The 54,047-nt window shown below is 40.9% G+C and overlaps 1 protein-coding gene across 2 annotated transcripts; it reads right to left on the bottom strand.

The window, feature by feature from the left end:
• Positions 1–12,214: 12,214 nt before the first annotated feature.
• On the bottom strand, positions 12,215–45,898 carry ATP6V1C1 (ATPase H+ transporting V1 subunit C1). Of its 2 annotated transcripts, none has more exons than XM_069005279.1 (13): positions 45,880–45,898; positions 26,633–26,815; positions 25,617–25,684; positions 24,424–24,509; positions 23,618–23,712; positions 19,829–19,920; positions 18,647–18,745; positions 17,249–17,317; positions 15,806–15,898; positions 15,624–15,717; positions 14,999–15,096; positions 13,741–13,867; positions 12,215–12,827 (listed from the first exon to the last, which is right to left on the bottom strand). In XM_069005279.1, exons 2-13 carry the CDS (start codon positions 26,762–26,764, stop codon positions 12,732–12,734), a joined length of 1,149 nt encoding a protein of 382 aa, XP_068861380.1. In that variant the 5' UTR covers positions 26,765–26,815; positions 45,880–45,898; the 3' UTR covers positions 12,215–12,731. The 2 variants fall into 2 exon arrangements, with proteins under 2 accessions (XP_068861380.1, XP_068861379.1); XM_069005278.1 differs by lacking the exon at positions 45,880–45,898 and adding an exon at positions 30,123–30,217.
• Positions 45,899–54,047: the final 8,149 nt, after the last annotated feature.

Raw genomic sequence — 54,047 nt, 5'->3', positions numbered from 1 at the left:
CAGTGCACTCAATGCTTGGCTGGTACACACTTGGCAGCACCTTTGTTTCCTGTTCTGTGTGCAATTCACCATAGGGATAGGGAAAAACCCCACAAATTTAATAGCTTCAGGAGAAGTTAAAAAGCAGGTAAGAACTTCAGCTTGAGGAGGTTGGAGACATCCCAATGTGGAAATGAAGCCCTTGGGATTCAGTTAGAGATGAACACATGTAACCCTATCTATGGCTCGCTACAGTCCATGGGGATCTAAGGAACAGAGAAGTTCAGCTGCTCAGGCAGAGGGTATTAAGTCAGGTAGATAAGCAAAGCACTTGGTGATCCAGGTAGGATCCAGATAGATATGGTCTTCTCATTGCCCCATGTTTTACCTCTCACCCTACATTTGGACTTGATGATCTTAAAGGTGTTTTCCAAACTAAACAATTCCATGATTCTACCAGCAGATCTCAGCTGCCTTATGGTGTGTGAAATGGCACTGGACACCCCTGTTCACACAGCACTAACAAACTACTCCTCAGGTTGTCTATGGTGAGAGCTGAGACAGCCAGCTTACATGCAGACAACACCATTTTTGCTGTCTAGAGCTGAATTTCACATTTCGATTAAGCTGCCTTCTGTTTGCTAACTCTGCTCCTTCCATTCTTTTGCAGGAAATGCTCACATCCTGATTCCTTTGCCATGTTATGCAAAAAGGTTCGCTACTTCAAAATGTATTGTTTTGAGATAATGTCCTTTGCTAATATTTGCTTAAGATAAGACAAGGTGTTAGTAATTACATGAAAAAAAAATAGTTCTGTAAAGCAGCTGACCCACTTCCAAAGATTGTTGTGAAATTCACAACTATCTTTTGAAACTTGAATTTCATTGTTGTGGAGGTCCTCTTGTTGTGGGTTTGTTGGTTTTGGTTTGGGTTTTTCTGGTTGTTGTTAGTTTGTGGGTTTGGGTTTTTTTGTGGAGGGAGTTTTTGTGGGCTTGAGTTTTGGTTGGTTTTAAAAAAAATTAATTAGGAAATAGTTCAAGGGGAACAATGTACCCTCATAGTTATTTTAAATAAAAATGGATTTTATATTATTATTCTGGTTTGATTATTACATTCCTTGGGGTCAGCTGTGTGAGAGCCCAGAGATACAAAGGCCTGAATTAGGAGCCTGAACTGTCCTCCAGCAAAGCAGAACAACAGGAGAATTATAGGTTTGATCTAGAATTTGAGTGCAATCGAAGTCTGACAGAAACAAGTGGCAAGAGATTATTAATTGAAATGGGGATGGCATTTAACCTGCTTATTTTAGCTTATTTGAAGCTCTGAAGTTTGAGGTGCTTGAATGAGAAATGGACTTTTTTATTACAACAGCTTTTTTCACAGGAAAAAAAAGAGAATTCTTTTGTATCTGTCTTAAGTAACACCTTTTAATAAGGCCAGCTGAAATATTTAATAAATCTAAAATTGATTTTTAAGAATTAAAAGTGGAGGGTTTTTTAAAGAATGTAAAGATATTTTTACCTAATTATTGTCTTAATATATTTTCCATCAGAAAATATCCTAAAATAATTTGAAACCCCTACTTTACAGCATTAACCACAATAATTTTTAGAAAAATACCAAGATGCAGGTACCATAATCCATTCTTGTATCAGATGGGCTAATTCTTCCTAAATAGTCTAATTATCACTTTTCCACAGAGTTTGGTCCCACTCAAAACCACTCAGAGTATTGGGTTTGAAACTGTTGTTTGTATTACTAGTGACTGCTACAGCAGTCACAGTGTTGGACACAGTGGCAGTAAATACCTACTCAGCATCTACAAAAAATACACCCAAGCCCATGAGCTGTGTTGGTGTTTCAAGATGGTTTTAGTGCCATCCCCTCAGAGACACAGTTCCAAAAGGTTTGGTTCTTTTATCCATCTTCATTCATCTACAGTGCCATTGGACCACCTCATATCTTCAGAGGAGGAAAAAGTCCTTTGCAAAAAGAGTCAGCCAAAGCTCTCTCTGCCAAAGCTGAGGGAAGATGTTTTTCTAAACCACAGCATTTCCACAAGGTGAGATGCCCAAGATGTCAAGACCAGAGGGAAATTGGATTAAAAGCACCTCTAGCTGGTAACAAAGATGCTCATAGATATGCACTTACAAGTGTTTTTCTAAATTCTTATGAAAATTTAGCCACTACAGGTGTGTCACACATTTTTAGAAACTAATAATTTTGGACAGTTTAAGTGAAGAATTCATATTACACCAGTTTGTTAGTCAGGAAGAAACTTGCTATTTCTATTTCATTCTGATGAAGTAAAATTGATATAAGCTTTATTCTTCGAAGTTATGTACCCCAGTTAAAAATGTCACTGGTTTACTATTTAGCACAAAATTCTTCATCACTATTAATTTCAGATTTTGTTGCCACCAGGAATTAAAATCTGATGTTTTACAGTTTCTCTGTAAGTGCAGACACACGGACCCTTACAATACTTTGCTGACATAATAGTGTCATTGGTGTAGAGCCAGGATACATCAGTACAGCAATGGTGTCAGAAGGAATCCTTTCCAGATGTGGAAATAACACTCAGCAAGTGTTATGGCACGTTAATGGCACATTAAGGCAGACCCTGCCATGTCACACCAGGCTGTGTGCAGGTAACAGCAGTGGCAGAGTAACTGTGTCCCACTGGTTCAACACTATTTTAAGTGGAAAACTATTTGCTGGAGGAAGAAAGAAGCCAAAAATACTTATTAGTTTAGAGCAAATGACAGTAAGGAATTCCTATAGGCTGCGGCTCTGCATCACAGACATTTCTCTCTGTGCACAGACTACTCATCATGGTTTGAAAAAGTAAATTTAAATTTGGTCTTACAGTGTCTCTAAAGGTGCTGAGCACTTCTAAGCCATCTCAATGCCCAGTGTGTCAGTGACAGGCCAATACAACCTCTGTGGTCCCAAATTGGCACTAACACTTCTCCCACAACAGTCCCAGAAGCAGTACAGGCCTGTCCCTTGGGGATGAACCTCTCTCTCTGGCTGCATCTGCTGTGTATTTCCTACTGCATTCATCTAAGCTCATGATGCTTGTTTTCATGTTTTTTCTGACACCTATTTAACCTTGAATTAGACTAAAAGGACACTGACATAGGTAATTCTGATCCCCAGTTTCACAAGGGGTAAAATCTTTATGGATAGTTTGACTTTAATAGCTGGTGAAAACTGTGTCTTTCATCTTGACTATTTGCTGTACCATTAGTAACTGAAAATCCATACGTAATTTAATATTTTCAGACCCTTAATCAGTGGAGCATAATGAGTAGATCGGCCAAATAATTGGTCAGCCTGTCCTTTGCCTCACAATACTTTGGGGCACTGATGATTGTTGCAGCATAATGGGCCTCAAGTCACATGTTGCAGAGCCTGGTCCAGGTTGGATAAGCCCTTACAAGCAGATTGCAAGTCTCTTGTAACAACACACAGCACGGTCAACAAATACATTGTGTAATATAACCAATTCTGAAGCAGTATTGTCCAAGAAATCGTTTTAGTAATGACTCCAAGCTTTCACAAGGGTGAATGTGGCAAGTTAAGCTGTTGTTTAGCTATGGGAGATAAAGGCACGAATGCATCTGAATTTAGGGCAACCAAGTGGGGACTGCAGGTACTGAACAGTTCTAAGGAAACCAGGATGTTGAGAAGCAAGGAAAAATATCACTTAGCAACATGAAAGCATTCAAAACTGCAGCCTCTGGTAGAGTAGCAATTTATAAATCCAAGAAGAACAAGGAAAGGGAGGAGTAGAAGAGTGTAGAGAAGCAGGAGAAAGGGGAAAATGGAAAGTTGGAGTTGCAGAAGGACAGAGAACTAAGAGATTCAGTAAGAAACATGCAATGACCTGTGACAGAGTAATGTGACCAAGGTGATGTGTCAGAGCAGAACAGGACTGGGAAGCAAGCAGGGCTAAGGCACTGCCCCTGGCTGCTCTGCTGTTGGAAAGCAGGGCCTCACCAAGTGAGATTGTCCCATGTAACCCAGAGTGACTCTTCTTACAGTTGCATTCCCCATCATTTTTACATGTGAAGTTTGGCTGGAAACAGCTTTTCTGTTTTCTCTTAGCCAAAGGAGAACGTGGGAAAACAGGTGGGGTTCAGCTGGGCCAGCTGGCAGATCTGCATTGGACTGACACTACTGCTCACACAAGGTAGAGATGGCAAAGCAAACATATGCAAGTTGAAATAACTGTATCGTGATTCCCACAGTGCCTCTGTCCCCAGAGACCAGGAATTCCTCCTGAAGAGTCTGAAAGGAAAAGGCAACCTTATACCAGATTCTACTAGAAGTTATCAAAGCCCTACATTTGACTTAAAAATCTAAGTTTGTTGTGGAAAGAAAAGTTAGTGGCTCAGGAAAAAAAACATATCAAAAAACTCACAAATCTATTTAAAAAGGGAAAAAGATTAAAAGACCAGAGTTAAAGTTCTACAGTCTTCAGCTGCAGGATCACTGTCTTTTCCCTTTGTTGCCATGGGTGTGAAGCAGGGTTGAACATTGCAAAAGGAGATGGTACAGAAGGTTGGAAGCTGAAGACTTTTGCTTTGATGCAAAATGCATGTGATCCCTCAAATTCCTTCATTTAATACTTGGTAAAATAAACAGTAATAGTAAACAGTGTAGTCAAAGAATCTACTTTTAAAATACTAAAATCCGATAATGTACCTTAAATCAGACATATATCATTTTTAAATAGCAATTCTGAGTCCACCAGAACTCTGTTCCACCTTTGGGACATGCCAATCACTTCAGGCTCTTCGGTGAGAAGTTGGATATGTGCTTGGCATCACATGAATTTCTAGGAAGTACGGGCAAGAAAAGCATAGTAATTACGGACAACGTTAAAAACTTCCTTGGTACTATGAGACCACGAGAGCATTCAAAGACCAAAACACTTCAGTTCAAGCTCAAATCATTCCGCAAAGGCTTCATGAGAGCTTTTACCCGGGAAGTTATTTCCGAGCAACTCGAGGTCGCCCTCTAGAGGTGAAAAGTACAGATTTCATTTCTGCAGATGATGCAGCCGAAGCAATTCGTCAGAGACGTGAGAGCACACACCCGGACAGAGCTAGACAGGAGAGATCCTTGATGAGCCTACAGAGAACAAAAGCTAAACCCACTACATATTTAGAAAAATACTGAGGCCAAAAACGAGCGATCAGCCCTACAACGGTGTGCACACTCACACTGCTCTTTGTAACTCTTCAGTGTGAAAGTGCTGTTGTCTGTTCACAGCTGGCTCTCCAGCATCTCTTTTGCCTAGAGTACTTTTCCCCTGTAGCTTTCTTGTTGGCTCTGTCCAATGCAGGACTGTCCAAAAGTATCCACACAGCCACAGCTTCCCAGGTCCCAGCACCACCATCACACCCAGCATCTCAGGGAAATACAGCATTGCAAGAACCTGCTTATGGACTCAAAAGAACCTTGGGAAAACCTCATTCAACTCAGTGAAGTTTCAGAAATACAAATATTACACTTGTATTTCCCCGGAGCCTACAAAATGGCAGCTTCTTGATGAAACACAAACCCCAGACCTCTGCAAGAGGAAACATTCACGATTTAGTCTATCCATGATTCTTGCTGTTAACGCCACAGTACAGAGAGAGACAGAGTTCATTTGTTTATCCTGAAGCAACATCAAACAATGCCAGGCAGGGATCCTATTCCCATGAAGTGAAGCATGATGCCATTTGCTTCTGACTCATTTCACCAATTGTGCTCTTAAAGATATTTAAGTCAGTATAAGATAAACCACACTCTCTCTGCCTGGAAACAAATACTAAGCTGCTGGCAAATTAGAGTCTAAGAATCCAGTCCTGGTTGGGCAGAAGACAAACACTGCAATTGCTGACATAAGTGATGAAGCACAATTCAAACATCCCTTCTGCAGCGGGAATTCTGCCAGAAAACCACAATTAAAGTACAAAGATATCTGGGAAGAAGTTACTTTCTAAACACTTCTCAGAAACCAGTCACTGCCTGCAATGTTTTTCTATATCTCATAGTTTAGCAGACCATACATACATTTTTCTTTCAGAAAGCTTTTAAAATCATCAATATCTTTATGAAAACTGAATATAGAGGTATAAATGCTAAGCACTTCAAAATATTATGTATTTAAAAAGAAACCAAAACAAAGATCCCACATCTGCTGGTCCCTATGTATTGCCATGTCCTTACAACAAAAACATCCCCAGAAAACAAGTACTTGAATACTGCAGAGGCCCTCACCACCCTCTGCTCAAGAAAATAATTAGTCTCAAGAGCACCTTATCAATGTTCATGAATAACTGATGGGAGGATGTAAAGAAGGAGCCTGAGTTCTCAGTGGTGCCCAATGGGCACAAATGGAGACACGTCCTGTCTAAATATAACAGTTTTACTGCTTGGGTGTTTGAACACCAGGGAAGATTGCACAGAGAGGGTTGTGGAGTATCCAGTCGTGGAGATTTTCTACTCCTTACTGGACACAGTTCTGAGCAATCTGTTCTTCCTGACCTTGCTTAAAGAGGGAGGACTAGATGATGGTCGTCAGTGGTGCCTGCCAACCTGAACCACTGCCAAGCTGTGGTGTGTCTCCTTAGTGCTGAGGTGAAGGGACTAAATCACCCTCCTCAACCCATTGGCAATGCTCTTCCTACAGTGTGCTGTTGGCCTTCTCCACTACAAGGGCACATTGCAGCCTCATGATCAACTTTTCTATAAGGAGTCCCGGGTCCTTTTTCTGCAAAAATGCTTCCTGGCCAGTTGGCCACCAGTTTGTATTGGTATGTGGCCAATCTGGTATTCTTCCCCAGATGTGGGACTTGTTATTTCCCTCTGTTGGAACTTCATAAAGTTCCCATGTTCCTACTTCTGCAGCGTATTGAAGACCTCTAAACAGGGACCATTTGGCATATGAGCCTCTCCTCCCAGTTTTGTGTCAACAGCAAACTTGGTGAAGGTGCACTGTCCCACCATCCAGGTCATTAATACAAACGTTAAAAAATCCTGGCCCCAGTGTTGAACCCTGGGATACTCCAGTAGTCACTAGTGGCTTCTGCATGGACTTTGTGCCACTGATTACAAGCCTTTGACCCTATAAATTCACCTGCTTTTCAGTCCACCTCACAGTGCGTTTACCTAGTCTGTACTCCATCAGTTTGCCAATGATGTTACAGGAGACAGCATCAAGGGCCTCATTGGAGCCAAGATAAACAAACATCTGCTGCTCTCCTCTCATCGACTGATCTAATAATCTCATTGCAGAAGTCTAGCAGGTTGGTAAGGTACAAATCCACACTGACTACCCTTAGTCATCTTCCTGTCCTTGGCACAGTTTGCTCTTTTGTCCTTCCCAGAGATCAAGGTCATGCTGCCCAGACAGTAGTTCCCCAGATGCTCTTCTTGCCCTTCTTCAAGACAGAGTGATGCTTGTTTTCTTCAAACAAGTTTGTGGTGGTTCATTTTCCTTAAAGTTCACTGAAACCCTCTCCTGCTCTGACCTCAGCTATGGTGATGCTCCCCTGTACCCCTTCCTGTTCAGTAATGAGTTCCTGGGTCTGCTTAATTGCCCCTTCTACGAGCTCCTGGCTACCATTCCCTCTGCCTCTCCCCAGTTCTCTGCTCATTCTTCTTCCCAGTCCTGGTGATCCTGGAACTCACTGCAGGTATTGCTTTCTCACACAATTTCATTACCAAGTTTTACATGTCAGCTTTCAAATGGCATTGATCAGCATTTCAAGATCTATGTTAAATTTACTAAAGACTAATACATTGCTATTTTAGATACTTGTGCTGTGCAGCAGCTGTGTCCCCTCCCCAGACTTTGATTATAGACATGTAAATTGTGACAATCCAGTTATGTCTGTTTTTCCTATTAGGACATAAATCATCTGTTGTTACTTAATTGTAAGAAAAATAAAATTCTCATACTCCTCACATTCCAGAGGATACTACATTTTTCATTTCTTCCACAAATTACTCTCTAACCTAATCACTTGGCATGCTTCTTGGAAACAAAATGAAAAATTTCCATTTCTACACAGTTTTAACCTCGTTTCATTTGCCAGAAATCTTTGAAGAACCACAGAAATATAATAAACTGTAAAATGATGTGGGTTTGGTTTTAGCCTTTCCCTGTAAATCAAATCTAATGCAGACTCCCAGCCCCTGGAGCCAAAGTATCTCTTTTCACCATTAGAAAGGCCCAGAGATATTCAGACACTAGCTCTTCTATGGCTGGTCACTAACATTTAATATTCTGCAATTTTCCCTTCTTTTAAACAGCAATTCTGAATCTACTCAGCCACAGGTAATGCCAGACTAGATACATCATTGAAAGGAAATGCACTGTAGGGATTTATTTTCCCTGTAGCCCACAGAGGGGACCACAGTGGAGCAAGAACTGTCCTGCAGCCTAATTAGAGGTCTGTGCCAGAGCACATAGCCACACTAGCCTCTAGAGGATCCAAATCAGAGCAGGTGGACAAGCCCTAAAAGAAATGTGGCTCACAGAGGATCTGTGTTAGACTAGGTTTACTCTGAAGGACTGCAGCCTGTGGAAGGAGCCATGCTGGAGCAGGGGAAATCTGTGAGGAGGAAGGTAAAGCAGAGAGGAATTACTATGAACATGTGATCATAACCCTTATTCCCCATCTGTCTATGCTGCTGAACAGAAGGACAGAGGTTAGGAGTAAAGGAGTTAAGCTGAGCCTCATGAAAAAAAAAAAAAGGGATAAGGTGTGTCATAGGTTAGCAAGCATAGTCCTGGAAGGGATGTCCTTGCAAAGGGGTGCTTACAGTTTCCTCTAGGACCTGACAGAACCTATCAGCTGGCCAGTTTGAATATGGACAATTCTTTAAGCCACTTAAAGTTGTGACCACCTCTGTGATCCACACTTAAGAACAGACAAACTCCCCCCAAGCTCTCTCTTGTTTCTGGTGCTGGGACAGGTGGCTGCAGGGCCCGTGTGGGGGCCAGCGGGCCCAGCCAGGCCCTGCTTGGGCCAGGCCGGGCCACAGCCATCCTGGAGTTGATGGACCTGTTCCAGCCGTGGAACCCCCCCAGCCTTGCCGTGGGCAGCTGGAGCGGCTCAGCTCTCCCCCCTCTCCACTTCGATAAGAAAAATTCAACATTCCAGCTGCAAAGCTGCAAGGCCGAGGTGAGATTAACCCTTTTATTGCTGTGAAGAGCTGAAAACCTGAGGGAAGAGAGAGATGCTTAAAGCTGAAAGTCTGTTGTGAAGCTATGATATATCAGAGTATCCCGTTGTAATTTCATGAAGATATGGGGGGGTGGAGTATTCAACTCATAAGCAAGAGCACCTGCGCTGAGATAGGCAGATGCTGACACAGCTGTACTTTCATGAGAAGTTTGAACAGGGAGAGATGGACCAGATGAGGACTTTTGCTCCAAATGGGAAAGGAGAAAACCTCAGTCCCTAGAGATGCTCCCAGAGATAGTCCTAACAATGAAGACGAGGAAGACCCTTTGCTCCCAGGGAAGGAGAAGGGCCTCTGTTTTTTGTTTCTGAACGGCTCAACCTTAAAATTGTACCCCAAAAACCTTCAAGAGTGGACCCTCAAAAGCAGTTGCGGGAAAAGCTGCAAGTCAGGGGAAGGGACTCACATTGCGAGCAGAGAGACTCCTCTTCCTAAATGGACTGAACAGAGTTATTTGGAAGTGGGCGGCTGTCTCGTTGTGATAATGTTTTCATAGCACGAGCAAGAAGAGACTTCTCTTTCTAAATGGACTGAACAAGGTTATTATGGAAGTGGTAAACAGACTGAACATCTTAAGGGTTGTCTTTTTACATTGTCAGTGGGAGAAGGGAGGAAGGTGGGGGGAGGAGGAGAGTTCTGAAGGTGTGATATAATTTTTTTCCTTTCTTTTAGGTCTGTTAATAAACTTCTTTATATTCTTTCAAGTTTGGTGCCTGCTTTGCATTTCTCTCGCAGAAGATAAGCAGTAATGAGTATTTTAGACCAAACCACTACAAGGTGTTTCACTTTTGTCTGCTTCTCACAAACCAAATCTTCTTGCACTGGCAATAAACTTCTGCAACTCCAACTTTCCCAAGTCTAGCCTGTTTTGCCTGTGACGGTAACTGGTAAGCAAACTCTGCATCTTTATCTCAACTCAGGAGCTTTTTCACCTTGTCTCCCCTGTCCCATTAAACAGAAGTAGTGAGAGAGCAGCTGATGGGTAACTGGCCACCAGCCAAGGTCAACCCACCACAGCCTCAGTGAGAATTTCCCACATTCAAACTTGCACCCTTTGCCTCTTCTTATTGCCATGTACCTCTGAGAAGCACTCGGGCACATCTGAAGGATCCATCTTCTCTTTATGCTCTGTTCAGGCAGTTAAAAATATCAGTAAAATCTGCTCTTTGCTTTCCCCATCTCTTCCCCACCATGGAGAGACATGATTCTCCCAGTCACAGTGTCACATGCTCCAAGCTTGGGTAACTTCCACCGAACTTTCTCCATTGTGGTACTCCATTCGTCGTATTATAGAGCCCAGACCTGACTTTACAATTGCCAAATATTGGGGAAGGATGGCTACCCTCTTACTAACAGCCATCCAGGAGATGGCTGGCCACAAGCACAACTAGTTTCCCACAAGCAATCCCACCTCCTTCTCTGCAAGTGTTGCTTCCTGGCTAGTCCACCCCCAGCCCATACTGGGGCCTAAGTGTTATTCCTCCCCCAGCACTGGACTTGGCAATTCTCTTTGCTGAAGTCCCTGCAGTGCCTGTCAGCCCATTTCTCCAGCACTTCTGTCTCTGTTTTCCAGCAGATCAACTACTTCCCTCACTTTGGATGGTGGTGTCATTCTGTTGTCCACCTGCTCTTTGCTTCCATTCATTTCAGAAGGATCTAAGGCTGATTGAGCAGGCACCAGTATGTTGAACAGGGCCAAGTACACAGCAAAGCAGTTCATACAGTACTTACTGGAAACCTAAGCCTTTATCTGCACCTGTTTGTAGAACGGCTTTGAAAACATAACCAAGAGAGAACAAAGGTGAAGAACAGAGACCACAGTTTAGCCTGATTCCTCCTGTGATTAGAGAGGCAGGACAAAAAAACCCTCTTCACTTTTAAGCAGTGTATGTGTTATAGTGGGCTCAGAACCAAGATGACAACCTTTGTGTGCAGCAGTAACAAAAGCCAGTCGAAGAGGCAGAACAGGCTGATAAAAGGGAAAACCCCTTCCACCTGGGCACACACTTTAACAACCTGGATACAATAAACAGCTGTTATCTTCTGTAAGGAAATGAGAAGTGGGAGTGTGAGCACAAGAGAACACCTGATCTTGCTCTTTTTGTCTATAAAAATAGGAAGAAAAGCAAATATAAATTTACATAGCAAATATTTTCATAGATGTCAAACCCTGTCAAAATCAGTAGCTAGATGCAACTCTTGCACTCAAAAGCTAGACTTCTCTTCTAATAAGTAGAGATCTTAATGCAGACTTAAAAAGTTAGCCAATTCCTCAAAGGTGCTACTGGGTTATGATTAGAGATCCCACAGCTGAAAGCTCTATACTGCTTGGAGCACTGATATTTTCAGTTAGGGACTAAATGAGAAAAGAATACAGTGGTTACAGTACTTCAGATATTAATTTTGACAAATCAGTGCTTCCAGTCTCACTCTTGATTCAAGTCACCTTTAAATAGTACTGCAGCTTTTACTGCATATTTAGCTATTCAGACTGGTAAAATACTTGTAATAGCTGCTACTGAAATAAACAATTCCTCTCTATACACATGAAAAGGAAGCCGTCATACTCCCTGTGTGGTAGAACATATGTTGCCAAAAAAAGTGAGCACAGTATTCAAAGCCATAAAATAGTCTCAAGCTTCAAGTGATTGAAAATAAGAAAGAATTATCAAAAAATACCAGCTCAGCCTAGCTTGTTAGCATCCCAGCTTGCCACCATCCTCCCAATAATTGTCTCATGTCTTTTCTTTAGAGTCACAAAGATATAAACATGAAAAACATTCATACATACATGTAGTGGTCAAAAAACATACTTGAGCATTTCTGCACAAAGTAAAACTAATTCCTGCATCTCTTAAAAGTACTTGTGCTGAAGCCAATTGCATTTCTGTACCAGTGCATGCAGGATGCAGCACCGTTAAAGACTTAACACACTGCTTCAGTTTAGACACAAGTATCTGCAATTTTATGTGGTACAAGAAAGTGACACATTTGCACAGGTATGTTTATTTTCCCTGTGTTTACAGTGCATCAATTGTAATTTTAAACCATTCAGAAAGCACGATTTCATACCAATTTTACATACTTTACATCACAGTTCAACAACGTTAACACAGTTGTATCTACTAAATCAAATGAACAAAATGGCCATGAACATTTACACTATTCTTCTGTAAACAAGTTTTTTTATAAACAACGATAAATGGAATTAACACAGACCACCATATGAAAGAGGGATAAGCTTTTCCTTAAATAAATCACTCTGTTTATAAATACTTCAATTCTCTCAATATACATTTACAGACATAGTCGATTAAAAGCTGGTTACCTACACTGTTCTTTAAAAAGAAAATGTCTAGAGATGGACCACAGTGTGTTCAATTCACCTAACATAAGAAGCAAGCATATGATTAGTAGAATGTTAAAAGTATTACTGTTACTTCAACCTCACTTCTGTTTGTTTACACCAACACTGAGAAGATTGTCATGTTAGGGAACTTTTACTTGAATTCCAGCAAATTACAATCGATCTTGTAGTACACATATGGGTAGTACTCCTGTTGGCTGAGGTTTAAACCTGGAATATCCATAGTTGCCTGCAAATAAAAGTTTTGAAACCAGTTATACTCTTACAATTCAGACTCCTTTTAAGAAGTAAATGAAATATTCATATGTTTTAGAAGCAAATAGGCCAGGTAAGACTTCAAGCTTAAATTTTCACGTTCAAGTGACTGTTTAAATAACAGATAAAGTTAGAACTTTGACAAATGACTAGCAGTATTTTTCACAATTAAGTGCAAAGTGCTTTTTCAAAATCTAAGTAGTTCTGTATCAATAATTCACATCCATTCCTATAGTAAACACATCATCACTACTACATCTCAACACGGTCAGTTACTGATAAGAATGTTATAGGGTGCTGAAAGATCCAGGAAGTTACATGAAGTTCAGCATCTTTAATTTTCACCTGAATTTTCTCACATCCTCTTTCCACAAAAAGGCCCGGAAATACATTACATTCCATATAAGAATCTTTTTTAATTCAACTAAACTCATGGTATCTTTAGTTAACCTTTAACTGTGAAAATCAATGCTTTTCAATACAAAGCAAATTAGTAGAATAAGCCTCCCAACAAACCAGTTTTAAACATGAAAATAAGACCTCTACAGATGGAAAGGCTGATTCCATCTTGACAATGATTCAGCCTTCTTCAGCAGAAGGCTACTATGCTAACTTGCAGTCTCTATCTTTCCAGAAGTAGTAGGAAAGAATGCAGTAAGAAGAAATCACATGTGACTTTTAAACCAGACAGCTCTTCAAATGTATTGATTGCAACTTTAAACCATCTGCCTTGCAAAAGTGTAAAATAGAAGCAGCATTTTTTTAAGGACACACAATTCTCCTTAACTGTGAGAAAATGAAGAATATGGAGACGTACAGCTTTTGAATGATGCCAATAGACTTTTTGCTTTGTTAAAACATACCAGTAGCAGTTAAAAAATACTTACATCAATGATAGCTGCTGCACTGCTGTCAAGATGTTTGTATAAGTCATACAGAACCTCCCTCAGCTTCTTCATTGTTTTCTTATTAGGCTGAAGCAGCATTGCCTGGAAGTTAACTGGCAAACCGTACCTGAGGAAGTCAAGTAGAAAACCATGGAAATGCTGAAATAACCCTTCTTTCATAATTCAAAGCAGAATTTTATTCTGAGAAAGAATCCTATTGCTGAAGAGGAAATTCTGCTCATTTCCACTTTTACAAAACCATTCTGTGTCCACAATTCATAAGGCATCAAAAAGTAGAAATTCAAGTTTAAAATAACAAAACAGAAGCCTAAATATTTGTAAAATAATTTAAAATCCTTGAGTATTTAGCATAATTCTCAATGCTACCTAAACTCTCAGACTAAATTTTGAACACCCCATCGGTTTACTTTGCTTACGACACTTGGTGGACAATGTAGTCTCTACTTAAAGTAATCCTCCTTTCTAGGAGTGTGGAAACAGCTGCCAACATTCCAATCAAGTTCAGCTTTCTTCTTTACTCAAGTTTTGTCTTCACAATAAGCCCATAGCAGCACGAATGCAAGTTAACATGATTTTTCTCCTCTGTTTTTCTCCTGTATGACAACTTATCAAAAAGGCTAAAAACACCTTTCCCTTTGCTGACCACAGCAAGAACGTCTTCAACTATAAAAAATAAAGGTCCTTCCTCTGCAGAACAATTACAGGTTTTCTTGACCAGTAACTACACTTGTGGATAGGTATGAAGAAAAAAAGCAGAGAAATTTTCTAGTTAGAATATTGAGTGGTTTAATACTGAAAAGTTTAGACTAAAAAAGTCTTAGAAAGGCATGTCTTGAAGAAAAAGCATACATTTCATGATGCCAAACTATGTTACTGAAAGCCCAAGTACTTTTTATTCTGAACTATTCAAGTTTCCAATTTAAATAGAAGATCTAGTCAGTTCTTGTTAGGAGCAGCTCATAAAGTAAGCTAAAAATCAGCAAGTATGTCTTCCTGCTACTTACAGAGTATCTGTAACTCCTAAAGCACTAGTGAAAAGACTATCCAAGGGGAAGAGACACAATTATCTACCTCAAATATTTTACAACTGGCAACAAGAGCTATTGCCACCAGCTAGTCTTACAGCCCTACTTTTTTCTTCCTCCTTGCCAGAAGAGCAGCACTCACATACCTCAGTTTGGTAAACCCAAGCTAGATGTAAATTCTTACCACATCCAGGAAGAAAATCACTCATTACCTTAAAACAGATTCAACAAAAACACGTAATGCTTTCACATGAATCCACGCAATGAAAGCTTCACTGAAATTCACTTTCAGCCACCGAACCAGAGGCCCCTGTGAAAGAGAAGAGAGAAAAAAATAATTAGGCTATTCAAACATCAGAAAAAGACTCAGCCCATTATGCATGTTTGAGCATCTACTCAATATCTGCACCACGATAATAAAGACAAGTTAAAGACAGTTCACTGCGGACATAATGACTCAAGAGTGTTTTGATATTAAGTAAAGAGAAATTTAATGAGACTTCCCATTGTCTCTTCAGTTCCCCATCTCAGTTGCCATGACCTAACTATATTAAAGATCATTTTAGTAGTATCTGATTATGTAATTCAAACACTTGCCCATTTTCAAACTCCAAACATTACCAGCTGCAATACCAGCCCTTGGTTCAATGCAGTGAGGAGCACTTGTGCTGCAGGAAATTCAATTATCACAGAGCAGATTAGCTGGGTGGCAGGCTGGCTACATCATGTCATCCTTACAATGCTTTCTCTGAATCACAGCTTCATGAAATTTTTATGTAGCAATAACAAGTCTTAGATGTCTCACACTTCTATAATGACCAGTTTATTAAGACTTACAAACTGTTTTTTCTTGTCAGTTGACAATCTATTCATTTCTTCTTTATCAGCTTTCATCTCTTCTTCATTGTACTGGAAGTCACGGACCATAAATCTGCATTTGGAAGTGAAAAAAATCAAAAGTGCCTATCTAGAGATCCTTCAAAGCATGAGAGACAGAACGCACACAAAATAAACCTTACTTATATTCTCTGGCTTTGTGCTTGAAGTCATCCACTGCCTTCCTGAACAAGGTGACATTACAAAGGTAACTGTCTTGGTCCTCAAAGAGTACACTACACAGAAAGAAAACAAACCAAGTGTCAGAATTAATCAGGTTCAAGTCAGCACAGATCAGTCACACAGTACCACAAGTTGTACTTTATTGCTACAAGGCAAGGACATAAATGTAGATAACTATACAGGATTTAGTTCCCAAATTAAGCACCTCATACAGAATGTAACTGACTGCTCTTAATTACTCCCTTCATAAATGATGGCAAATTACAGTTCATATTCAGAGACTTCATCACTCAAAAACACTTCTTATGATATTTGTTCAAATTAAAAATTATTTAACAAAAAAGGAACTGAAGCTGGTTTAGTACTGAAAAGTTGGGACTGCAAATTCATTAGAAATGTGTGCTTTAAAGAAAAATGAAATGGATTTGAAATAGAAAAGTACAGAAATTAAAAAGATTCAGGTTGGGAAAAGAAAATGTTTCTTAGGCTGTAAAGATGACCCCTAGATTTACTATTTTATAATTAAAAACAATATTGATTATTTTGAGGCTTTACCTTAAGAAAAAAAGCTTGAACAGATTAAGACTGTTCCTCAATGTCATACTGTCTTCAGCACAAGCACTATATAACAGTTTAACAAGTCACTTTTCCTTAAGCTAGCCCTAGGTCATGGTTTCCCAGTAATTAAATAAGAGCCATTAGCAGATCTTCTTCTAGGCTCAAGCTGATGCAACTCAAATGTGAAGCTATCCAGAGCAAGTTCAGGTTTTTTAACTGGCACAGAACTGGCAATATCAGATTTGCCTGATCAAAACCTCAGTCTGTCAGTTTAAATTAACCACAAACCAACGCTTTGTGCTACATGTGGACTTTACCTTCAACGTGGTTACCAGATTGCTAAAGTGGTTTAAAGCTCTTAGTCTTGCCCATCACAGCACCTAGCAGCAGCTTGATACCAGGAATGCAAAGAGACAAGCTATCTTTCTTTGTACACAACAAAACTATTTACTCTTCCAGTTCTCCATTCTTCAGAAGTTTTCAGAGTACATACAACTTGTTTCAAGTCCTCCAAATACAGACCTAAAGCTTACAGGCCAGCAGCCAGTATTTGCTGCTGATCTCCACCATGTCCCATCTTGGAGGTGAATACACCTGACCAGAATTAGATTAATCTTTCAATTGTCTTACTCTTCTCACATAATTTAAGTTTGATAGCTTTGTTAACCCTAGAGTTCATTTGAATCTTTCCTCAATTATCTGATTAGATTTGATCAGATAAAGCTATAAAGCTAGACATTTTGACAAATTTTTGACCAATCTTTAAAATTCAAAGTCACTCTAGACAAAGAACACTCCTAAAACACAGCACATGTAAATATGAGATTTAGCATTTAACAACTTACTTGCTCGAACGTGGTACAACCATCTCTGCTAGTGTTTCATACTGCTTAACCCAGTCATTATAATTTAACCTAGAGAATACACAGGTTATGGTTAGACTTTTAATCTGAGATTAATGGATCAAGATTTTTTTAAAAAGGTAAAAATATTTAATTATCACATCTTCCAGCTCAGGTGTAGGTTGTCAGAAATACTCAAGACACGCTCAGTTCTCCTCATGCTGTTTTTATAATTATTGACAAATAAACTATAGCAATAGCAAAAGTACATATTTTCAGTCTTCATGTCAGTTTACAAGTGCAACATTTTTAAATCAAAGAACTCTGAAACTTAACCATTCATCATTAAGTACAGATGGACCAAATGGAATTAACTGTCGAGGTTCCTCAGAAACTCCTCATACTTCATACATAACTCTGCTCTTTTGAGTTACTAATAGGAATACTTTTTCCACAATTATGAACAGGTTCCCTAGAGTCCTGCACTTGCTTGAAGGACTGGGAATTTTGGAAGCCCTGCCTTTCTGTAGTTGGTTGTGAAGAGGTTCTATCCTTTCGAAAGCAAAAACAACAAAGGAAAAGTAACAGCTGAGATGCACTAACCACCTGCTTTCTGCTAAAGACACTGCAAAACTGTGTTTCCTTCACCATAGTTTGACATGTGGCAGACTCTAATGGTTCCTGGGGTAAAGAGAGGCAGTGGGCTTTTTGTGAGTTAAAAGCTCTCTTTGCTCGCAGCCCCAAAAAGAGAGTCTAAGGGCCATTTTCTCATTTTACAAGGGTTTTTAGGGCATCTGTATCACCACTTTCCTTGGACAGGGGAAAAGATGGGGTTTCTGTTGTTTAAATATTTCAAATAAGAACAGCCTGTTACCCAGCAAGCCTTTGACATGACATAAACAGAGTTCCAATGGTAAAGACTTAGGTAAGTTAAAAAAAAAAAAAAATCAAGTGTTCAGGCAATCTAAAAATGTGCAGAGCAAAGCAGCAAAGAGTTCACTCACTAAGTGGTGAAAGTTGGCATAGTCCTAACCAGGATAATTTAATGATTAAGCCTTCTAATGTAAAACAAGTCATGTACTCAGCACTCATTTCCATAAGGATACCATCTGGAACATGGCTAGTCATAGCAAACACTGGATAACAGACATAAATCTAATATCCAGTTTCTTCAAGAAATTCATGAGCACTCAGCAGTCCTTATGATGAGTTTCTGTGAACAAGGGAACTCAGGCTCAGAGGCTCGCTTGTTTCTACTGAGCATCTTAACAGTTCTATTTGCTCATCCAGGAAAGCCCCAAGTAAATTCAGATGTCATTCTTACAGTATTATAAGGTTGTAAGATCTATTATTCGATTTATATTTCTTACTGTGTTCTGATCTTAGGATGAATAAACTTACTTTGGTACAATCACTAATAATGTGACCAAATATTCTGAATCAAGTACAAAGTCCTCTTTCTTTACAATATCAGCAAGGCTTCTGGTTAGCAAGCTTCCCCTGCAGAGAAACAAAGACAGCCAGAACAATTACACGTTTAAAAATTTAATTTGTCTGGTAAGTTTCCAGTGCTTGATAATACAGCATTCTCAAAAAGACATTTTACCTACACAATTGCTATTAGCAGAGCAAACAAAATGTCCTTACATGCATTTTATATCTCACTGTCCAAAGTCACTGAAATTTTTATCAGTAGCTCCACTGCTGTGCGTCATTTCCATATTGCAAATACGTCACATGCTTAAGTGGCCAACTTTTCTTTTTAGAAGTTATTTAAAACCACAAGAACCATTAAAACCATTAACTGCGGATTCTAGTATATGGAGCCTCAGAGTTATAACTAACCTAGAACAGATCTACATACAGAACATCAATAAAAACTTAAAGCAGTGTATTTCCTCCTAGTCATAAAAGACCAAGAATGTACATAGATTTAATGGTGTTCAGCTGACAAACTGCCATGGCTTAGCCCAGAATTTATGGCTCACTCCTAAAACAGCTTGTCACATACTGTCATTAGCATGACCCATGGTCCTGAATCAGCCATCAGGCTTGTGCCATTCACTGTAATGGCAGGGTTCAGGTAAATTAATCAACCACATTTGCACAGAAGAACTACTGTACTGCAACTGTACTTCAGATAATCATCATATGTACGTGACAAGACAACAGGCAGTCCTTGTTTAATTTATTATCTGCATGTACACAACAGCTGTCTCTGCTGGTAAATTCTGAGGGAAGAAAACCAGTTAAGTTGGAGTGAAGGAAAGACTTTCTTGTTTAGACAAGACACATAAGTAGCAGCGTTACACACCACTAACAGCAAGCTCCTCTCAAACATTCCAGCAATTTATGCTATTCGTACATGCTTTTGTGATTTCTTAATTGCTTTTCAGTCACAAGTCAGTTAACACCAACCAGCCAGCTGGTAATAAATGTTCTTTTATGACACCTGCTCTTCAAGATTGATAAACACTTCAAAAATATATTAAGCTTAGAGCCTGTATCACTCCACATTTTATTAAGTTTCTGTGCTTAGATAACATTCCCACACAACATTAGCAAAAAAACAATACAACTCACGCATTCTTTCTTTCCAAATTCTGAAGATTCCCTTTCAGATTATTGTATGCCGAGGCTCTTGCTTTTAGATCATTGTCAATCTGGTTTACTCCCTTAAAAATGAAAAGAAAAGGAACTGTGTCTAAAGAACTAGAATAGAACTTATGTTCACCTTGCAATTGCTGCTCAAGTAAATCTTGGAGGATGGATTTGAGAAGGATGGCTTAATTAGCATGATTACCAAAAATGATTCATTCCTAGCTAGATAACTTGGCAGTAAGTGGAAGAATACAAAACAAATGAAGCACTTTAGTACATCTTAAACACCCAGCTGTACTCGTATTGGCGTGTACCCTTTACAAGGAAGTGTTTTAAAATCAACACACTCAGTAACAGCTGGGTAACTGAAAGAACGTGGCACAGTGTTGGTCTGGCTTTAAAATGCTGCCCACTGCCTCCTTCACTGCCTCCTCACTGTAGTATGGAGGTACAAGCACATAAAAGCTCCCAGGCACAAGTTCCTTAACACAGTTAAGGAACTCTCCCTTTATTTCTACTTAGACCACTGACAAAACATTTTGTTTCCATAAAACACTTCAGCTTGGAGATCCAGATATGATTTTGTTTCCACAAAATAAATCTCTCTTAAAAGCAAGGTCACTTAATTAACAGTGACCTTGTTTATGGTAACACCTAAATTGGCTTGACTAGCAGGAAGTCACCAAATGCCTGAACATTCTGTTTGTTTTGTGTGGCAACATATTAACAGCTTCCACCTTTACAGATACAGCAATGCTTCAGACAAAATACTCTGAAAATGGCAAAATTAAAGAGGAGTACTTAAGGCTATTTAAATCCTTTGACTGATACAACCTTTAGCAAAGAATGCAGAACATTTCAGCAGGTGTCACCCAAGGCATATACCTTCATGAAAACTTTTTTATACTACAAAAAGTAAAAAGAAAGGTGTTTGTGTTACATCTAGAAGACAGCATTAAGGGGAAAATTAATCAGAAGATATTAAGCTAGTACCTTTGTGCATTTCAGCTTTTTCTCAGACTGATAACCTTCCCCTCTGCCTTTTCCAAGGATCAACACTTTCAATAACAGTCTAACTATGCATTACTTAATGACAAAACCCAAACACCATTGATACCAAACACTGCCTTTACAAACCTATTCACCATTTCCTAATTGACAATACTCTAACTGCTCTCATTTGTAGAGTCAGTAGTCTTTTGAAAGATGACTGCTTAGACCAAAACCTGTTACTGCTACACTGACTGAAGTTTACTGTACAAAACCACCAGCTTTGCTTCCTATTGAATGTTAGGGAATACAGAACCACAAACTCCAATGTTACAATGGAGCTCTTGAAAATAAATTTTTGTAAAATTACCAGATGAAGCAACAATACAAACTTCCTTTTGGGAGTTGAATTCGTGAGTAACTCACAAAGGTCATTGCAAAAGGAGGCAGACTCACAGTATTGCTAAAGAAAGTGCCAATCTAACATAGTGAGCCTATTTCTACACAAAGCAATCCCAGATATTTAATCCACTTATGCAGTCATTGGCAATACATGAGTGTCTTCTTGTAGCCATAGAACTGAGCTGTTGTACTTCAGTGGATGCCTGGCTTGCTGAAAAGGTTGGACTAGGGCAGTAAAAATATTGTCGTTGTCTCCTTGCATAAGTCTGATGACTAATTTCAAATTCAAAGAATGACTTAAGTGACAGTGCTCATATAGCACAGATGCCAACTCCAAAGTCTTCTATATTGACACTGGGGTTCACAGAACTTCTGAAAGTTAAAAGCTGAAAAACCTTGATGGATAGTTTCAGTAGATTTCATTTCATTTTAAATGTTTCTAACACTGCTGTAATTTCTTCTCAACTGACAAACTCCCCACTGCAACTGCCATTACTCATTTTGACAGACATCACAATCTGCTGCCTGAGTGAGGGAAGATGATATAAAACCATACAGGAAAAGTAGTAATTCATGATTTGACAAGCTTTCCAAATTATTTAACATCAACATGTCAAAAGGCTTCACAGATTTTAATTAATGTAGCTCTAACAATTTTCCTATATCTTCACTTTGGCATGTGATTAACATGAAGATTTTATCTTTGCCAGGACTCTTTCTGCCTTGGGTCAAAACTGCTTCAAGTCTGGTGATATGATCTCCTAGGGGTCATTTCTACAAGAACATAAAGCATCCTCAGTCATCTTCCTTCTCTTCCCTACTTTAGAGACACACATCTATGGCTCACAGTTGAAAATATTTTATAAACTATTTGAAATCAGATTTATGACATAGGTGTCCTGAAGCTGTCCCTATAGAATACAAGTACAGCTAAACATGAAGAGAAATGGAAACCCTCAACGGGATGTCTCAGGCTGAACTCCAGCAGACCTGTTTCTCTGCATTTACTATCCAACCTAATAGTTCAGTGAGGACTCTGAAGTAGATAAGGAATATAAGACAGTTAAGTTCAGATTCTAGAGTACAACTTTGCTGAAGCAGATTATTTATCTAGCAAACTTCAGGACATAGAATAACATACACTAAATCCTTGATAATTTTCAATGAAGGGCATAGCTCTTCATGTCCTTTGTTTCTTTTTCAACATATTTAATTACTGCAAAAACAAGTGCTATACTATAACAGCAGTAAAAAGTTCAGTGCTTCACTTGGATACCTTCTTCTGAAGAAGCAACTATTATGTACTAGTGACAGATATTATTATTTTATATCTGTGAGATATTTTTAATGTGCAAATCTTCAGAGCAGTAAGACAGCCAGTGATCCTTCAACAAAAGGCCACACTGCAGATGTTTTCCAGGAATACTTATTAAATGTAATTTGTGAAATAAATTCAAGATACAGTGATAGTCCCAAAGAAAATATTAAAAATGAAAGTACTAATTGCCTTCTCAGTCAGCCTTGTAGCATATATTGAGATTTTGTAATATCTGCAAAAAAATAATGTAATAGTTTCAGGAGTCTGCAGTTATAGCAAAGCACAAGTCTGCCAGCACTTACCCCCATCCCAACCCCATTACAGTCCCTACATATCCATCACCAAAGACTATCCCTGTAAGTACCCAGAACAGCCGCTTCTTTTTTCCAAGTTATGTATTTCCAGTTAGTGACACAGGCAGTTCCAAGAGCCAGACTGCAGATTACAGAAAACACGGAAGGGAAATAAAAAAACCTGAAGAGGCTGGGAAGATCTTAAAGCAAGGGTTGCTTACAGAGAACTCTCTCACTGTCTGAATCAGTCACTGCTGAGGACCCTGTCTAGGCTCACAAGCAAGTACAAAGCAAATGAAATCCTCCGTGTATGAAACACTTTGCCAAAGTAAAGATGAGGGAATGCATGACAACTCTCAAATGACTTTCTTTACATCTAACAATGAAGGCTTATTTCTCCCCTCACAACTGAGCGTCATGGCTTCCAGAATGTAAATAAGTTCCCTGGTTCACTGCTAACAGCCCACAAGGTTTGAGAACATCAGACAAACAATATGCTAGTACAGCAAAACTTAAATGTAAACATCGTTTGCTGGCTATTTATTTGTTAACTCAGTGATCCTAGGAAACAAAAATCAGCACAGCATGATGGCCTACAGGGAGCACTCTCCAAATCCTATCCACATCCTAATGTACTTCTTTGGTTACTAACTGCTACAAAGTTCACTACTATTGTTACCTGACTAAGACAAATAGCTTTAAGAACAAGTTTTGTGCACAAATATCTCACGTTCAAATAGGGAAGTTTTATAAAACAAATTACCTTACCTTTGCAATAATTTCTGAAATATTCTTCAAGGATTGCTTGATTGGGTATTTGGCCATATCCCACTGGAACCTTGTTATATAGGTGACCAAGTCAACTAAAATTTTAAAGAACTTTGTTAAGATAGACAATAAAAAGACTACTGTATTATATTCCATGTAGAACTGATGTAACAGAACAGAACCATAACAGACTGGACCTTCCGATGTGTGGACCCTATTGCTTAAGAAATTTGAAAATAAACAAGTGCTAAGTTATCCATGACCTCTGCCTTCAGATATTGGTTTATCCACCTCTGTAGACCCTAAATGATATTTACTACCAAGTCAAGGATGGCTGGAGAACTACAGATAAGAGCAACTATTTCTTGCTCTGTGTGAAAAATGGGTGGGAGAAGGGACGGTTATGATGGCAAAAAAGGCAGCAATGACCATGTGGCTCACCAGAAGTGACAGTTTGTAAAGCTATCTATGAAAGACACTACTCCAAGCCCTTATCCACTTACATTAGCCTCTCTTGCACCAATACAAGCTGTGTTAAATTCTATTAAATGGCTTTGAAAATAAAATATTGATTCAGAGAAAAGTGCAGCTCTTTACTGAAATAAAGTACACACTGGCATCCCCAAGTCCTTCTCAGCAGGGCTGCTCTCAATCCTTTCATCCCCACCTGCATTGACACTGAGGGTTGCCCTGACCCAGGTGCAGCCCCTTGTACTTGGCTTCCTTGTACCTCAGTAAGTTTCAGGATCATTACCTTCCTTTCTACAGTCTTAGGAGACATTAGGATATCATGGTTAACACTTTACCTCCATTAGCCAGAAGATTCTCCTGAACTTTGTCTTTACTGTCTTCTAGAACATCAGCCATATACTGGGCCACCTTCTTTACAACACTGAAAAATGAAAGATAAAGATATGTTTTTAAAAAACCCCAAAACCCCAAACCTGCTATTTGAGAAATACCATTCATAAAACTGATATTAAATTGCCTGAGACTGGATCAAAAATGACTGGATCAAACAAGGATGATGATTGCTCTACATTCAAGCTTTCTGAGAGCACAAGCTGCACTCAGTATCTGAAGGAGACCAACTTCCCAGAAGTATTCCACAACTTTATTTAAAATCTTCTCTAGTGTTGCTAGTCATCAGTTCTCAACAAGGTGAGGCTAGGTCCCTCATATTGGTGTTGAGTTCAAGTGTAATGTCACTATATACGGCAAAACTTTTTTTGAAGTCTGTTCTACTTCCAAAATTCTAACTCCTTTCTAGAAATACATAGTGAGGTAGAAATCACCACTAATCCAAACCAAACACAAGGCAACCCTGACAATGCAATCTGACACTCAAGACCTGCCTTCCTAACTAGAAAAGACACGTATAATATTATTCAAACGTGCCAGGCCAAATAGTTTCCTTTTCTATTTAAAAGCATCTACTTAAGATTTCTCTCCTTGAAACAGAAGATGGCTCCATAAATTCTGGTTATGTGAAATTTTGCTACTTTTGCTCAAAATCACTCTCAAAAGGCCATTAGTTTCTTCAAAATTAATAGGTTTTGCATTTTAATATTAATACTGTTTAAGCATTTCTATGGATTAGGAAATTACATGGTTACTTTTTCAAAGTGTGTAAACAGTACTCCTGCTAAAAGAACAAGCTTTTACTTCATTTCATCACTACTTCCTGCAGCTGTCAGGCCCAATTGTTAACAATTCTCCAGGACCCAGCAGCACACAGCACTACTATAGGGAGAACCATCCGTCCTCAATGCATAACGTCCCACTATTCCATAAGAAGTTCAGATTGTTTTTCTTTTTTTCAAGAACAGATACTGTGAAAACCAGCATCTTGGCATTCTTAAATCTTAGCTTGCTGACTGCCTCCAGAGGATCACCGTGATACAAAAAATGGTGAAAATAACCTGTGCGTTATCAGGACTCAGCAAACCATCACATCATTATTCTAATACTTTGCACCCTAGTAAAAATAAACTGTTACCTCTCCACAAACGCATCCAGTTTAGCCAGCTCATCTGACAAACCAACCAAAACATCCAGTGTGCCAACCTAGAAGCAAAGATCGAAATGCATAAGCAGATGTATATAAACATAGATAGAACCAACTAACAGTAAAAGCTACATCTCCCCAACACATAGCTCTGCAGAACTACATAAAATGCTGGACTCTAAGATCTCAGACATCTTGATTTACCAAAGTCACACTGTGTTTCATTTGTTAAAGACACCCCCCATCAAAGCACCACAGGATCAGATCTAACTCACTAGTTTGGTGCTCAGTTTCAGTTCTGCAATCCAGCCATCCAAAACATGTTAAAACAATGTCTATACTATGAATTGGCTGTATTTTTCACAAGGCAATTGTTTCAGCATTTAATTTACTACTTTAGATGAAATGCGAAATTTCACTGATCAGGAATCTCAGCACTTGAGGCAATCTGGACATTGAAAACTTTGACAATACAAGAGTACTGCAGCAATCAGACCAACAAGAGTCTGGACTTTTTGCATCTTGGATAATAGAATATCCAGCAGAGCAGCTGTCTGATCAACTCCTGCATTTTAATTTGAGCCTTTTCACAGTACCTCAGACAGAAAAGGAGCAGACAATTCAGATGAATTTTATAATTTAAATAATTTTAAAAAAAGGCGAAACAAAACAGTCAAAGGAAACTCTCAATAATCAGATCACAAGTTCCCATTTTTCTTCTCCAAGTAACCGCTACCACTATGAGATCAAGACTACCATCCTTGGAAAAACTGCTTTAGTAGCTGAAAGAACACAGGTTGCTGAATCTTGAAAACTTACAGAATGAACAACTAACTCAGAAGTTCAGAAAAAAAGGTAACTGTTGTCTGAATTATTTCTTAGATCCACACACAAACATCAAGAGAAGTCAGCTGTTCTCTCTAAAATGTCTGCAAGTTTTAATCTAGAGAAACAAAGATGATGCAAAACAAACACACTTCTTAGGACATGACACAGGGTTTACATACCTTCAAGTCCGGAATATTGAACTTTGAATTAGTAGAAAGATTGTTATGTTTTGTAGTTGCTGCATGTAGCTTCTCCCATGTCTGTTGACAGGTTTTTTCCCCAGGAGCAGAAATCAGCCAAAACTCAGTCATTTTTGTGCCTTTATCTTGATGTTTGTTGATTCTGAAGATAAAGGCAAGATGCTAGCAGAAGGGAAGCAACGGAAAGAAGAAAAAACATCTGCCATTAGTACAGCAGTCAAAGCTTTGCCTGAAGAAAAACATCTCATTACACATTACTAAAGTGCAGTTCCAGTCACTGCAACAGATTTTACCAGGAGTATCATGTGGTTTCAAACTCATTTTTTCCTATCTTCCAAGTCACATTTACACAGCTGGAAAATCTTTTTAAACTGCCCATCCTGTATGTTAAAGTGGGCTGAGTTTGCAACATTAGCACCTTTCAACTGTAATTTCACAGAAAGACAACAAGCAAACAATCTAACTGAAAATAAATCAAATAAAACAGGACCCAAATTATATTTTCATAGCTATATACGTTTTCCAGCGTCTGTACAAAAAACAACTTTTTCTAAGCACATCAGAGAAAAAATAAGAAAAACCGAACAAATTTCAACTCTGACTTATCTTTTCCAAACATCTTTCAGATTAGGACAGTGTTTTAAAGTAAGTAAATGCTGGAAATTATTTAAATGCAATAAAATCTAGTTTATTCTTTTAAGTAAAGAAGGTTCTCCCGGTGGCTAAAAATTTCAACAAAAAGGAGGACACTTTCTAGTCTTGATATCTCTGTTATCACTGAAGACCATCAATAATATTACACACACTGGCATTAGTCAAGAAAGTGTGGGTACTAAATACAAATGATGTTGGTTTACTTTGCAGTCAAGCTCAGGAAGTTAAGAGTATAGATGTTCTTTTGTCACTAAGAAGCAGAAGCAGCTGACTGAGAGTTACTGGATTTTTTTAATAAGGGAGTGAAGAACGAAATCAAAGAGTACCTTGACAGAATCTAAATGTCAAATTTTGATATCTGCAATGTCTTCTGTAGCAGCTTTGAATGAATAGAGACTAACCTACATTTCATGAGCATAGACTACAGCACTCAATTTTTTGAGGGAGAACAAATCAAAAGTTGTGTTTGCTAGAACTAGTATGTGGTAGCAAACTTTGCCCAAAACAACATGCCTAGGTCCTTCATCTGTGTATTCATTCTAGGGGCAGCAAGTTATCAAGGGTGGTGAAATTCCAGGTGAGCTAAAAATAGGCCTGATTGCTGATTCTTTTGCTCAGCTACTCAGAAAGCCTAAAGCTGAAGTTTACCAGCTGTTAAATTATTATCATGAAGCACAGCCTGGCATAGCAGCCATCCCCCTTGGACTTAAGGGGTCCTGTTTACAGCAGGAGATGATGACACCCAGTTACTGAGGCCCTTGATACCATGCACTCTGTGATGTCTGACACTGCACCACCAAGCACAGCACAGCAGTGCTACAAACCCAAACGCAGATGATGCCAAGGCAGGTAGAGGTAATCCAGAAATCAGAATATTTACAAGACCAGACACACAACATCAGTCATCACTATGCTACAGGGCTTCTTTGTTTAGCACCAACTGGATTATCTCACATAACAGGTCTCTGCAGGAGGTCTACTAATTATCAATGATTTGGAACAAAATGAAATTTCCTCTTATTCAGACTGCTATGATGCATTACCTTCCTTAATACATGCCAGACTTGGTGCATATGAGAGGTTTTCCTACACTTCACTGAACTCTGGCCCCATAAAAGGCACAGCCAAGTTTACAGTAAACTTCACCTACTCTGGGAGAAACCACTACAGCTCATCTACCACTACATACACACTCAGAGTGTAAAAGCTTTAAATTGTTTTTGTCTGGATTTGACTAGACTAGGACTAGAAAAAGCTGTAGAATAAATGTTGGATAAACAAACTAGGTGGTGGCAGCAGCAATTCGCAAATATCAAAGACAGAAGAGCCATAACACAGAAATCCAGAATCCTACTCAGTAAGACACACGGAACATTGCACTCTCATATTTTCCACAAACATCAGTACTCTATAAAGAATATTTATAAAGTTTCCAGAAGTGGCACAGGTGGAACAGTTGCAGCTCCCAGGAATCATTAAGTCACTGGACTTCTCTTCCCTTTCTCCCTCACCATTTTTTGTCTGTGTGGTTGGTTTTTCTGAAGCTCTGTTCCATTTCTAATACCCATGGGAAAGAAGATGATTTCCCATTCCAGGTAAAATGGAGGTATTATCAAATGCACACAAGGGAAGAAGAAGCTTGGTAGAAGAGTTTTAAGTGTTTTACATGAGGGGGCTTGAAATCAAAACAATGGAGAATACCAAACAAGAAGTGAAGAAAGGAGAAGTGCTATAGAATGGTTAGAAAAACAGATACAAATGCTGGTCAGACAAAAAATACATACAGACCCACTAAATGAAAGCCAAGCAATTTAAAGAAAAGAACCACAGGATAAAGCAGGAAATACCAAGTGTTCAAAATAAAACCCAGAATAAGCAATAAGAATATGTAACTGTTGTTCACACCATGTACCTCTACGACCAGCACTTTTTTGTAATGTACACTACTTCAACCCTATGTTATTAGGAAAATGGATTTCCACAGAAAAAACCTTGCATGCAGTATACTATAATCTAAATAAAACCTATGAACAACTGTTTTCAGTGCTGTACCTGGAAAAATATACAGTGATGTCAAAACAAAATCTCAACTACGGCATTGCATTTTTCAGAAAAAAAAGAGGGCAAGGGGCAGGGGACAATTGCTTCTCTTTAGCTCAGTAGTAAAGCTCAATTTACTAATGTGACTTGGCACTAAGTCCCCAGGGTGTCACTTCTTCAAGCTCGCTTTCAGAAATCACTTCTGGCGCTTGGCCTCCACGTTTCATAAACAGAAGCGGCCACAACGAGGAAGCCGGGGAGATTGCGCCACGGGGAGTCCCCACGCTCGTGCGGAGGCGATCTGGGGCTGGCACCAGGAGCGGGGGGCGCTGCCCTCGCTCCCCACGGAGCCGATGACCTGGATCACAGGGATTATTAGATGCCAGTTCCCACAGCCCGGCAGCCGCCGGCTCGGGCTCCGCAGGCCGCGCTGTCACTTCGCCCTCCCCGAGGTAAACACCCCCCGCGGCGGCAGAGCGGTGGCCTGGCGGCCCTGAGGCCCAGCAGAGCCCTGGGAGCCGCGGTACCGCCGGGCCCGGCCGGAGCTGCCCTTCATGCCAGGCCCTGCGCGGCTCGGCGCCGGGGGAGGCCGGGGCGCTGCGGTAGCCGCTCGGGGTAGCCCAGACACCTACCTACCTACCTACCTACCTACCTACCTACCTACCTGTCTGTCTGTCTGCCTGCCTGCCTGCCTGCCTGCCTGCCTGCCTGTCTGTCTGTCTGTCTGTCTCTCCCTCCTTCCCGTCCCTTGCCCCCTCCCCGGCCCCGGCGTTACCGTCACTGCTCCATCCCCGGCGCCTCCGCCCGCTCACCCGCCGCCGGGTCACGTGACCCGCGGTCAGCTGACGCCGCCGCAGCGCTGGGCTCGAGGGGCGGGAGCAGGCGCTGTGACGCCGCGGCGCAGTGCCTGACGGGTCCGGTGAGGCGCGGGTTCGAGGCTCGCCCTGGTGTCCTCCTGTGCTCTCCGCAGTCGGGGCTCGCCTGGGCACCTCGGGACACCGATGGCCTCAGGGCCCGGGCACTTCTGATTAATCTGGGCTTGATTAGGGAATTAGTGTGAAAGCCCACATGTGGCTCAGGGCGGCCCCGTGTCAAGAAGGCTTTGTATGATTCTGCCCTTAGGGCAGAGAAGGATGGACGGGTTTGAAAGCGTGTGTATTTGTTCTTGCTGCCGCCAGTAGATTTTCCTGAGATCACAGAATTACAGAGTCAAGGAAACATTTAGATTGGAAAAAACCTCTAGGGTCATCGAGTCCAACCAGTGTTGAACACCACCGTGTACATCAGTGCTCGGCACTGAGTGCCACATCCGGTCTTTCCTTAAGCACCTCTGGGGACGGTGACTCCACCACCTCCTTGGGCATAGGCAATCCATTCTGCTGTTCAGTCACCGTCCCAGTGAAGAAATTCCTACTAATGTCCAACCGAAACCTCCCCCAGCACAGTTTGAGGCCATGTCCTCTTGATCTACTGCCTATTACCCGGGAGAGAGCCTGACCCCCACCTGGCTACAATTCCTTTCAGGGAGTTGTAGAGAGCGAAAAGGTCACTTCTGAGGCTCTTTTTCTCCAGGCTAAACACCCCCAGCTCTCTCAGCTGCTCCTCACAGGACTTGTGCTCCAGACCCTTCACCAGCTCCGTTGTCCTCCTCTGGGCACGCTCCAGCACCTCAATGTCCTTCCTGAACTGAGGAGCCCAGAACTGGACACAGCACTCGAGGTGTGGCCTCACCAGTGCCCAGTACAGGGGAGAAGATCAGCTCTTGGAAAACACCTAGTGTTGGAAAACAGAGCAGTACTTCAGGGATCACAACTCTGGGAATGTGTGCTGAAATGCTTTACTGCTGTCAGTCTGCAGTGAAGGGCTTGGGAAAAGGGAAGGCTTGCATGCAGGTCAAGTGGGAAAACACAGAGTTGGGAAGAAACTGTTGCTGTTTTATTTTGGCACCAAACCCCATTTGTCTTAGCTCAGAGTAGAAATGCTGAGTGAAAAAGAGCAGGTTGTAAATTGCTCTGTTGCTAGCTAAGTTGTGTGATACTGCCTGTCATCTTAATTCACAACATTATCCAAAAAAAGCAGAACACAAAAGGCAAACTATTTTGGTTTGCTGGTTTTAGGGAACCAAATGGTTTGTTCCTATTTTTCTTAGGTTGTTGTTTTGTTTTTTTCTATTTCCAAATAGGCAAGAGTTGGAGCCCTTCTATAGCTGTGGATGGCTTGTGGGGAACTGCAGCAGAGAAAAGGCACAAATGTGATCAGAGATATCAGAGAGGTGACTTCACACAGGTCCAACCCAGCAGAGAATGGAGCTTTATGTCTCTGGGAGCAACTTCAGGCCTCTAGTCCAGTGCTCTTACCCCCTTTAACTCTCAGTGCTCCAAACTCTGCTTGGTCAAGTTCAAAGTGTGAATGTTGTTAAACAAGCCCTGATGTGACAGATCAGTCTTCCTTCAGCCATTTAAGTTGTCCTTCAACCACTAGAGGCTGCTGAAAATGTTCCCATTGCCAAGCTGCCCACAGCCATTTATAGTGCTCTTACATGCTCCTACTGCTAAAATTTTCTTAGGGAGGCTTTTCTCATATCAGTATAAAAAGACTTACCCGAAACTAACATGGTAAAACAGAAACTTGCCTACCTTAAATGTGGGCAAACTTATTTTTAAATCCCAAATTAACAATTGTAGCAAGAATAATTTCTTAATGGATAAATTATTAAGTATTTTCAATGAAAAATCTTACAAAATTTCACAATAGGCACATTTTCTCATTATTATTGCAAGCCATTTCCTCAAAATGTGGCAATATATGCCACGTGCAAACACCGACCAGCAAATGCAAGACATTATCTGTGTTATTTTTGGAACAAGATAAGATTTTTTTGAGTGATCCACAGCTCCAGGCTATCAGACGGAAACTTGGCATCAACCTCTATAAATAAACAGAGTGGTTAGTAAATGGTACTCTAAAAGCAGTACTTAAGAGACGAACAGCAAGCATTTCTAACCTGCAAAATGACAACGTGCTTGTAAAACTGCAGGAGGGGATTCTGACAACAAGAACCTATGATCTGCTACTCAAAGCCCACTGCCTATTATGGTTGGTTTTATATTTGCCGTTTGGTTAACTGATATCAATGAGGTACAGAGCAAGCCTGTAGGCAATCTATCACTCTTCACTAGAAAACAACAACAAAAAAAGGAAAATATTAGCAAAAATCAAACAACCCGGATATTAGCACCCTTGGAATAAATGCACAGTAACAGTGAGCTGCAACACAGTCTTTAAGTGAGCTATTGGTGAGAAACCAAAGCCACATGTGCAATCATTATAAATGCTGTTAGGGAGAAATCAGTAATTAGTAGCATTTAAAACCACAGCTGCTACAATAGGAGTGGATAGATGGTAGATTAAACAGATATGTTCACTAATATTTTTATAATAATACTTCCCTGTACCATTGCTCCATCTTGCCTGACAGGGGTATTTTTATGAAGACTCTGAAGCCTGGAAAAAAATAGTACATACTTCTTTTTTATATGTCTTGAGAAATCTATTTGTTGAAATTTCATTCAGGGAGGAAGGAACTGTGATGTGTCTTTACGACCTCAATTATTTTCTGTTGTAATTTTTGAAAAATAATTATCTCTTTAAATCACTGCATAGAAGTCTCATTCTATAATAAAAATATATGTCAAAAATTACTTTGGGTCAGATCTCTGTATAGGCCTGTATTCAATTTTGAATATCTGAATGACTCCTTATTGTTGAATACTCTTATTATGCACAGGCTAAACACAGTTCGACTTGAGTGTGCACTGGGCTGCACACAGGTAATTGAGGTAAAACTACTTAGGACTGAGAAAGCTTACCTAGGAGTTAGCAAGAAGTGACGTGGCAGGGTTGCCCTTAGAAATGATCTTTTACCACCTGCATGAAGTGGTTGCTCTTTTAGATCTGGAGAGTGAAAACTAGAATACATGAGATAGGTTATGGAAGCAGCTGCTGCTGTTTGAAAATCCTGGTGATGAAAGTAACCCTACCCAGGGTTAGGAGGGTCCCACAGGATTTATATGACCCCAGGCATGTGTGCTGCACCAGGCAGCAATGGGAAGTCCCCAGTGAGGGAATCCATGCTGGCTGTGCAGGAGCCTCAGCTAAAAAGGCCATTGCAGGCTGCTGCCAGAGGCCGTCCAAGGACTCAGTCCCGCAGAAGCCCTCTCAGCTGTGAGTCGGGACCAGCATTCCACGTTCCCTCATAGCAATGGATGGTTCCAAAATGAACATGGTGACAGGATTTTAGCTTTTCATTCTAATGTGATGAATCTTCACATCTCTGGTCATTTTTGAGGGAAATACAGACTTTATTTGAATTCTGATTAGTCACGAATTCTCTATTTATTTATTTATTTGATTTGTAGCCAAATTTTCTCTAATGATTTTTGCAGAGCTATGTGTTCTTCTGTGATATGTGGATGACATATACAACAGAAATCATCAGAGATGGTACAAATTTCCCTTGCTTTTTGGCATCCTCTGAGGACATGCTTCTCTGATATTATACCAAGAAAAGCTGACAAGCTGTCTTGCTGAAGACAATGGGAATATTATCATCGGTTTTAACATGATCATAATTTTACTCACAGTTTTAATATGTCAGTAGGATTTTTTTTTATTCTGGTAATAAAGGTGGTAAAATAAGGATACTATACCATTTGCAGGACTAAAGCCCCAAAAATGAAAAGTTACAATTTTAAAGCTGAAAAATAGCTGTAGATCAAGCAATAGGGAAGAATAATATTGCTGTACTTATGTCCCAGTAGCATGTTTCAGCATGCAAATATCTGAAAAATAAATACAGTTAGGTAAGATCATAATATTCTGTGTAACATGGGTAAACTGCAGTATAAGACCCCATCCTGCAGCTTCCATCAGTTTGGCTGATAGGAGAATGAGAGAAAAAATACTATTGTTATCCCAAAATTATTTAAAGAAAGCGGAGAAAAAATATTATATTACTTTGTTATTTATCTTTATTTTTCCTGAAGGTGCTTTTTGAAAGCATTTTAATAAAAAATACCTATCAAAACACATTGCATTTTAATCTTTCCAGATGTTGTCTGGGAGACACAAGCCCTAAGATTGAAATGTAAGTCTTTGAAAAAAGATGTTTGCAAACCATAGCAAAATTTTTTTTTTTCAGCTAAGCTTTGTCCTGGAGACAGAATATCTCTTCCCTAGCTGGTTCTCTGTTTTAAAACTTCATCCCTGACTTTCAGCTTCAGCTCAAGGACTTGAGGCAGATAATAAATCTGAATTTAACAAAGTTTTTTTAAATTCCTAAATTGCCACAACTGACATTGAAGTCTGCATTTATATGTATTTATGCATATGAGCATTTAATTCTTCTATACAATATGGGCAGCATGTTCAGGACAGGTGCAGAAAGATTTAAACCATCATGCTTGAAAAGCTTTAGGGCAGGCTGTATTCTGACAGAGTTGAAATCCAGGTCCAAAGCCTTGTTCCAAATCAAGCTGAGAGAAGTCACAGCATTTGTGATCCCACTTGCACACTCCACATGTACAGCATCGACCACTACCTTCCTCATTCGAGTTCTCAAGTGCTCTACTGTTATTTGGGAGAGCACCTGATTCATGGAAGGGGGCACTGGAAAGCTCAGTATTGTCATGGATCTGTGTTTCAGAGCCCTCATTTAGAGTTCTTGTGCAGAGACAAGCTGATGGGGGTTTCTTGTGGGACTCTAGGCTTGCATTGATTAGAAGGGGCAGGGAAGGCTGTAGCCCTGTACAGTGTGCAACACCCGGGGACATGTTCAGCCCCGTGGCTGCACAGGACTTCCATCCACACCCTGCTGCATCCAAATCTCATGTTAGTCCCATTCTCAAATAATGCAAAGTCAGGCAGTACCCTCCTTGTCCAGCACACCTGTGTCTACAGCAGAGCCCAGCTGGCTTGGCTTAAGCAGCAGAACTTTGCAGGGTGCACAGCAAAGCAGTGACCAGTTACAAATCTGCTCAGTGGAAGAAATCTCAAAGTCCAGAGGGGTCTGTCAGCAGAATGGTTGGATGTTTTAGGAGCCGTGGGAGAAGCCATGAATAAGATTTCAGGACACCAGTGATGCCAGATGTCAGTTCACTGGAGTTAAATGCCTGAACACCACTGTGAACCTATGCTGAATTAAAATTCCATCTAGGTAATTTCATTACCATATAGTAGTATTTAAATGAGTTACATGGCTGTATATTCTGAAAAATGGAAACCATATATAATCATATCAGTAATAGCAATAATAGATTGGCAACTTACATTTTATGACAGATTAGGAAGAGTGACAATAAAGTACCAACTGTTATAACTTGGCACCCAGCTCTAGAAGCACTCATTCAGCCTAGCAGGATGTCCTTTGTGCTTTTGTAGATGGCACCTTGGAACACAGAAGTTGCTGACTAAAGAAGACATAATATAGACTACCACCACAGTAGTTTTGACAAGAAAAACAAAATCCCTGTCTCACTATTGTATAACTGTCCTAGACAGTTTTCCTCTAAAATTATTTTTTAAAAACCAATTAGAGTAATTCACTGTATTCTCATAAATTCTGAGTTTCCTCTCATTTAAATCCTTTGGTTATAATCCTGGCCAAATATTTTCCTCATCACAACATTATATTAGAAAAGGTTTTACGGTGTATTTTGATAATTAACTACTTGACATCAGATTGCAAAGGTAGCTTATAATGTCATCATCTCCCTTCTGTGTCCTTGCCTGCCAGTCCTGCCCCACATTACGTCCCCTTTTGCCCAGTATGAGCAATCTGCAACCACACAGTGGACTCATGTGGCTGGAAAACAACCTTTTCCATCCCCTCTGTTATTTTTCAGTTGAATCAGTTCTTTAACCTAATCTACTCAGTAACTGTAAGTGTACCAGCGCTTGAAGGAGAGAGCTGGTGGGAGAGCAAGAGGCCCAGAAGGTACATGAGCACTGAGCTGTACAGCTGATTCATGCAGCACTTCCACTGAATCCTGTCATCACATAAATAAAATTATGTATGTGTTTATGGTTCATATGATGTTATATGTTTCTTTTGCTAACTATGACAATAACATCTACTACATACAAAATTCATAAATCATTTAAATTTTGTCTTTACTTCAAATTTCTGATAGAGGGCAATGTTAGAACAGCTTATCTTCTGTTCTTGTTTTTCACAGTCTATAAACGATGGTATGTCTGGCTCTTCACAGAAGTGGAGCAAAGCTAATAATTCACTTGAAGTTCCCGGGAGCTGAAGTCTCATTTTGTTGGACATACCTCCAAGGCAACCATATGGACTATGTGACACATATCACTGCCAGTTTATTTTAATTTGCCAAAAGGGCAGTGATTTACCTGCTGGTAAATTTAGATCTTTGAGTATATTCCCCATTTCTTTACCAGAATGAAATGATCTCACAGGAGGCGCTGAAGTTTATGGTAGCACTTACTCCTTATTTATGAGAATAAGTGATCACCCAGCAGTGGCATTTTGGGTATTTTATCTTTGAGTCCATTCTACAAGTGTATTCCAAAGTTTAGACAGGAGTACATTTTATTCTGACACCTGGAATGCATAAACACAATAATCCATCACCATCCCTTGCATCTTTTTGCCTTTTGTTTATTCTGGAGCTAAAAATGTTTAAGGTCTCTCTCTTTAACAGGCTATTCTGGACTTGGGCTAAATAACATAGTAGATTCTTCCACATCAAATTCCTTTGAATCACATTTATTCTGCTTGGGTGAATTAGTAATGTGATCAACAGTGTTTTGATTAAACAATGAAGATAGACATGAACTTGCACTGAATTCCCTGGATTTGGAAAATACAATGTGAAACAGTACCTTCTTAAGATAAGGCATGCATTGAGAACAAGAGGGATAGCTGGAAGAACTGTTGACACTTGTTACATGTGTTTGAGGCAGCAGTAAGATACAAAGGCACCTTTCCTTGCCTAAAGCACAGCTTGGATGGCAAACAACCAAATTTGGTAGATGCAGTTCCAGGTTTCATGTAAGGCAATGCCTAACACATTGTAGGTGAGAAAGGCGATGTAAAAGTGTGAATAATAATAAATTATAACAACAGCAACAATATCTCTTTAACTCTCTTTTCACTCTTAAATCTCAAATATATGTCACTCATATGTTTATTTTATGAATGAAGAGAATGAAGCATTGGGAAGGGATCTGACTTGCTCCCATTCAAGCAGCGTTTGAGTGAAGATTGAACCCAGGCTTCCAGCCCCTAGCCCATGGTCAGAATGGTCCCACTGTGGGAATTGCTGCCTTCTCCAGGCTGTCTTTTCTCATCAACAGTAGAAATCTAGATTTGTATTTGAGAATGCTCCTCTACTAATAGGACTTCTGGTTTTTACCATGCAAAGGCTGGCTGAAAGGATGCACTTCTCAGTAAAGAAAATGAGCACAGGAGAGCTTCAAAAAGAACAGAAATGGTACAGTTCAACTTGGGATCATTATATTTGAAATCAACTGTCTAAATGCTGTATTTTACCTCTGTTTCAGGTAAAAATGTGTTTAGGAAGGGCATAATTGCCAATAGGAAAGAAATGCCCTTCTCTGGCCATGACAGAGGGGAAGGTCATCTAGCTGGACAATAATTCATGGAAAATCTTATTTCTTCACATTACATATATATATAAAGAGACATTTTGTCAGATAGTGCTTCTGGCAATGCAAAGCACACCTTGCTCACAGAAGTGCTTGGTGCATCACTTCTTTCCTCTGCAACTGAGTAAGATCCCTATGCTAACTTCAGCAACTGCTTTGGTTTATAGCTATTATTGGGATAGTAATTACTCTTTTTCTTTCTGTAGGGGTGTTTTGCATGTTTTGTTTCTTCTTTAAGCAAGTTAATTGGTCTTGATTTCTTCACTCTCATCTGCTTTTCTTCTTCTTCTTAGTGTGTTTTTCCTGTTTTCTTGGGGTAACTTTATGATGTGTATCCTCTATTGCTGCTCTATGCCCAGATATCAATCCTGTGCCTTTCTGTGCCTTTTTAAACTGAGCCTGAGAGGGGGGAGAGAAAAAAACCGAGCGAACTTTTCAAAGCAGTTGTTCAAGGACACAGACACACACTCCTCTGCGTCCTGCTCTGCAGCAGCAAGAGCAGAGGAAGCACCCTTCCTGCTTTTCAGCCAGCTTTCAGCTCCTTTTCTCCGGAAGGAGACGGAGAGTTGAACTTTGTTTTCCTGGGACTTCGGCTTTTCCCTTCTTCTCTTCTGGACTGTTCCAACAACATCAGAACACACCGGGAGAATTTTCCACCAAGGTCCCAGAGGTGGGCCCACCACAACCCAGCTGTGAGGAGGAGGAGAGAGACCACACCTACAGAAGGACTCTGAAATCTTCCAGGTTTCTCTCCACAGTGAGAGGTTTTATTATTCAGCATTATTATTCTTTCCCTGTGTGTTTGTTAAATAAATAGTTTTTTTATCTCTTTCACTTTCCTCCGAGGAAAATTTTTTTTTCCTGAACCTGGTGGGGGAGGGATGGTTGTAACCTGCCTTCTATCAGAGGATATTAAAATTTGTCTCAAACTGGCAGACCTATATGCCCATTCTTCCTCGTGTGTTGCACACTGATCTGCCCCTCCCCTCCACGAGCCCTCCAGGGCAGTGCTGTCCTGCAAGTCAGGGACCACTATGATTGCTGTGCTGTGGCAGCCCTGATTTGGAGATAGCTCTTGAGTTTCTGTCACCTCTCTTCTTTGACAACAACAATTCCTGGAATCTTTTGTCCCAGAGGCTCACGGGTTTCCAGGCAAGAGCTTATTTGGATCTGATCTTCTGGGTTTCATCACTGGGTTTTGAGGAGTTATTGCCTGTTAATACCTGGAATTACATTATACAGTAGCTTGGTAGGAGCTACTGTGGGCTATGGCCATGAGGACAGAGTGCATTGGGAAAGCCTGGATGTGCCTATAACGCATGCCCAGATGAGATGCCGCAGCTGTGGGACCCAGCGCAGCGGCTCAGCGCTGCGGGATGGAGCAGGTTGCCCAGGGAGGTTGTGGATGCCCTCTTCCTGAAACTGTTCAAGGCCAGGCTGGATGGGGCTTTGAATAACCTGGCTGAGTGAAAGGTGTCTGCCAATGGGCAGGGAGTTGGAACTAGATGATCATAAAAGTCCCTTCTAACCCAAATTGTCCTGTCATTCTCTGGTTCCATTTATATCTCTGTGGTGAAGTAGATCTTGTGTCTATGTGAAGGATACGCAGCTGAGCAAGGGCTGGCCAGGCAGAATGAATAGGTGCCATTTCTGTGCTTCATTGCTCTGCACCAAAATACTGATAGTAGTGTACAATCTGCTGCATTTCAGCTACAAAAACTACAAAATAAGTGATTTTTTAAAAATCCTTATGATTACATTTTATTGATATTTGTTCCTTTCTGGTGCCACTAACAATCCCCACCTTTGAGTTTTTCTACACAGCCCATGATTTTTTTCTTTTAGTGAACATGCAGCAATTGGGCAGAAACCGATGTAATATCATGGGCTCTTCCAATTCCTGTTGCAAGCGTTACGGCACTGCCTCTGTCTCACTACATTTGCAGAGAGACCTTTTGCCTCTGTACCTTGCACATCCCTTTGGTCTTAATGGCACACAGCCAGTCTGATGGATTAATCCAGACTGTGACAACTGATAAGAGCTGGTGCTTGCAGGGAACCTGGGGTACTGGAGTGAGATCTAATACTTGATATGTCCTTTGCTGAGTTGGAAATGTGCACAGACTGCTGGATATTTCTTCTAGTGTGATTATATTTTAAATTTGACTTCTAAGTACTCAAAGTAGTCTATTTTTACAGAGTTATATATATTTAAATAGGTTTCTTTAAAGTGCCCCTTTGTGGAAAGGAAGTGTGCAGGGCTAATTATGGTTGAGCACTAGCATATATCTGAGGCCATAACCTACCTGTAATCTAACACATGTATCTGATTTTTAAAGGCAGTGAACACACACTCCAGGGAGCCTCCACCTCCCATCCAGTCACTAGGTAGTTAATTTTCTAGATTTGACATTTTTGTCATTTTCATTTTCAAGTTTTTAATGAATTTATACAAGAAATAGAATACACAAATGGGTGAGATACTCCTTAAAAGGAAAGCCACTGTCACCAAGGCCTCTAACTATTACAAAGTCACACTGTTTTTAATGCAACATTCCCGTGTATGTCACACCAGCTGTTTTGCTGGATTAGCCACGACTCACATAGTCCTATATGCTTTCCCTGTTAGTATTCAGCAGAGGAAGGGGCAAGAAATGTCCTAATCGCGTTTAGCTGAGGATTGGCATAAACCCTGACTGATTTCAAGATTTCAATGTGTTGCAACTCTGAACACTGGTGTTAGTGTTCATGCCCTTACAGACTCCTACAGAGTCCTAGCCATCAGTAATATCTATCATCTGGGAGTCCCACAGTTGAACTGTCCATCATGAGAAAGAACCTAACTTCACATCACTCCTGAATGGGTCACATTTTAATTTCTTCAACTCTCCATTCCACCTTGCATTAGGAGACAGAATGGAAATTCACATGATACATTTTCTGTATTGTCATTATCTGACAAGTTTCTGTTACTCATGTTTCTGTGCTTAAGCAGACTTTTCCATCTTCAGGTTTATCCACCCTGGAAATAAGCTGTTGTCAAGGAAGTTAGAGTGTGAAGTCTAAGGTCAATATTATTTTGCACAACCTTTTTGTATGGCCACCCCTGCTCTGCACTTGGAGGGCTTTTTAAAATGTGTTCCAGATTGCTTCTATTGCACACTGAGAGCACATTGTGAATGTGCCAGCTTACTCCCCACAGCTCAGATCCTTTCCTGCTGTACCTCATCAAGCATGGCAGATGTGCTGAGTGAGGTGCAGTGCACAGCAATATCATCTGGGCAGGATGACCATGTGCCCTGGCAAGCTCCACTGCCACCCTTGTGCAAGCAGCCTCTCCGGGAGGCTGTTGATGACCTCCTCCAAAGCCTCCTTTAAGCCCCTCTGACTCTATAGCTCCTGAAATAGGGTGAAATGCTGTCACTGTGTGCATAGGCATGGCTGGGCACAGTGCAAAAGAAAAGGCAGAGAGGGTTGTAGGTAAATAACTTGGCTGCAATTTCACAAATTCTGCATAATATGGAAGATTAGATTTAAAGTGATTAAGAAAGGAGAAGGTAGGACAGAAATGTCCCTCCATTTTTCATGTCTGCAGTTGCTGTGTAGTCACAAATGCTTTGGTGTTCTGATTCAAGGAGAATTTTGTCATATGAGTGAATTTGGAGGTAATCTCGGTATTATTCCATAGCTTTTAGAGCAATGGTATGTCCCAGGTGGGACTCTGAAAAGCTGTCAGTTTTATTTGTTTGTTGGGGTTTTTTTTAATTTACAGATTATCTGAACATTTGAGCTACAAGAGCAATGTAGAAATCATTTATTCTGTAAGGACTTTTCCCTTAAAGGCAAGCTCACAGCGTAAAAGGTCTCCCAGGCTCTGTGGAGGGCTGGCAGGAGTTTCTGAGTGAAGGCCAAAAATATGTTCTTGCAGCAGTGTTTCCAAATTGATGGCACTACAACAGAGGCAGCTCCACTAGAGACGAAGCAAGCAAACCCACGCTTTGGCAGGATGGGGAGTTCTGCCTGCCTAGATGTAAGGGTAGCTGTCATCTTTGCAGTTTTATTTGTCTTTGCCTAAGGCACTGAGAGGAATGATGTTCATATGGTAAATAAAAATAGTCCAAGTAAAAATATCCTGTGTCTTTATCCTCTCACTTTTATCTTACCCAAGAGTTATCTGCATCACTTGGGAAAGCTGATACTCTCTGAACCCAGAACAAGCCCTATATAGTGTTGGGTGCTGTGACTAATTACTGGGTAGTTACAAGTGCTGAAAAGAGCGAAGAAGAAGACAAACCCCCTGAACTTTCCACTGGTTTTAGTTTTGTTTTAGCTGCCATGGGTTTAGCACTCCTTTCAGCTGGGGCCAAGAAGAGGTTTCAGATGACTGGTGCAAATGGACTAAAATTTCAGAGTAGCAGATGCCTGGGAGGACATTCTCTTCTACCTAGCTAATTCCCAAAATATAATCAGCAGGCATCGGCTGATTATGAGCTGAGGGAGCCTCTCACATGTACAGTGCTTTACCCTGCTGGTTGACCTAGTTGCTGATGCAGGGAGTCACACACAATGCCAAGCCTGTTAAGTGACTGCAGATTTCTTTGCACAAACAAGAAAACAAGAAATTAAAGAAAAGCTTCAGCAATGCTGATAAGCTTGTAGGGGCACTTAGGGCTTGTTTGTTTGGTTTGGGATTCAGTTTGGCCTTTCTTTGAACCCAGCTAAAATGGAAAGCTGTAGTAAGCTTCAGTGCAGCACACGAGGCCAGAGGAGGCCAGAGGTGGCTGCAGCTCCCTGGCCATTTGGGGCTTGCAAGAGCATACACAGCATCAGTCCTGCTCCATATGTCACGTTCCCCAGCACTGTGGAAGTGTTTGCTCTGTCATGCTGGTGTCGGAGAGATAAAAGGAAAGATTGAAACCATCTGTGCTATAACACACCCTAGTCAAAGGTGTCACAGGGTTTCTGCAAGATGAGCAGCGTCAGTGACGTTTCCATGCCTGCTTACCCATGATTATCATACCACTGAACATGAACGAGACTTTGAAGAACTTCGAAAGGACCTGAATTGCAGTGGAAAAGTGTGTAGCAGTTTGTGAACAGTTGCTCTGTAAGGACTACAACATCCTTAGAGGGTCACAACTGCTGTCTAAATCCTTTTCACTCCTAAAAGCACACAAATACAGAAATGCAAATACAGTTTGTACTAGCCACATGTGGTTTAGGACTACATTTAAATGCCATGTAAGTGTTTTGGGGTAGCATTTAAAAATAATTTCAGTAATTTTAGAAAATTTTTTTCAGTAATAAAACTTTGTTTTTAGTACCAGGCATTTAGTACCATGAAGTGTAGGAGATTATGGTAATAGATGATGATGGTGGAAAAGTGAGGCTTGCTCCTGTAGGAAGCCCTTATCCCCATATCACAGATATGCAGAAACTGGTTTTATGTTCTATTTTGAAAGATTACTTGTGAACACTTTAAGAACTGGAGACAGGATTTATGATGCACAGTAAGAAGACAGTTCTTTGCTCAGCGGTATTGCTGCTCAAAGAGCCGTGCACTTTACTGGGTCATTTGTTGCTCTGACCTTTTTCAGAATATTTTCATCAGGTGTTTTTCTTATTTTTAATACATCTTCAGGCAGAGAGAAGTGACCTCATAATTTTGTTTTATTAAACAGAAGGACCGTGACTTTTCCTTCTCCTATGCCTATGAGGTTAGTGATGTGTATGCGCTGTGGTATTGGGTGGAAGACTACAATTCATGAATAACATTCAGGGCTGTGATGCTTTAGATGCATAACTGCAATAAGCTGGAGGCAAATGAAGCTGATCTGCATATAAAATATTCTCTTAATGAAAAAGCAGATTAAGGAATGCAAATCTTGCTGTTACAACTACATTTTTTAGGATCCTAAAGAAGATTGCAGGCTCTTTCAGCAGCATTTTTGTGAGACATGAATGGTCTAGAGACCACTCTTCCTATTGAAGACGCTAGCATGGATGAAACTGTGGAAGGAATCACCTCATCACCAGCAGTACAAAGGACCCCCCCCAGAACTGCTTTTCATTTATAATATATTACACTGCATAAACATTAATGGGCCATTGGTGCTAGAGTCAAACCTTCTGAACCAGATCCAACAACTGCAGGCGTTACCATGGTAGTGTCTCTACCAGCTTCTAAGCAGTCTTCCTGAGCAGCTCCACCATGCTGGCTCATGCTCAGAGCCTGAGGCCTAAACTCAGTCCCACAGACCTTTTCCTGCACAGCTAATTACTATCCTCTCATACCCTCGCAACACAATTGCACAACCACAGCTAAGGTTTGCTCTCTCCATGACAGTGCTGTCAACAAAAGGTCTCTTTGCACGGTTTTTGGGCTGAATGCTCAGAGATCTGTACTGCAGCAAGGTCTCCAGGGATGTGGTCATGTCCTCAGTCCTGTCAGTGGTCAAGAGGGCTTTGTACAATGCTTTTAGGTATATGGTTTACCTTTTAGTCTGCCCTGTGGCAGGAGTTGGATTTAATTATATTCTTGAGTCTCTCCCAACTCAGAATACTGTGTGATTCTATGTTTCTAGTGTTTTCTACTTTTCCCACTTCTTGATATGTGACTACAAGAGTATTAGCACAACTGTTTAATGAAAACCTTTGAGATCACTGGCTGCAAGAAATAAGGATAGAAGAGGACTTAGCCTTTTTTTCTTAGCTTTTAATTAAATACAAAACCCCAAATAATGTTGCTCACTTACTATGCAATAGAAGTATCATCTGTTGGAGAAAGACAAACAAAGAAGTTAATATGCAAACTCAAGCTGTCCTCCAGTGTGTGTTACTATGGCTGGTCAGATTTTTACAATCTGCCTCCTCTGCTATTGTCACTTTATCCTGCCGTGGAAGTCTCTACTCAACTGAAAGTGTTAGTTACTGATCAATGGCCTTCTAGAGCCTGGGTGTGAGCTGTTTGTTGGGTGAGCACAAAGTGCCAGGAGTAGCAGCTGGCCAAGGGCTGGCAGTAGGAAGAGACATCTGTAAAGAAGATCTTAAGTCATAAATTAATCAAACCAGAACTATTGCACTATCTTATGCAATGTTTCTAGAAAGGGATTTATTCTAATATATTTGGAACCTCGAAATCTCTTTTTCTCTCCTCGCACTCCCCTGAAAATATGTAGTAAAACATAGAAAAATGGTGGCTGCTTGTACTTTTTTATTTGCAGGTTAATTTCTAAAGCAGAGTGTTTGTCTTCACTACAAGATCTAACTAAAGGGTATTTAATTCTGTACCTCCAGTGATGAAACAGGCACTGATTTATGGGAGGAGGCAACTGCAAGGTTTAGGTTTCTTCTTAACAGCTCAGTAGCTGCATTACAAAAGACCATCACTAATACTGTCCATATTTTCATAGTCTAAATATCACCAAAGCATGTAGACTGCAAGAATCGGGGCCTAACAGTGTCAGAGAAGCTCCTTTATCTCACTTTTGGCAATGCATAAGAAAAGCCCAATCATGGTAAAATGCTCATTGCTGCAAATTACATTTTAAGCACACTTGACATTCCAGGCTCAAATCTGGAAAAAACTCAAGGAAGGATTTCTGTCCAGGGGTTCTTTGAATTGATTCTTCGTGCATCATTGTAACTGTTAAGTCCTTAGTATTGGTCTTGTGTATATATGAAATTGTGATTACCCCATTGTGAACCAAGCACTGTTTTCACACAACATAGAGGCCTGAGGTGATATTCATTATCACATCGGTACTGATTGTGGATAACACTGAAATAGTTTTTATTAAATTAACCACTTCAGGGAGCAGGTAATAGGTCATTTGACTTACCAAAGATCCTTATTTCTTCAGGATCTATTTGAAACCCAATGGCTTGCAAGAGATGAAGCTGAAAAATATAACAAACATATCTGCAACTAACATCACATATCTGAAGTATAGTTTCACCTTGGGCTTCTATTATATCTGGAGTTGTTATGACAAGTTTAAGGGATGTGTGGCCTTCTGGGCTAAATCCTATTTTAATAATACTGATGTATCTGAATCTTCTGTAAAATCACTCTTCTGAATTTGGGCAGCTAGGATCATCTATGCTTCAGTAGGATTTTTTTTTTAATGTTTCTCTTGTTTTAGGAGCCCACTTATTCCCACTAAATCTATTTACAAACTTTCCTGGCTGATATTTTTCTCCCAGTGAGCTGTAACTCTCACCTAACTGAAGGAACAGATCTGTGTTTTCAGAGGTCTGGACAGCTTATATGCCATGTTTAAGACTTCTTAACTTAAATCATTGCAAAAGAGAAATTTAAATGTTTCTAGTGTCTTCACATCCAACTGTAATTTCAGGGTGACTTTGATCCTTCCCAGCCTCCCAAAATACAATGTAGTAGCTTGAAACTTGGTGTGCTTCTTTCCAAAGAGCCCCCCTGGTGATGAGAGGATATCAATGACTGCTAATGAGTTTTCTGCTTCATATTTTATCTCCTAAAACACTGCATGCAATTTGGTTGATTTTACAATTTTTCCAGTGGATACTAAACAGTGGGGGGTGGGGGCGTATTATTATTTAAATCATGTTATTTTTAATAGTGTACCAACATATCAAATTTCAAGCATATTCCTGACAAGGAGCCTCTGTAGCTAGTAGCTCCTCCTCTCACAGCTTAGTTGCTTCAGTTGGTGCTGTGACTGCCATTACAATGACACTTTCAGAGCATCAGTCAAGCACATTAATGCAGCTTTAATTACTGATACAGTTACTCTACCAATATACAAGCCTCACTGTACCAACCAGATAATTCTTTGTGGGCATTTATGTTTATGTATTCACCCACAGCCCAAAATCACTTACCCTTTAATAAAGTTTGTTGCTTTATCTCTCTGTATCATGCTCTATACAGTCCTTTCAAAATTTATTCCTCAAAGGTTTAGCAGCCATCACATCCATTGTTTTATTAAGAAAACCTGAACTTCTTATCTGGTGTTTGGGTTGAATTTTTCATTTTTATTTTCCCCTGCAGCTTCTTGGGAATATCAGGACTCTGATCTGCTTGCAAACCCCGAGCAGTTAAATACAACTTTGGGCAGCTTTTCTACTTAAGGGTGTGATTTTAGGTTGCTTGTTATGACAGCCTTGCAGTACCAGTTGTTATCTGGCATGGGTAGGCATTTAACTTTGTATTTTCATTGGAATTACACTCCCTTATTCTCTGTTCGGTGAGTACTGGAAGTTTAACATGTCATTTGTATTCTCTGCGGTATTTTGAAAAATATCAGCTGAATCATTATAACACAAGGAAAATGGGTGCCTCCCAAATTTGTCTCCAGTTTTCCTCCTCTTAGGGCATGCAAACTATGTGAAAACTTCATTTTTGGCTTGAGCAAAAAGGAGTTCCACATAGAGATGAACATTAGTGAAAACTAATTACTCCATCCTCGTCTTCCCGGCAGTGGAAGAAAAGAGGAGTTATCAGAGGAGGATGAGCCAAGAGAATGACCTGGTTTTCCAACACTGTGCACAGAGAGACATAAGCCGTGGCTGATGAGGAATGCTAATGGTATCATGCAGCTGGCATCCTGCGCTAAAGCAAGCAGCCGCAGTGGCAGCTTGGTACTGCCATCGGAGGAAATCAGCGCCTGTCTTGCAGGAAGCAGAGCTGCCTGCTTTCTCATCAGTATCCTAAGGGATTTCACTGCAGCTCTATATTATTACCTTTGTTTTATACTTCACTCATGGGGTCATTAAGCATGCTGTGTGAATGCGTGATTTAGATGTCCCCTATGGGGCTCTGGCCAATGGTAATGGTACATGGATTGCATGGCTTTGTGGTGTTATCGTCCCATAGAAGCTCATCTAAGGTGTTGTAGGAGGAGACAATTTGCTCCATGGGCAGCAGCAGTAACCATGTCTGCTTCCCATGATTTGTGCAGAAATCCTATCTCACCTCATCCCATCCTTGTCTCCCTCCTCCTCCACAGCCCCGGGTTCCCTCTATATCTCTCAACACCCCTTTCCCCCAGTAGCCTGTCAAGGACTGGCCAGGGAGAAGATGGAGTGTGCTGAGGCTGGTCCAAGCCATTGCTGTTTGGCTAAACAGAGCAGATGACCACTGAGCTCCTGCTGACACCTCATCTCACTGCAAGCAGCCACTCTGCTGCAGAAAAAAATGATAAGCAGAATGTGAGCTTTACCCAGTGCCCTCCCCCCAAAGGGAAGAGGATTCTATTTGCTAAATAAATCCTTTTCACTGAAAAAGCTGAAGACAAAACCTTCTGCAGGTGGGTCATTTTAACATGACTCCCTAGAAAAATGTAAGTGCTACCCTGGAGAAATGCAGAGACATTGAAGTGCTAAAATCACAGAGCTGTATCTGACTGAAGCTGAGTGGAAGCTATAGCAAGTATGATGGACTGCTTTTGCTGCAATGATAGACTGCTACTGTTGGTGTCTGCAGCCTTTCCTCAAACTGAAAAAGAAGCAGCTCTCTGCCACTTTCTGATATTTCTGTTGGGATACCAAGGTTTAGAAGTCATGTATCATCTGTCAAAAATCTTTATGAAATCTTGCTAAGATAAATGCAGGGGCAATGAATACATACTATGGAGTGTTGTGACAGAGTTAAGCAGAACTTGCAGCTTCAGGCAGCCCTAGGCCAGTCATGCAGAATTTTTTGAGGTCTCTTTTATCTAGACAGAGAACCTCAAGGGAATGTTATCCCAGCCAAAATGTTGGCAGGAGACAGGATGTCATCTGGATGATGGGAATATACTTCTGATCAGAATTTAGAGACCAGACAGTTTACAGAGAAAATAATGAGGCAGAGCCTTAAAGTAAAGCCTACCAAACACAGCAATGTATTAGCTGTGGTCCTGCAAGTGGAATTTCCCAAGTCAAATCTCGCTGTTGCAGCTGTTTTTATTCAAGATGGACAGATATATGAAGATATTGTATGGACAGCAAAATTGGAAGGATGATTTGAATGTCTAGAGCATTTCTTTTTCTCCTAAGGAAAAATGCTAAGATGCCCTTTTCATTTCTACATGGTCCTTGGCAGAAGGGGCAATCCATGGTTGCTAATTTTTAGGATTTTACTGAGACCAGTATGATATTTGTGATGTTTTTAAGTGTTCATTGTGAAACACTGGTATATTTTCTAATTTTTCCTTAATCCCTAGTGTCAACTCTTCCTGTCATCTTAAGAGGGATTGAACTGTTGAGAAGAATAACCCCTGCACACAAGGAACAAGAAAACATGGAGCTCAGAAAATAGGAGACGGTACTAGAGTGAGAAAAAAATCTCTGAGGAATTCGATAAATAGAAGGAAGAAGAAACATTAGGGAAATGGCAGAAGAGTGTAAGATTTAGAGATGTGCCTGGAGGGGCTGCAGCCAGTTGTGGGTGGAAGGAAGGGAGGAAGAACAGGGAGGCAGGAGGTGTTTGGGAGGGGGCAGACAAGTGTGTGCAAGGTGACTGGGGCAGAGCAACGTGATGTAGGCCTGTCTTTCTGTTATTAAGGTAACCACAGAATGAGGAATTAATTGCCCATTTCTGTAACCCCTCATGTTGTGAAAGAATTTTCTCTAACAACAACCAGAATTTGCTGCCTGCATTATTTTGAAACTTGGAATAAAATAAATCAAGATGGGACAGACCTGCCTTTTGATGATAGGAGGAAATTTCAGTATGAGTGTGTCGTGGTTTGACACTGGCCAAACACCAGGCACCCACGAAAGCTACTCACACACCCTCCCCTGCTACAGCTGGACAGAGGAGAGGAAAATTTAATGAAGGGCTCATGAGTTGAGATAAGGACTGGGATAAAACACTCCAAGGGTGAAACAGGCTCAACTTATAGATACAAAATGCTAACAAAATCAGAGGATGATGATGAGAAGTAAAATAAGCCCTTAAACCACCTTTTTTTTCCCCCCAACCCCTCCCTCCTTCCCACTGACAGCACAGGGGGACAGGGGGGTGGGAGTTTTGGTCAGTTTGTCACCCGAGATCTCCTTCTGCTGCTCTGGGAGAGGAGTCTTCCCCTGTGAGGCCGGGGGTCCCTCCCACAGGAGACAGTTCTCCCTGAACCTCTCCGGCGTGGGTCCGCTCTCACAGGCAGCAGCCGCACCGCCCCTGCTGCAGCGTGAGCCCCTCCCACGGGCACACAGCCCTCCCGAACTGCTGCGCCGTGGGTCCCTCTTTCCACGGGGTGCAGTCCCCCAAGGACAGGCTGCTCCAGCCTGGAAGCAGGGGCCCTCTTTCTCTGCCGGGTGTTCCACTGGATCACAGCCTCCTCCAGGCATCCACCCGCTTCGGCACGGGCACCTCTCCCACAGGCTGCGGGTGGATCTCTGCATCCCCCGTGGATCTCCATGGGCTGCAGGGGCACAGCCGCTGCACCATGGTCCTCACGACAGCCTGCAGAGGAATCTCGGCTCCAGTGCCTGGAGCACCTCCTCCCCCTCCTTCTCCATGACCTTGGTGTTGCCATGTTGTTTTCCCTCACATGTTCTCACTGCCTGCTCTTCTCTGACTGGAATTAGAACTGTGCCCCCCACCTTTGTTTTGGTTTCTTCTTAAATCTGTTATCACAGAGGCATTGCCATCATTTCTAATTGGCCCAGCCTTGGCCAGCAGCATGTCCATCGTCAGAGCCATCAGAGACTGGCTATGCCGGACATGGTGGAAGCTTCCAGCAGCTCCTCACAGAAAGCCACCTCTGTGGCCGCCCTGCTACCAAAAACCAGGCCATGCAAAACCAACACAAAGTGAAAAATTAGGAAATTACTTTTGTCTTCCCAAGTACTACACTCTCTCCGCTGATTTTTCAATTATCGTGGTAAGCTCATAATAAATTTCTGGAGGGAAAAAAAGTAATAATTGTCTTGTTAACAATTAGAAGATGCATTATGTTAAAAATGCCATAAGAACATTTAAATTTAAACATTTTCCTTAGGATTAAATATCCCTTCAGTGACTGCAAATCACTAAGAGGCAGCATAATTATTTTTTTTATTTGTGCAATCATGAGAAATATATACAAAATTCTTCCAATTTAAGATTTTATGACTTGAGCATTGACAAGGATTTAGATGAAACTCATTCATGGAATCACTTTTTTCTAGGCTTTAGTATCTAATTTTGAAACTTAGCAGTTTGCCATGGTTTAAGATACATTCAACTTGTTAAATGCAAGAGTATAACCATTAGCTTTGGATAATAAATGGTCTGTTGTAAGAAATAATTTAGCATATCATCAAAGCAAATAGTAGAACTAATTGCATTCCATTTATCATTGACTGTGTCAAATTTGGTGTGGTATTTAAAAGGAAACTTTGTCTGAGAATTAAATGGAAGTCATTGACATTGATTACACTTATGATTGTGTTTACATTTAGTAAAATCTGAGAAACACACTCCCTAGTTGTTATTACAATCATTCATTTAAACTCCACTGCTATTACAGAAAATGGTAAGCACGCCTTTGGTTTCTCACAATAAACCTAAGCCCAAAGCCCTGCTCCGTAACTAACAACATGTTGGGATGTTCTGAGCAAAGGGCCGTGTGGGAGATGGTAACCTGAAATACACACTGCTTTAGGCATTTTTTTTCCATGATGGATGACACAGGGGCAGCCATCTCTCTTCCCAGCTCCCGTGGCACCTGAGCTGATGAACCAGCTCAGGCATGGGATTACAGCAGCTTCCCAGATGCTGTGTTGTGTCCCTGCCCCACATTTCCCAGCAGCAGAGAAAAGAGGAAACAAATTCTAAATCATGCAAGAAAACTATACATAACAAGAAAGTTGATCATGGGTTTTTTGTTTGTTTTAATTTCAAGATGGAACAGCAATTACCCCCTCCTTTGGAAAACTGTATCTAATATAAAGAAACAAATCCCAATCTAAGAGCACCAAGCAAACTTAATGGCCCAAGTCTAATTTAGGTGGTATTTTTCATGAGCAGAGGCAGGGTAAATACGCAGGAAGCGGCCACTGCAGTGGGCTTACCGGTACAGTACTAGCTCCTTAAATAAGACCATCTCCCTGCTCTTGCAGTGGTTGAACTTGCAGGGGCTGGGCAGTTTGCTGTCCCCTGGCCTGGGAGCTCTCTGCAGGGAGGTAAACTGCAGAGGCACAGACATGGCAGAACACCATGGCAGGGAGAGGGCCAGGACCCCTGAGGACTGCCTGGAGCTAAAGGCTCAGCTCAGCTCAGCTCAGCTCAGCTCAGCAGCTCTTTGCCTTTTGGGCTTCCTGCTCTGCAGCCACCCAGTGGGGCCCTGGCTACAGCCCCTGCTGCCCTGGGGCTTCCTGGCTGGCATGACCCCATTGTCCTGCATAATGTCTTCCTCGGGGTATTGCCCTGGGGTTTGGGAGATGTTAAAAATAGGTGAGATCTTCTGGCTTTGCACTTACACCTTCTGGTTTCAGTGTGCACAAAAGGCTGTTCATTCTTGCTTATGAAACAGAGCAGGACAAAGGGGATCAGGTACTAAACACAAGATGCTGCTCCAGGCTTGCCTGCTGCTCACTTCAAGTTCAGTTTTCACTTGCATTTCTATCTGGTCAGATTTGGAAGGTTCTGAGTATTTTGACCAGCTGCAAGGAAACGGAATGTAACAAAAATAACCCTGCCCTGTTTGTCTCGCTTGGCTAACTTTTCCTGTTGCTTCTGAGAATCTGGCGGGAAATAGCAAAGCCAGGGGATAGCACTGACACGGTACCCTGAGCAGATGATATCCATAGCTACTGTTTCACCTCCAACACTGTATCTGACCCAGGACGTAGCTCCACGTTCTTGAGCCAACAATGTCTCAAGTCTTGAACAGGATCAGGGATCTTAATGGCAACAAAATTAAAAAGGGGTTTCCTTCCCTGTTTTTGAGGACCACAGAAAGACTGAGCCTGGGAAAACAAATTACAAGCTACAAATCTTAGCGTTAAGGCCCAGGCCCTTGAGAGAAAGAGTAGAAGATACACGAAACAGTTTCTCGAGGTGGAGATTAAATTTGGTTGGGTACAATTAGGGACTCAAAAGCATATTGACAAACATGCTTTTTTGAAGGCCCTGAGTACCAGCAGCATCAGTATTGCAGTGGTCTGACAACCAAATGCACATGTCCACAGTCTGTTCCTTCCTGTATGTAGGTGGCACAGATGTGACAGTTCCTTCTGTATCTCTTAACTGTGTTAAAGAGGTAATTATTCCATGCTGGTCGTTATTGCCAACCTATCATCTGTGGGTTCTTTGGTTTTTTATGTGGAAGAAAAAAAAAATTCTTTTAAAAAAGCACCTTCAATTTCTAAGGGAAAAATGTATGCATTACAAAATTCAAATGCAGAGGGAAGTGAATAGTACTACATGCTGCTCATCTTCCTCCTGCTAACATTAGCAACTCTAATCATGCAAGCAAAGTAAACAAGATTTACGGGATTTATATTAAATGGGTCAATTTTGCTTTTCAAATGTTTTGTTACTTGCTTTAAAGTAGTGAGAGAGTTTGCTAGTGTTTTGTCTAAGAGTCCTACTACTTTCATGCTAGTGGGAAAGGCTTCTTCCTTGACTTGTGGTTCTCTCAACCCCAAAATGTGTGAGACAACATTGTCAGTGAGAGAAAAAATGCAGGCACACATCTGGAGGCATCTCCAATGGCACTGGAGAGCAATCTCAAGAGACCACTTCCCTTCTTGCTGCTCTTGGATAACAAGGGGGAGATCATCACCACCTCTCAGAGCTGGGAGGGTGATGAAAGACATTGACAAGTACAAAGTGCTTCTCCAGGGGTTAGCTGGAAATCTTTCTTTTGAAGACTGTGAGTCTTCTCTCTTGTCAAAATGCCCTAGCAGCCTGGGGAAGCTCAGCAAAACTGGAGGCTGTCAGGGGATGCTGTTACTAGAAATCATGAGAGGAACATGTGCATGTTCAGAAAGCTGAAATGTGACTGTCAAGAACAACTAGCAAGCCAAGCAGCCTGAAAAAAATCTTAATCATTGCATA

Source organism: Aphelocoma coerulescens, chromosome 2, assembly GCF_041296385.1.
Source record: "Aphelocoma coerulescens isolate FSJ_1873_10779 chromosome 2, UR_Acoe_1.0, whole genome shotgun sequence".
In the NCBI taxonomy this organism is placed as follows: Eukaryota; Metazoa; Chordata; class Aves; order Passeriformes; family Corvidae; genus Aphelocoma; species Aphelocoma coerulescens.
The sequence above is the reverse complement of the archived record's forward strand: the minus strand, read 5'-3'. Positions and strand labels throughout refer to the sequence as shown.

Coding starts and splice junctions, on each gene's coding strand:
- ATP6V1C1 (XM_069005279.1), bottom strand. CDS start 26,764: ATGACTGAGTTTTGGCTGATTTCTGCTCCTGGGGAAAAAACCTGTCAA. Junction 24,510..25,616: donor CTGGATGCGTTTGTGGAGAG/GTAACAGTTTAT, acceptor TTCATTTTTCAG/TGTTGTAAAGAAGGTGGCCC. Junction 23,713..24,423: donor GAATCTTCTGGCTAATGGAG/GTAAAGTGTTAA, acceptor TTAAAATTTTAG/TTGACTTGGTCACCTATATA.